The 60,948-nt window shown below is 43.4% G+C and overlaps 2 protein-coding genes and 1 pseudogene across 4 annotated transcripts; 1 reads left to right on the forward strand and 2 right to left on the reverse strand.

The window, feature by feature from the left end:
- Window positions 1–4,353: 4,353 nt before the first annotated feature.
- LOC120045457 (ETS translocation variant 4-like) lies at window positions 4,354–32,691 on the forward strand. 3 transcript variants are annotated; one of them, XM_038990340.1, is made up of 12 exons: window positions 4,354–4,478; window positions 5,140–5,230; window positions 5,472–5,519; window positions 10,740–10,793; window positions 23,861–23,981; window positions 24,299–24,499; window positions 24,625–25,010; window positions 27,696–27,764; window positions 29,012–29,059; window positions 30,264–30,436; window positions 31,924–32,025; window positions 32,226–32,691. In XM_038990340.1, the coding sequence occupies exons 1-12, from the start codon at window positions 4,422–4,424 to the stop codon at window positions 32,451–32,453; spliced, it is 1,578 nt and encodes a 525-aa protein (XP_038846268.1). In that variant the 5' UTR covers window positions 4,354–4,421; the 3' UTR covers window positions 32,454–32,691. The 3 variants fall into 3 exon arrangements, with proteins under 3 accessions (XP_038846268.1, XP_038846269.1, XP_038846271.1); XM_038990341.1 differs by lacking the exons at window positions 4,354–4,478; window positions 5,140–5,230; window positions 5,472–5,519; window positions 10,740–10,793 and adding an exon at window positions 10,978–11,181; XM_038990343.1 differs by lacking the exons at window positions 4,354–4,478; window positions 5,140–5,230; window positions 5,472–5,519; window positions 10,740–10,793; window positions 23,861–23,981 and adding an exon at window positions 24,035–24,152.
- Window positions 32,692–33,764: 1,073 nt separating this feature from the next.
- Window positions 33,765–45,035, reverse strand: LOC120045374 (annotated as a pseudogene).
- Window positions 45,036–47,602: 2,567 nt separating this feature from the next.
- On the reverse strand, window positions 47,603–56,730 carry LOC120046189 (ATP-dependent RNA helicase DHX8-like). Its single transcript, XM_038991214.1, has 22 exons — window positions 56,563–56,730; window positions 56,104–56,189; window positions 54,622–54,694; window positions 53,866–53,957; window positions 53,639–53,742; window positions 53,171–53,533; window positions 52,896–53,040; window positions 52,474–52,677; window positions 52,291–52,378; window positions 52,095–52,192; window positions 51,834–51,981; window positions 50,972–51,153; window positions 50,662–50,856; window positions 50,354–50,539; window positions 50,050–50,260; window positions 49,565–49,887; window positions 49,257–49,412; window positions 48,986–49,123; window positions 48,755–48,883; window positions 48,350–48,546; window positions 48,064–48,243; window positions 47,603–47,947 (listed from the first exon to the last, which is right to left on the reverse strand). Exons 1-22 carry the CDS (start codon window positions 56,711–56,713, stop codon window positions 47,728–47,730), a joined length of 3,669 nt encoding a protein of 1,222 aa, XP_038847142.1. The 5' UTR covers window positions 56,714–56,730; the 3' UTR covers window positions 47,603–47,727.
- Between the last annotated feature and the right edge of the window lie 4,218 nt (window positions 56,731–60,948).

Below are 60,948 nucleotides of genomic sequence, written 5' to 3' on the forward strand. Positions count from 1 at the left end.
TATATTTGGTCACCCCAAAATATCCACACTACTGAATAGTCCTTCTGTCCATATAGCATTTTGATTAGACTGAAACAGTGATGATGAGGCACAGCGCAGGCCCCAAAGCCAAACCATTGGCTTTTCCCCATGCGCCTAGATGATACAGATGGATTACCATAGTAGAAGTACATGGGATTTTGTTTTGTCCCAAAAGTAGCATGGAAATGAAGTGGAAAATGGGATATAAATGAAAATGTGGGCGAGTCGAGTGACAATAGAGTGTTTACACAGTGACAGAGACAGCAACAAGGCTCCTCTATGTCTCTTCATCAGAGCCGTCCCACGCTAGAACAAAATAACTTCTCCCAGTCCCAGCTCTTCTCTATGGGCTCCTGATGAAGAATCTTGTGTTGAGGAGAAAACCGGAGCGGGCCGGTCTAAAACTGTATATAAAGGGGGGTTTGCTTTGTGTCTTGTTTGGAGTGTCAGCAGGCCAGTGCAGCTGCATGCAGACTTTCAGGCGGCATCAGAAAAACACCCCCATAAACGAAGAGACTATTGTGTTCACCCGATTGATCTTTCATAAGGCAGTGGAGGCTAGACAGGCTGACTTTGGTGGGGCATGGATGGTGGGGTTGACAAACAAGCGAGCCAGTGTCTGTGGCAGGGGACTGAGGCTGCAGGTGCTGAGAGCACACTTGGGTTGGCGCACTAGTCCTCCCTCAGATGCCAATGATGACATTTCCTGGCTGTGCCTATACACAAGGAGGCATCCCAGCAACGGCGCTATGTCCTGGGGCAATGAATAATAGGCCACCGGAGGGTACAAAGCACGCGCGCGCACGCACACACACAGAGTCACACAGCAGTTAAAGATAATCTGTTTTTGTGGGGGAGGCAGGCTGAGCTGAGCCTGTCTTGGGGTCTGTGTGAACTGCAGTGCTAGGCATTCCACAGGGGTGGCGGAGGGAAATCACTTTATGTGTCGCGGTCTAAGCCAGCAGCCAGCGACGACCCCATGCACCAAGACCGAGCCAGGGGACGTTAATCAGCCACTGCGCCAACTCATGACTTAAAACTGTTCATATTAGAGAAAGTTTACTGCAAGTAACTCTCACTCCCTTCTGGATTTGGGGAAAATCTGTTTATTACTCAGGTGTATTCAAAACAGGACAAGTGCCTGTCTGATGAAGACAGTTTTATTGAACAGACAGCGGCAGGCAGTGACTCTACAGACCTGTCTGAGAAAAAGCACAACTCTGAAGGATGTGGGTTCAAAACCCTGATGTGTATGAAATGTTCTGACCTCTTGGCCTTAATTAACAGAATTGGCTCAGCTTTTTCTTGAGTTATTTTCAGGTGTGCATTGTTTGCTGTCCAGGAGGATAGAGGAAGTCCTGGAGTCCTTTCCTGGACTCGGAATAGGCGCCCTGGTCTCAGGCAGTCAGAACATAATGTTTGGGGAGGGCAGCCTGGATCCAAATTTGGCAGCCTGGCAGAAAAGGATGTGCGATAAGTCAAAAGCCAAATAAGTAACCCGTATTTTTAGTAGCACACACACACTTCACACACACACTTCCTTCCTCACACACACACTCACCCAGGCCAGGCTGCACCTCTTTTCACACGGCCACTGTTTGGACTGGGAATCATCTTCCAGTTGATATGGCACGTGAGAGCAAGCTGCTCTTCATCGAAAGCCTGTCCCCACTGCAAACAACCAGGGCTGCCTGTCTTGTCTGGCCTCTGCCCACTGCCTGAGAGAATATGTCCTGTTTGTTTTAATGGCCATGGAACCATGGATGTTGTGCACAGGTCATCTCAATGAATGGGCATCCTCATGTGATTTATGTTTTAGATTAACCATTCTAAATGTAGCGTTATTCAATTCGTCACTATTTTTGGGGAGAATGGAGATTGAAGAATGAAGGATAGTACAAATAAATGGTCAATAATAATCTTCATTTAAATCGTAAATGCTTAGCGTCAACTCTAAGGAATTATGAATGTAAAATGTAAAACATAAATTACTCCTTGACATATGATCAAGGAAAAGCGGATATATGGGGTGAGGGGTAAGATATTGTCAGAGATCTCTTGAGTAGCCCACATGGCTCGTCTCTGGTATGGGAACTCATTAGATTCCCAGTGGGGGTAGGGGCAACCTGCCCCACCATGGAGCCACTGATGCGACCCAGGGCAAGCTGTCTCATAGACACAATAAAAATACATGGCCAGGAACTGCTTGAATTAATAAAGATTGGAAGCTAAATAAAGGCGAATAAAGGGCAATAAAAATAAACGTTTTACAAGCACACTACTTCAGGACATCATCATTGCCCTATTGAACATTTTCAACAATACTGGTGGGGTTGTGAGCTATTTTGTATTAAAAACAGCAGGAAGGTATTCATACTTTTCCAGTAATGTGATGTCCGTGGGTCTTCAGGAAGCTTCAGGGGTTTATCAGTCACCGTCAGACTTATCATGACAGAGGGAGGAGGAGGGAGGAGAGGAAGGGCTGATAGACCTCCAGAAAGAAGACGAGAGGGAGAGAGGGAAGTGGACAGCGGTGTTGGGGACGAGCCTTCCACACTAGACCATCCCCACCTCCTTCAAACAGGGAGGAGACCCCTCCTCCCCCCATCTCTCTCTCTGTCTTCCCCACTTCTGCTTCCCCGTCTCTGTTCACAACAAGCACTATTGAAGTACGGGCAGAAAAACAGTAATATTTTACCCTGCAAACAAAGCCCCCTTTTATCAAAAAGCACTCTTATCTACCAGGTTCCATCTAGTACCTCCTACAGAAAGCTTTATAGCATCTATTTTAGCTCTGTGTAGACTATTCTTAAACCTGCTGAGCCAGCTATTAGACTCAGGCAAACATACAGTACATGGCTATTAGTGTATCTTTTGGAAATGAAGTATGTGTACTTTGAGTAAAATGAAACATCTCCATTAGTTTCAGAAAGAAACAACCACTTGAAACCACAGAAAGCTTGCTTTTCAACCCAGTTTTTTCATTTTAGAGTGCATGTGATAGAATGGCACAGAATAGGATGTAATTGGTTTATCGTCATAAAACATAATAACGAGATAGTAACCTTTTCCCTCAGTTTGTTTGGTTTAAAAGCTACCTGTGACATTTCATGTAATTTATATTCAGAAGGTGTTTCAAATAGCCAACCTCTGACTCCGTCAGTGAACAAAGTAATTGCTAGTTGTACATGACATAAAACATGTTATGTAGTCATTATAAGTGAGGAGAAGAAGTGTAAGAAGGTAAACAAACTAACTTATTTGACAGAGTCTGGGCAGGTAGGGAGAAACAAGTTGGGACATTCAAGCGAGGGCAGGTTTTTATGAATGGACGTTTTTTTTCTAACTTTCCCCCTCTCTGGCTTTGTGAATGAAAAACAACTGGAAAACCTAGTATAAAGACTCTTTGAGTCCCAAACTCTGATTGGCTACTGCTTTTCTAACTCCGCCCATGGTTGCTAGGGACCCAGACAGTCTCATAGCGGATTGGTTCAAAGAGAGAGCCTAGATTTCATTCATAAGTCAGGTCATTCATTAAGACAAAGGAAGAAATTCGAGCCCTTGAAAGAGGAAATCCACGAATCACCAAGTCATTTGGCCAAGCGAGCGACAGAGAGCAAGAAAAGCAAGTCTACGTAGTCCAAATCAACACTCAAGTCTGGAAAAGAATTGACAACATTGTTTTTTGGGGCATTTCTGTCCCATGCTTATAACACACGCATTAAGCTTTTCATTTTCTTATTGTTGACTATTATAAGCAAGGTGAGGTTAAAACAGTTATTTAGTTGCCCTCTGTAGCCCATACAGTTGAGACGCGACATCTGTTTCTTTTCACATTATCCACGGTTCCATTTTCTCTCTGGGCATTGATGTAGCCTAAATAGAAAGTATAGGCCTATACTTTTTAGTAAGAAAGGACTATACTTTTTTAGTAAGAAAAGCCTATACAATTTGTCTATTGTAGTTTTATACGTGCATGTCCTATAAAATCACAATTTATTGGTTTGCCTGACGATTTTACAACTGCAAATTCTACATGATTATTCTATTTAGCCGACAAAAACCTATATGAGCCACATTTCAAATAACATATTATAACTATAGAAGAGCAAATGGCACATTGCATAGGCTTGTTTATTGAGTTAATTTTGTGCGGTATCTGATGACTGTCTATCCCGAACCACAGACTACAGTCTAGCTAGCGGTAAAGGTGGCACCAGCCCGCTGGGTAATCGCTCGCCATAGCTTCCCCTCTCTGCATTTTTTTGTGAATGGAGCTCATTAGGTATGCAGCTTTCTCCCAGCTCCATTCACAACTATCGCTCCCCCTTGTCCCTCTCTCCCTGCAGGCTGCGTGGATCACATTCAACTCAGCCTAAATGATCACAAACGGTTAACGGATGGATTATAAAATGGATGGATATTTGGACCAGCAAGTGCCTTACACTTTAGCAAATGTACGTATGTATAAAGTCATGTATTTTATTATGCTGTACTCAATTTTAGGACTTGGTTACCGGGCTTTCTCTTTCGATCGCCCGTTGCATGCGATTTATTTGAAGCAACTATGTGCGCGATGAAAACTATTTTCAGTTCGGTTCTAAACTATCAAAAGGTCTGCACAATTTTTTGAACTAAATAATATAAATGACAGCTTTTATTTTACACTGTTTATTAACATATTTCTTGTCTCTAGACAGGAGATGTTGACAGTGTAACACCGAAAATGGGCTAACAATTTGAGAGGGCAAATGGAACGATAAAGCGCGTTTGAGTTGCATCACTATTGCAATTCACAGAGACAACCAGCATTGTTTTTCTGTTGTGGTATATAATTTTTTTGGTCTGAAATTATAAGAAAAAAATAAAAACACAGAAAGTTACAACTATAATGATAATAATTATAATAATTAGGCTACTGAAAATATGAAAATAATAGCCTTGTAATATCCAAATTATAATGTAATACGTACTTATTTTAGTATTTATAGCCATATTGACGAATTAACTAAACCAATTAGTGACAGTGGGCATGTTCTATGTAGCCTGTGACATCAAAGGGTGTACTACATGTTTGATTGTATTTTCCAGTTCTGTAATATTTCTGATGCTTTGCAGAAGTCACAAGGAAATGGACCCCTAAATAGACTGTTGATGGCAGCGAAAAGGAAATACATGGACACGGAATTACCCCCTCAGGAATCTGAAGGTAAAGTTAGAACTCCAAAGGAAGCTCGTAATGGCCTAAAGTCCCTTTGCATGACACGTTTACCTCGTCAATGCTTTGCCTACCAATCCGGCAAGCAGATATATCACTTCTATTTATGGATTGATAAATATGTCTTAACTTGTCTAAACCTGAACTAGCTGACATGACATGTGTCTAATGATCTTTGACCTTGTTGTTCTGTTGTATTCATGTGTGTGTGTGTGTGTGTGTGTGTGTTTAGACCTCTTTCAGGATTTAAGCCAACTTCAGGAGACATGGCTCACTGAAGGTAATGTGTTTATTTAAAGTTTTAATTGTGTATGTTTCAGTGGCATAGGCAATGATGAAAACATATGAGTGGTATGGCAAAATACCAACATAAACGGGGAAATGTCAACAATATTTCTACATGCAAGATACTATGTTAAAATATGCATTTGATCTATTGAACATTAGTCGTATTGATACCCTGGAGGACCAGCCTTGGTCAGACAGATATGAACATGGAAATGGTCCATAACAACGTCTATTGATATAGTTGTGTGTGTGAGTGGGTGGGTTTGATCCCAATTGCTCAGTTAATGACTTCTTGGTTGATGAGAACACTTGGATAAAATACTTAAACTATGCTTATAAATCTGTCATACCACCACTAAGCAGCAATGGCTTCAAACAATTCTTGGTCATGATAGAGCTCATTTCTCCAGAAGTATATGTATTCAATTTCTACAGATGTATTAATATAGAGTGGGACTGAAATAATCTACAGTATGATAATTGCAATGAATTGGTATATAAGTTATGTGTACCAAATAGTCATCAGGCTACACCAGGAAAGGCCTAATATTGTGTGCTAGACACACAATACACAGGGTGAAGTACCAAGACTTTGTTTCTTACAGTAAAACGAGGACGTTTAGGAAGTGATGAAACCCTCGGGGAGTTAAAACATGCTGATGCAATACACATGGCCATTAGTGACAGAAAAAAATGTCCTTTGTGAACATAGACAGGACATGATTAGCTGTAAACATGCCCTATTTTGGCCATGCTGGCATGTAGTATGCTCGCGTGCCAATACGCCCAGCCAATGCAAACAAACAGCATGTTAAGCCCCTGTCCCTTAACGCACATAGCGATGAAATGGACCCAGGCAGCAATTGTCAGCAGTGTGGAGTTTAAAAGTACAACGTGACGTACGCTCTGAAGAAGCAATTATATGTTAAGACCGGACAACAAAACCCGAGGAATGACTCACGCTTGTTTGGTAATGTTTGGTCAATCTGGGGCCCAGAAGTGGCAAGGCAATATGTAACGGGTTAGCAATCTCTAAACCAGAAATGCAGCCGACTACGAAATGTTTGCCATCTTAAACCAGCCAAATTGATACCCTGTGATTTAGAGCAGACCTGGGTCAAATATACGCTGGAACTGTGCTGGAAAGGTCAACGTGAAAAGAAAATACCCGAGGCAACACAGTATGGTTCGGGGTCGGCACGGTAGTGTGAAAAAGGTCAAATGGGCCTCCCTCTTAAGAAAAACTACTGTTTATGAAGCCCGGCAAACAATTGTCTCACTGTATCTCGGCCTAGGTGCCTATTCTCATGCAGCGTCAAACTGACAAGTTCACACCACCACGCTCCACAGACAAAGACAAAGCCAACACCAATAAAAGGGACAACAATGAGAACCACTCCGAAGTCTGATCCCTTTGATGGACATTTTATTTGAATTCAGTCAGCCATAAAGGTAACATGCATAGCAGTAGATATGGGGTGCTGTTGTACTGCATTAAGAGATTGGCTAGAAGAAGAGGGTCACTGGGCCAAAGAGAGAATTAAAAAGCCGAGCTGCCTGGGTGGAGGTTGGTGGTGTAACTATCATGTGTTTTTTAACCCTAAATAATATATTGTTTTTGAGCTCTTCTGGCAGAACTCCTCTTTCCTTTTACATGAATTACAGGCCTGTCATTGTGACTGATTGTGGTTACAAGGGATTCACCCGCGTAGCAGGAGGGAGTTTTCTGCTAGAGAGAGCGGGAGAAAGGGAGAGGGGAGACAGGAAAGTTGAGAGAGAGAGAGTTCAGGAGCTGGTCTCGTCTTGTCGTTTTCCTTTACGTTTATGACTGAGAGTTCTGCGATCCTCTCAGGATCTCCCATTGAGAAAAAAAAAGTAATTCAAGGTGTCTGGAAGAAAAAAAGGAAACATGCATCTGTGCTCATATAAACACACTTTCTGTCTTGTGCTGACTTGCATCTCAAAGACTTTTGACGAGGTGTTCCTGGAAGCAAATCGGATACACACGCGCGTTCACGCTCACACACACACACTCTCCCTCTGTCTGCCTAAGCACAGGGGTTGTGCTCTTGTCTGCGAGCCAGTCACACTGACGCTCCGACATCCTTAATGGGGGTTTTTTCTCTTCCCTTTCTGAGCTCGATCCAACGTGTTCCATTTTAGACATGTTGAAACTAGTGGAAATGATTTATTGTTTGGTCTGGTGGACTAAATATTGGCCTCTGCTCTTTCTCATAAAACAGCTTTATCCCTCTCCTTAGGGCAAAAGACTGCAAAGTTAAAAGGGGGTAATAATATTACCGTATAGCAACAAGGCACAGTATTATATAAGAAATCAATGTAATTTATCTGAACATGCTCCAAGACGCCATCATCCGGTTTCCTCCTCACAGGAAGAGGGGAAGAAATACGTGAAAGTGGATTTTGAAGTTCTTATTTTCTCTTTTCACTCCGTTTTGGTTTCCAAGCCAGGTTTTATGGTCTGGTAGCTGGTGGATGAACTGAGAGGGGACCTTTTGGATAGTTTCGGGTCTTTACTTGGCTGGGTGATGTCACAGACGCTGGCACTTACTCACTATCTCTTTGTGGGTTCTATGGACTTGCTCTGTTTTTGAGGGAAAAAAGTGGAAGTAATTTTTCTTACTCCATAGTTTCAATTTGAGAGACTTTTTAATGTTCATTGTAAATTAAACTTCAGATTTGGTTTCCTATAATACTATACAATCTCATGTTCCTTATTCTGGTTATGTTAAACAATTTCAGAGTGGAGAGTGGATATGTGCTTCCTATGTGGTGGAATTTTGTTTTCGCTGGCCATTATGGACAGATTGTTGTCTCAATATTTAATGATAACCATCAACTTTTCCTAAGTATACCGTTGCGTAAGTGCAAGACCAAAGCAATGGAAAAAGCAGGAACCTTTCAAATTGGACTGATGCTAGTTGTAAGGGTTTCTAGCCCTGGCTGCAGGCGAGGTTTAGGGTTAGGCCATTCAGCCGCATGTAGCGAATCAGATGCCAGTGTGCTCATGCATGGCTCACTGGGTAAATTTGACCTTTTCACGCTTTTGGGTGTTGGCAGTCTACTAATCTGGCTTTCCTAACCTGTTTGTGTGGTGCAATGTCCAGTGCTTGGGAAGACAATTGATATCGGAAATGTATTTGGATCTGAACATCTTGGTAAACAGGATAGTACAATACTACCAAGCCCCGTTGCACCTGTACCCAATGGGCTGGGTTTGCATAAAGACAATTCAGAATGTTAGGGCCTAGATGGTAGGATCCGGTTCATTTCAATATAATATCAATTATAAGATTGGAAATTAAACTCACTCCAAGTTAAGATCTAGTATGAATGGATTCATATTTATTTCACCATGTCCCGTTTTTGGATTCATTTGGATAACTTCTGCTGTTTTTGTGATTGAATTATTCAACAAAACATCACTCATTCTTACTAGATAGTGGCATTGTGACCAAGATCTAACCCTAAATAGTGCTAACCTAAACTTGTTCTCAGCTCCCCCAACTTCTCTCTCAGTTCCTCGTCCTCCTAACACCTCCAGCTTGACCTTTGAACGCACCTCAAAGCAGGTGACGAATTCCAGAACACTTCACTGGCCGCAGAGCATCTATATTGTCCAAGAACGTCCTCCAGCTTCACAAACTGGGTGTAAGACCGAAAGAAGAAGTCTGATTTCCTTCCTTGTTTAAAATATCCTGTTTAGTCTGTCTTTGCTCTGTGATGAAAAGCACACACAAACAAGTACACAAAATGCACACAATTTACATGTCACTGACGTCTTCCTGACACAATCACAATCAGGTCAATGAGGGCTAAAGATATCTTTGTGGTTCTTTGGCCGGGGTTTGGACATACATGTTTGGACATGGGGGGAGGAAGGAAAGCCAGCTCCACCTCTCTATTTATCCATCTATCACCAGTCTGGTTCGATAGCTAGCCTACGTGAGTGACAGTAACCCTGTCTCCGCTATAAGTGCACCTCTTAAGGTCATAAATCACCCTGTGCTGCGGCCTCAAGTCAGAGCATCGTCCATCATACCGAAAGACAGCTTCACAAGCCAGTCTGAAGTTTTCAGAAGGGACCCTGAGATGTTCCTGGTCAGCTCATGTGGTCAGGAAAAGCTCCTGACCCTAGTTGAGATCAGTCCAGAGGCAGAAGAGGAAGTGAGAAACCCCACTCCCTCATTTTTTCTGGTTACATTAGTTAATGAACTAAGTAGACCAGACCCAGCTTCTATCGCACTGGTGTCTATGGGAGAGCCACATGCTTAAGCAGATCGGAACTTACCATTTTTCCCAATGATAAATGGCCTGAGTGAACTATCTTTCTTTTCCACCTATTTTGATCAGTCCAGAATAAAACACAGTCAATAATCACAGTTACGATGTTTGACTGAGGTCAAGGCAATGACTTGAGGTTAAACCCTCCCGAGCTGCAGCTCAAAGGGTTAACTAATAAATCAGTGTTTGTGCCATCAAGACGTTGAATGCCACATGAAACAAGGAGCTAAGCTTCATTCCCCCCTTGACTATGTGGTGTTGGCAAAATGCTGGCACGCTGGAAAGTGTGGAGGTGAAGGTCGCTTGGCTGGATCCAGGTAGTGAGTCAAGTTTCATGGCCAAGGAGAGAGTCTGGCGAGGCCCAGTAGCATGAACGGCAAGGCCCATGGACAGGGTGAGCCGAGCTTCCACACTGGCAAGGTTGCCGGACAGCATGAAGCACCAAGACTGGCTCAGTTAATAGGAAAATGCGCAGGTGTAGACCTTACCGTGAAATGCTAACTTACCAGCCCTTAACCAACAATGCAGTTCAAGAAATAGAGTTAAGAAAATATTTACTAAATAAACTAAAGTAAAAAATCGAATGAAAAGTAACAATAAAATAGCAATGACGAGGCTATATACAGGGGGTACCAAATCAATGTGCGGTGGTACAGGTTAGTCAAGGTAATTTGTACATGTAGGTAGGGGTAAAGTGGCTATTCATAGATAATAAACAGTGAGTAGCAGCAGTGTAAAAACAGGGGGGGGGTCAATGTAAATAGTCAGACAGGCTAGCGTAGTGCTCACTGTCTAGGTAAATTGCAGACCACCAAGGCTAGCTACAGTAGGTTAATTGATAGGCTTATAGCATTCTGCTCAAACCATGACATGACGCTAACGGTTTCTCTTTCTTTTCTGATTTCAGCTCAAGTGCCTGACAGTGACGAGCAGTTTGTTCCTGATTTCCACACCGAAAACTGTAAGTAAAGATTGCATTAGTGTAAAATCTAAGAATTCTGTGTTTGCGTGTTTGTTTTGTGTGTGTGTTTGCGTGTGTGTGTGTTTGTTTAGTGTGTGTGTGCGTGCGTGCGTGTGTGTGTGTGTGTGTGAGAGATATAGAGAACTCAGATACGGGGTCAGCATTGGGTTGTGAAACTGCTCGAGGCTTGGGTGGAGCTACTGTATTTGTCGAAGTCACATTAATCTTTGCCTGGGAAAAAGCATTTCTGAGACACAAACTTAATACATGACCTACTCATCATGGGTGAATGTGGATGCTACCATTGTCCTCCTCTATCCATTTGCATGGTTTTGAAAAGCTGAATGGATCAGCCCAGGAAACCAGTAAAAGATCATTCAGACTCCAGGTACAAAGACTTCCTTTTGTGTATGTCTGAGGTGTAAGAGGGGAAAGCAAATTCCTATACTACACAACTGCGCGGCTGCTATTTGAATGTGTTTCCCTTTTTGTTGTGTTTTTAAACAATGGTGATTCAGAGTAGGGGAGTGTGCGCTTTGCAAACAGCGTCCTCTGTGCCTTTTTCATTCAAACTCATTCATAGACTTATGGGTGAGTTCATACAATATGACGAATGGGAAAATAATATATTTAACAGCAAATTTGACGCAAACTTAACATAGCAATTTTGATGGGTTAAGTCTTAACTTGAACATGTTTTGAATATAATTTAAACATGAGAATAAATCTGAAGTTTTATTGTGTGTATTTTAAACTTAGCAATTGAGTTCCCCCTGGCCCCGTTCAAAACCCAACCGCTATTGTGGGTAAACACTGTGCCATTTATCCACAGTGACAACTGTCCCAGTAACACATGCCCAGTGAAACATATTGTTCCTGTCTGCGGGACAACAATGGTAACGAGGAAGCGGCGATGAACCCTAGAGCATGCAAGGGTCATGTCTACTTAACCCCGGGCCAGCACAACCAATCGGCGGTCAGCCTGCTGCCCATGGTAGACCTTGGTATGCTCCGTAGGGTCAGTGGGGCTTCACTTTGACAGGCAGCTCACTTATACACAGTAGTCTGAGCCGAGACGGGCTCAGGTTGACAGACAGCGCTCCTGCTAGCACCTGCTGTTCACACTCAATGACCAGAAGACTCTCTATTCAACATGATTTGATGGGAAGCTCCAAGTTGACAGGCTGCCATAGACATAAAGATATTCTTCTACATGTTTGTGGTTGCGACTTGAAGTGAGTCTATTGAAGCCCCCAGCGGGTTTGATGAAGGCCTCTATTCCCATACCCGATTTTGCATTATTCTATCAAACTCATCGCTCTTCAGCCTTGTAATATAGTTCTAAACAGGTGACAGGTGTTAGGGAATCTCAGAGTACAGAGCGTAAAGCTGGCAAACAAAGTCCTAATCCCTTGTGCCAAAAAATAATTGAAGCCGTATTGAAAAGGCGCCACAGCAAATCAAACATAGTTGTTTTCTGAGTCAGGTTGTTACCTGTATGGGTGTGGAAAACAGAGGGAGATAGAGGGAAAGAGAGAGAACGAGAGCGAGATGAGGGAAAACAGAGCGCCAGACTTTGGGACACTCTGGAATGCTAGATTAAGGAGACAAGGGGGGGGGGACAAGAAGTGATTGTGCAATACCTGCACATCTGGTAAATCTATGTAATCTCTTTCCCTTTTCTCTCAATAACAGCTAACAAGCATGCTCTGTCTCCAGAGTTCCACTGAGGGAAGGTTATGTAAACACGTCGTTTACCTCCTTACCAGTGGTGGAAAAAGTACTCAGTTGTCATACTTGAGTAAAAATAAAGATACCTTAATAGAAAATGACTCGTGTAAAAGTCTTGTCTCATCGCTACAACTCCCGTACGGGCTCGGAAGAGAGGAAGGTCGAGAGCCATGCGTCCTCCGAAACACAACCCAACCAAGCCCCACTGCTTCTTTATACAGCGCGCATCCAACCCGGAAGCCAGCCGCACCAATGTGTCGGAGGAAACACCGTAAACCTAGCGACCTGGTCAGCGCCCACTGCACCCCGCCCGCGATGAGACAAGGATATCCCTACCGGCCAAACCCTCAAGGATATCCCTAACCCAGACAACGCTAGGCCAATTGTGCGTCGCCCCATGGGCCTCCCGGTCGCGGCCGGCTGCGACAGAGCCTGGGCTCGAACCCAGAGTCTCTGGGCGATGCAGTGCCTTAGACCACTGCGCCACAAGGGGGGCCTCTTAGTTTCACCTTTTAATATTTTTAGAATTGTCTGAGACCAAATATGCCATTGATAAATGTGTTGTTACTGAAATAAAAATCGTGTGGAAAGTAGTTCTTTATGTTCTGTTAGACGGAGAGCAGCCCAAGAGATGTGTCCCATTCATATATTTTCTCCTGCAAGTAAGCGGAAGCGTCTCCCCCTCTCCCTTAGTCTTCATTCATAAAAAAGTGCTACAGTACTGTTACCCCGTTTTGTGACCCCCCTCTCTTTGAGTGAATTATCTGACCCCTCCCGCTTCCTGTCTCTGTACAAACTAAGCTGAATTATAACTCTGGACACCCCTCTCTCTCCTTTTCACCCTTCTACCATTTTGCTTTCTCTACGTTGAGCGTTCCAAGATGTGAGCTAATCCAACTATTTCAGAGCTGTGTGGGCCGATTGTTTAGTTTTGGACCTTGTAGTAATTATATAGGAAGTTGTGGCTGTAGATGCGGTTCCAGTCCTTTAGAGAGAAAATGGGAGACGGAGAGAGAGAACGAGAGACAAAAAGAGAGAGAGAGAGAGTGCAGTTGAGTGCAAATGCTCACGGCAGTTCGTCTCTTCGGTAGGAAGCGTTCTGCCTCGTCATGAATTTATGACCTTCCCTCTTGTTTGTGTTGTTGTGTTCCCCTGCTCACTGGTTCGCTCAGAGCTGGCCCAATCAGTCCCCATTTGGAGCAGAGGGACCATGAATTGGCGAGCTCCTACCTCTCTTTGCTCTCTCTCCAGTTGAACAAAAATAAATATGCAGGCCAGTGTTCTCGACTTTCCAAAATACAGCTGCTATGCAACAAGTCTGCTGAAACATCCAGGTGACTGACAGATATGCAGGGGTACCGTTCGCCCCCAGGAAGGACGATTCCTCTTCAATGTGTGTGTGTGCGCGAGTTTGTGCGTACATGTGAATACACGACTGAATGGGTCATTTCTCTCCAGAAACACGTGCATTCTGGCCACCTACAGCCACACACTATGCACATGCGCACACAAAACACACACACACACACACACTTCAGCACCACAGTTTTATGAATGGGCTGGTTGTGAGAGACTGGCTGAGGCAGCACATTGGGTTAAAGGGAGGGAATCTCCATTCATGAATTGGACGGCTGTTATTCTACTACCACCACAAAAAGAGAAGGTGAACACGTCAAATGCCTTCAGTCTCACCATTTGGTTTCTGCTAATGTTATCTTTCAGTTATACATTCATGACAAAGGAGTTCGATTTATTTTCCAAAAGTAAACGGTTGTTTTCCCTCTTATAATGCACCCAATGTTATAATACTATAATACTTTTCTAACAAAAATGGTCTTCCGTGGGTGATCTAAATGTTGTGCGTAGTATGTCAGGGGAGAAGTGCATTTGCATGTTCAGGGAGAGGAAAGGGGGATTTGAGGAACGGCTGGTCTTTAACGTTCTCCACAGCTGGAACCTTTTCTCTTTCTAAGACGAGAGCAGGGGAAAACCAAGGGCAACAGATGCAGGCAGGCCTAAAAATAACAGACCGGGTTCCACGTTTAGCAATAATACACAGGAGCACGAGAAACCAGGAGATCACATCAACAAACCAAGCATGCCATCACTAAATAGCGTCGGAGTTAATTACCCTTGGTGACGCTATTGTTATGCCCAAGACGGACAGCGAGGGATATCCCTAGATTCTGTCTCCGTGACATAGCTGGGTCCTGTTCAGTAGGGAGAAAACGTTTTGCTCCGGTGTGTCTTACTAAACATGGCGGTGGTTTGCTCAGTTTTCCAACCGCCACATGTTTCTTTAAGAGGGGATCATTGATGGTTGAGGCTGAGGTCTTGCTATTGCCATAGTGACTTGCTGACACAGGACAGGCCGTGTGTGGAGTGAGCCTTGTAGGGCTGTATTGATCCTAGCGAGGGATGGGGAGGGATAGATAGATAGATAAAGATAAAGTGTAGATAAATCAGGAAAGTGGGGGGGGGGGGGGGGGGGGGGTCACGCAGCATGCTTGCCTGTGCCTCGGGGCATCATGTTGAGATCCCAATCGCTAAACAGAGAGAGAGAGAGAGAGAGAGAGAGGGAGAGAGAGAGAGAGGAAGAAATAGAGAGATTGAAGGGAACGATAGAGTGAGAGGATCTGTGGATGTGGCATGTGCTCTGATATTTACAGGGAGTAGTTTGACCAGGCTTTCTACTGGGCTTGATGGGAACTTAGTGCAGCATGTGTTATCTATCTCCTTCAGTCAAGATAAGCCTGGTCCGCCCCTATATCTCCTCCCCTCCCTCTCTTACTTCTCCACTTGATGGATATTAGCCGGGTCAGTGGGAGCTCTTTATATAATTTCAGTAACAGCGGGGGGGGGGGGGGGTCGATTGACACATTAAACATTAAGAGGGGACAGCTATATTGGGGCTGAGGGATCGAGAGTGAAGGGTCAATATTTTGCCACATTACTTACACCCCCGGCTTTCTGCGATGGAACGACCCACTCGCTGCCCGTGTCCTGGGATGGGGATGTATTGTATTGTGCCTACTAAACGGCAATGGGGAAGAAAGATTTATAGACGGTCACAGGCCACTTAAAAAATATCACCGCAATGCACTGGGGATGAAATGGACAATAGATAAAGTGTGATTAATTAAAATAAAATAAAAATATATATATATACATATAAGTCATGTTTTTTTTGTCAGTACAAAGGCTATGGCCAACTTTGATTCAACTTTGATTATAGTGCTGCTACGTGCACTTTGATGCTGTTATTCACCATGCTATAACACATTAGTCAAGAATATACTATTCCCATAATCCATAACACGTGACATGCCTGTGTTAGTGCTAAGTGCTGCCTTCGCTAAGTCCTGTGTCCACTCCTTGTCTTGTCCAATGGGATGGCCATAACACAGTCACGTGATGTTCACACACTTTTTTATTTACAGCAATATCTCCATCTTCACTGTCAAATTGTGAAGTCATTTACCACATAGAGCACACACATGATAGGAAAATGAAAAGGGAATTCCTTACAGTCCAAAAAAGTCGACCTGACATCAAATGTTCGAGAAGTGAGAAGTGAAACTTGGATGACAGCAACGTGTGACACTCCGTTCTCCGGTCACACTCCATTCTCTGTGTCCGCCACATCCTTGTTTCCAAGACAACATCAAGCTACACCTAATAATAATAATACATGAAACACTTCTGTTTATCTTAAAGCATCACATAGTTGATCCGTTGTGCTATGTCGCTTTACCGTCCAACCACTTTCTGTTGATACTACAGTGCTCTCTATCAATCTTGTCAGGCTTGTTTGGCAGGTATCTGACAACAATGCTTTAAATATTCAAAGAAGCCAAGTCGCAAAGGCATTAGCCGATCAGAAAGGGTGACCGGTAAATCAGATAGGTACACTAATGGTTAAATGGACCAAGCGATGATGTTTGTAATAGACATTGAGACCACTCTGGGGCCCAGCGTTGGCTTTTAGAGATCTCCAGTTGTCAGTTCGCCCCTCGCTCTCTCTCTCTCTGCTCTTTCTGATTGTGCATTGACCTGAGAAGCACACATGTTCTGCACATGTTTCAGTTCGACAGTGGAATTGCTGCTGGATTGTCTTTCCAGTCTCAATGAGGTGGAACAGATTGAATCGCCGTCGGTGACTCACCATCCCACTGGATTTTCCACTGACCACACTTTTACATGCAGAACTTTCAATGTGTGGGCCAACATACTTGGAATGAACATTTCAGCGTTTCAATATCACCTAAATGTTTACAGTAAGTGAAATTGAAGGCCTTTCTTCTCTACTTGATAGGGTTGAAAGTTACAGCAGTGGCAACAAGCCCAGTTGAAAATAAGAGCTATGAATCACCACAACAGAAAAGGTGGCACAGTGCTGTGTAGATGAAGCGGCATGTGTTAATATACTGTATTTGATCTCCACTATCATAACATATAAAAAAAAACGATTGTTTATCCCTCATGTACCCTACTTTCTACAGTTGAGCCAGGCCACAGAGACAGAGAGAGGATTGCCATTTGGCATGTCCCAGAAATCAATACGTTCCTTTGAAATCTTTAGAGGCACATAATTGGGCATCCCTGTTGTTTTTATTGAACTGTCTGTCATTGTTGGGATCAATTTGCCAGTGAGGAACCATCTCTCGCTCTCTCTGACTCCCAAGAAACCCTCCATGGGCTATACTAAAGCTGTTCCAGGGTGTACAGTACATATGTAGTTTATATAACTCGTGTACTAATACAGGAAACTGTATATCATCTAACATTCAAGGAACAATCATGTGACAGTTGCCCATATTTGAAATGGACTATAGCTACAGTGGATGTTCCCTTCAATACATCTCCTTTCATTCTCATGGTTTGCCTATGGCAGATAGCCTAGTGGTTAGAGCGCTGGAGCCAGGAACTGAAAGGTTGCTGGTTCAAATACCTGAGCTGACAAGGTGAATAATCTGTTGATGTGCTTTGAGCAAGGCATTTAACCCTCATTTGCTCCACTGGTCCTGTACTACTATGGCTGACCCTATAAAACCACACGTTTCACTGCACCTATCTGGTGTACATGACAACAATACTATTCACCCTATTTGACATTGCAACTGAGATACAGTTAACCAGAATGATAAGTCACTGGGAATCTCCTTGACTGGCTGGTGGGTACAGAAGCTTATCCCACTGCTGGCTTGCCTCTGAAGCTAAGCAGGGTTGGTCCCTGGATGGGAGACCAGATGCTGCTAGAAGTGGTGTTGGAGGGCCAGTAGCAGACACAAAAATACAGTATATATATACCAAGGTGCCATCTTTCGGATAGGATGTTAAACGGGGTGTCCTAACTCTCTGTGGTTGCTAATGGCACTTATCGTAAGAGTAGGGGTGTTAACCCCATTGTCCTGGCTAAATTCTCAATCTGGCCCTCATTCCATCACCCCCAGCTTCCAATTGGCTCACTCATCCCCCTCCTCTCCCCTGTAACTATTCTCCAGGTTGTTGCTATAAATGAGAATGTGTTCTCAGTCAACTTACCTGTTAAAATAAGGGTAAAAATAAGAAGCTGTCACGTCCTGCAGACTTCCAGAGACTGACTTCCCATCCCGGAGATAAACACCCTAAGGTAAAGCTCTCCAGATCCTCTCTCGCTGAGTTCAGGTTTGATTACTCTAGAGAAGAACCTTTAATGGTAGGAAACGCTCTGTATAAAATAAACTGAGGAGATTACAGAGGGGGTTTCCTACCTGGCATTCAACCCTTTCTTCTACTTGTTTGATCATTGCCATTAGCTACCAAACTATAACTGGAATCCTGTACAAACCTAAGATCACAAGAGGATAGTAAGAAGAGGTACATACCCTATTTAGGGGTTCACAGCAAAGCTGGATCAATTTTGCTCCATCTTGGAAATTTTTGAAAACCTCAATTTCTTAACTTAGTTTCAGAGAAGATAAGGGATTGGTTAAGAGATGTCTGAGTTATTGCTCAATCGGGAAATCAGATTTGAAGTGTCCATTTAAATCCTTTGTAAATCCACTTCACAAAGGCCTGTCAACTTGACACTTTTTAGCGTCATCGAAGACATTACCATGATGAACCATGTTAAGTTTGGCATTGATATCTTAAAAAATAAGTAAACTATTCTGCCCGACCAAGCAAAAAGGCAGTACCTGCTCATAGCGTGGAACTGAGAAAAATGGCTTTTATTTACCTTGGTTTCACAGTAACTTTATGCAGTTACTGCTAAAATGACCCCCATTTTCTCCAGAACACAATACAATAGAGGCAGGATACTTGTCTACATGATTAAGCCTGTATTTAATGTAGCACAAATGAGCAGTTACTGCCTTTTTGCTTGGTAGGGCAGTATTAACAATTCACTTTTTGGTTTTTGTAACGATTACGCTTAAAATAATCCTAAGAAATCTTCTTCACATTGACTAAAAGATTCACATTTGGAATGTAGGCCCATAGTACAAGGGATTGGTCAAAAGATGGCTGCGTTATTAACAAATCAAAAATCAGATTTTATGTGTCAATTTAAACCACTCTAACTCCACTCCACAGTGGCCTATCAACGTGAAACTTGTCATTGATATCATAGACATCCCTAAAATGAACTGCACTGAATTTGGTGTTGATATAAAAAATGTAAAAAGTCAAACTATTGACAACTCATTCTTTGCACATGTAACGCTAATGCTCACAATAATTTTCTCCTTATGAACGTCAGATTCACTCCAGACGTTGTATTTAGACTCATGATTTCACATAAAGGAAGATTGTTCCTACATGACAGAGTACTTGCTTTGCTATCCAAATGATCTTGTATTCTTTCTGTCATCCTGAACACCGTTTATTGCTGCTCGCAGCTTTATTTTGTAGTCTTCCTTGACGCTTCATGTTTTTAACTTTGTCTCTTGACGTCACAACACTCTGAATCCTCAATTCCTCTTTGCGTTACACAAAGTAGCATGAGATATTTCTTTAGCACTTAAGCTGCAGAAGAATGTCCCATTTCAGACAAGCTTCTGGTGATCCTCAGTCCTGAGGAGTTCCCACTAGTACCTTAATCCAGCCGAGGACACTTTGTGTGGACGAGGATAGGGGTGGGGAGGGTGTTGTGGGGGTCTCAGGTCCTGAGATTTGTTTGTGGTGGGTTTTGACTGAATAGCGTCCCTCCATGATGATCCCTCCACTTCCTAAAGCACTCAACCAAAACCATCACCTTTCACCCTACATCCTCCCCCAAAGATTCACAATTTACATATATAAAGTCCCCCTGCTCCTCCCTCCAACCCCATCCATAACCTGGATCATCCTGTGATCAGAAAGGGAGTGACTGGCAAGACACCAGGGAAAGCAAGATAAATAAAAAAATAAAAAAAAGAATCAGGAAGAGGAGCAAACACAAGATGAAAACATTCAACTTTCATAACAAGAAGAAGACTTTCCACATGCCCTATATCCGTCAATTTTGTGGGGGGAATAAGAAAAGCATTTCAGCCATAAACGTCTCTAAAGTTAACAACCCCTACTTTGTTGAGATCATCATTTTACACAAGGTTAGGATGTGTTCACATTTCCAATCCCCAACACCCATTCCAAATACAAAGAGTCTCTCTCTCTCTCTCTCTGTCCAAAAATATCTAAACACTTCTCTCTATCATTATACATTATGTTTAAGTTCACAACACCCCCTCCCCATATTAGAAAAAAACTCCTTGAAATATGAGGATCTTGGTGGAGAAAAGTGTAACTACTAACAAAGATGTAGAGAGGGAAACCAGAACCAAGTGAGCTGGGGTCAAATGTCCCCTAAATAAAACCAATAGGGAAGAGCCATGCTCTCCAAACTCTGTTTATGTGACTGCCACTACTTTATAAACTTCGGAGTCTAATTTTCTGTCATTTGGACTTTGGATTTACCTTGACAATGTCACTTTTTTCAAGGATTTGTGAAGCCATTCTTTTTTAAATCCTTTTTAAATTGTACATTTTAAGAATCCCTTTTCCGGTTGAAATAAATCATAATTCAAATCAAATTGTATTAGTCACATGCACCGAATACAACAGGTGTAAACCTTACAGTGAAACGCTTACTTACAAGCCCCTAAAAAAATATGGATGAGAATAAGACTTAAAAGTAACAAGTAATTTAAGAGCAGCAGTAAAATAACAATAGCGAGACTATATACAGGGGCTACCGGTACAGAGTCAATGTGCGGGGGCACCAGTTAGTTGAGGTTATATGTACATGTAGGTGGAGTTATTAAAGTGACTATGCATAGATGATAACAACAGAGAGTAGCAGCGGTGTAAAAGAGGGGAGGGGGGGTGCAATGCAAATAGTCTGGGTAGCCATTTGATTAGATGTTTTCTGATTTCATAGTTTACTCTGATCAAATACAACTGAAACAAGTCAGATGCTCAAAATGTTGGGACATTTCTATTAGGATCAAGGGATATCCAATGTGTCACAACCTCCTTTGATCTTGAGAAATCAGTTGATTCACTAGGGCTTCGTTAACAGGGAAGTCCGCCAACCCCTAATTGGGGAAGCATGCCAGACAACAGCACCAATCATACACACTCACAGCAGTCCTACGCTCATATACAAGAGTAATTAATATTGTAGATCCTGACACACGAATCTCCACCCACTTACTGTTGAACAGTGCTGTGCTTCATTCTCAAACAGCGGCCAATGCTCTTGACTCGATGCCGTTCACAGAGCAGAACGCAGTGTTCGAAATTAAACAAAAGCAGGGCCACGGCAAAAGGCTGTATGTCTGCCAAACGTATTATCTGCTCCACTTAGGCTGCATTGTGACTTGTGTACACTCTACACACCATGGACTGTGTGTAGTGAGAGGGTCACTGTGTGAGACAAACACATTCCACACTCTCATAGCCATATTGGAAACAAATTCGGTCATGTGCCACCCTGGGAATGATGAGAAAGGAAGAGGGCAGAGGGATTTGGGGGGCTGTAATCCTATTGTGTCTGTGTGGGAAATCTTGGTAAATACTTTTCTAATCCTTTTTGATCGCACTCTAAAGCCAACACTTCCTCACCTGCCCGGGTGTGTCATGGGAAAGAAGAGACTAAAACAAAAGGGGTTTTCCCCCATTTTCAAACGTTCCACAAGCTGTCGGTCTGCCTGTCTGAGTATGTCTGTCTGTCTGTCACTTTCTCTCTCTCTCTTTCTCAGTCTCTTTCGTTCTGTCTTTATTTCCCACTGATTGTTTGTCGCTTTTACTCCCCCCCATTCCTCTCGAGCCTTCTTTTTTTCTTTGTTGCTCTGTTTGACTAGCTGTAGACGTTCCTTTCTCAGCCATTTACAGTAAGTCGCTGCATTTTCTCTCCTCCCTTTTTGTGAATGGGATACAGACAGTATGCAATTACCTGGTCTTGGGTTTCAGTGTGGCCTGTTCCGTCAGCTCCACACCCACTGCAGACACACACACACGCACACGCACACACGCACACGCACACGCACACGCACACACACACACACACACACACACACACACACACACACACACACACACACACACACGCACACACACAGTCGTCCCCAGCTGAAAGTGCACAGCTGCTGCTGTTTACCCTCTCAGGCCCAGAAAAACATCCTGTGCTGTACAGTCAGTCAGTGAGAACCTCCCCTCGCATAATAAACACAGCCTCAGCAGTTTGAAGCTCCACTTTGGGTGGTTTGTGTGGCCTTCAAGGCAAAGGTCCCCACCAAGGGAAGAGCTTGATTGAAAGTAGATGTCTTCTGTAGAGTTTGGATTGAAAATGGGAGAAGAATATAGGCTGTGTGGAAGATCTAGTAAACATACTCAGAATGTTCATGCAGATGACGAACGAAACCAAGACAGGAAATGTTAGGAATTGAAAACCAGTCAAGGTGTGGAGAAATGCGAGAAGCAAAATACAAGACGAACAACTTCTACATTTAAAGGTTTAATAGACAGAAATAGACAGACGTATACATATGGGAAGACAGGCACGTTCCTCTAAGAGGTTCGCAGAAAATCTCTCGTCCTCCGGCGGGGAGGCCATACCTTTATCTGTTCATTGTCTCATCCTTCGCTGCCCTGGGCCAAAACAGTAAATTAAGGCTGAGACCTAGGGGTTGAAACATCTGAAACATCTTCATTGCGTAAGGACACCCATGGCCGATTTTATGGCTCAAGGGCTAAATATCACTTACTAAGACCTGCTTTATGGTGACCTCTGGCCTTAGAGAGGGTACCTGGAGGACAAATTCCAATAGGGAATAATCATCAGAATATTGTTCTTAACAAGTAACATGACCTTGTGAGGTCAAACGTAAAATGTTTCTCTGGCCGTCTCCTTTTGGAAAATAAAGTTATTAACTGAAATACCCAAAATGATATAACATTGTTTGCCAAGGAAATGAAGAACGTATTATGTTTCACTCAAACATCATACTGACCAAAGTGTTGCATTGCTTTTGCAACAAGCTCTCACAATCTCACTGCAGAACTAGACGTTTATCCATGTTTTTCCAAAACGTCAAATTTCAAAGTTGCTCCAAATGTCAAAATTCAAAGTGTTTTTGACACCCTGGGTTGCTCCTCCTGCTCAGTATAGTTCAGTTGCGCCAAACGTCGAATTTAGAAGGTTAAGGGTTCGACCAGGATTCATCACTCAACCTTCTGTTCCAGAGTCACATAAAATGTAGGCACTCATGGTTAAGGTAAAGGTTTGGGATAGGGTAAAAAAAAATATATATACATAAATGAGTGTCCACCACTGGGATTGAACACGCAACCTTCTGATCCACCACCCCTGTCCACAATGCCCTAGCAAAATCCAAGCCTACTTGATGGTAATAGTATTCACTGTTGCCCCTAGTGGCCTGTTTTGAAGGCATTTCCCGACGACATCAAGACATGGATAGACGTCCAATTTCGAAGTCACTTTTGAGCGATCTGCCTGGCCTTTTGTTCATTGAAAGACAGTTTCTTGGCCGGTGCCGTTGTTTAGGTTTGGGTATACTTTGTGTTGGGTGCATAGGAAGTTATGGCTTGTGTTGTGTCTGGAAGAGAGGAGAAAAAGTTGGCGAGGACACCAATGGCTTCCAAATGAACTGCAGGAATGTGTGTATGCACATGTATGTTTATATGTGTCTGTCTTGTTTTCAACTCACTGTCACTGAAGCGGTCTGGCACATGTTAGGGATTCCTGTGCGGACGAAAGTGTTTGCTTTGCCTTTGAACTTGCTGACATCATAGAGGGTAAAAAAAACTTTCCATGTTTGCCAACCTGCTCTTCTGTCTCTGTTCTTCTACAGCAGTGGCATTCCACAGCCCGCCAGTCACCATCAAGAAGGAACCACCGAGCCCTTGGTCCGACCCCAGCCAATCCTGTAGCCACAAGCAGATCCCCAATGGAGAGCAGTGCCTTTATGCCAGGTACACATGTCAACAAGTACAGTACTCAGCTTATTATGGCCCGTATACAAACATTCTCATCTTACGGAGTCAGAGGATCCATAGCAGGTCACGAGTCAACCAATTCCAGTCAATTCTCATACACAAGGCAGTGCATCAAAGAGAGTGACCAGACAAGCTACTGAACACAACGTGAGTCACTACAAAACACCCATCCCCCATAAGCCCACTTTGGCTTACTGACCTGTTTTACTAATGTTAGGGCCTACTACTGATGCCTTGGTAATACTCATGAACCAAATAGCGATTCATGAACCATGCTTGTGTGTGTTTTACAGTGCCTACGAGCCGAAGAGGGCTGCAGGACCCAATAAGAGCTCCTGCCCCCAAGGGACGCCCATGTCTCCCATGCAGCATCATTACTCCCCCAAGCCTGCCGGGGGCGCTGGTGGACGGCCTGACAACACGGCCTACAACATGAACTCCCCTGCCGCCTCTCAGCCACTGCCCAACCACAACAACTACCTCATGAACCCCAGGTATTAACCCCTGGACTGTACGAAATACTTAATTGTGCCACAAAACAATACGCCTTTGGTTGGTGACATAATAATATTCTGTCGGCACTGATAGTTTTCATAACCTCTCTTTTCCCTTCTGTTAGTTCCAGGTATCAGGCCCCCTCAGCAGACATGTGCCCCCAGGGGTTCCCCCCTCAAGGGCAGGCCTTCCAGCGCATGCACCCTGCCCCAGCCGGAGGCGGTGGTGGGGGAGGAGGAGGTGGAGGACCAGGTGGAGGTGGTGGCTATCATCGGCAGCACTCAGACCCCTGTCTACCCTACCTGCAGCAGAGCTTCAAGCAAGAGTACCTGGACCCTCTTTACGAGAGGGCCACCCACATGGCAGGACCCGGGCATGGATCAGGGCACGGGTCTCACCCACCTCACCAACACCAACAACCCCACCCACACTCTCACCACCATCCGCACAGGTTCCCTCCTGCCCACATGATGGTAAAGCAGGAGCCAACCGACTACACCTATGAGCCTGGTGAGTGATTAAAACACTGAGGGTCTAAGGGAAGAATGACAGAGATACAATATGAGTCTGTTTTGAATGGCAACCCCCGTTTAATATAAAGAATCTATACTGAATGACTCATGGTTTTAGGAGGGAAACTAATCTCTCACAGAGGTCACAGAGCGTCTTTCCTCCCTAACAAATCATAACACACTGACCCACAGAATACTGCAAAACATACTCTAACTAATCCCATATCGCTCATGTAGGCATATTCACCTTCTGTAGGACGTAGGATGTATACAATTACTTACACATATTGCTTTGTGGCTTTTGCTCTCTGTCCTACAAAAAGTTCCTTTGAAAAAAAAGTTGCTTTGCGTCATCCGGGTGTGTATGGATAACATTAGAACAAAATGTCCAAACGCAGACACTTCTATGTCTGCTACAGACCTTGCCCTACCCCCTCCCTACCTCCAAACTCCTCCTTTCAACTCCCTGGCACTTTGCAAAAAAAGGTATTGACTCTTGACTGTAATGCAGTTTCTTTCCTCCTCTACACTCCTCCCCGCTCCGTCTCTCCACACTTGTCTCACTGAAAGGGAGGCAGAGGAATTTCATTGAGAAAATGGAGGGCACTGGAAAGACTAGAGTCCCCAGTGGAGCACTCTGGGGTGTCGGGTTGCAACAGCGGCTCCTTTTTCTGCAGGCAGATGAACTCATAATGGAAAAATGAGCGTGGCCGCAGTAACTCGAACACTCACTGTGGAGGGAGAGAGGAGGGGGGAGGAGAGGGTGGGGTAGCCAGGGGCCTTGGCAACCATACCTCCACAGTGCAGCAGCACAGCCCCAAAGCCCTGGCTGTTCCCTTTAAAGGAAAACTATCTTTTGGTATTTGTTTTATTAGTCCATTGTTGATATAGTCAAAAATGTTATGTATATCAGCAATCAAGTTTTCAAGATATATAACTTTCAAAATACAGAAATGCAAAATGCATCATACCGGCTGTATTTATATATTTTGAAAGTGATAGGAGGAGTTGAAGAGGCTGGTGGGACTGCCTGAGACGTGTGCCGCAGATAAAAGCTGGCAGCTGTTTTTCCTGCTCCGAAATGCTATCACAAGGACTTCATTGTCATACTTGAGTAAAAGTAAATATACCTTATTAGAAAATGACTCTAGTAAAAGTGAAAGTCATCCAGTAAAATACGACTTGAGTAAAAGTCTAAAAGTATTTGGTTTTAAATATACTTAAGTATCAAAAGTAAATGGAATTGCTAAAAAAATATATACTTAAGTATCAAAAGTATGAATATTTAAAAATTCCTTATATTAAGCAAACAAGGTGACACAATTACATTTTTTTATTGTTCATTTACAGATATCCAGGGGCACACTCCAACACTCAGACATCATTTACAAGCAAAGCATTTGTGTTTAGTGAGTCTGCCAGATCATAGACAGTAGTCATGACCAGGGATGTTTTCTTCATAAGTGCGTGAATTGGACCATTTTCCTGTCAAAATGTAACGAGTACTTTTGGGTGTCAGGAAAAATGTATGGAGTAAAAAGTACATTATTTTCTTTAGGATTGTAGAGAAGTAAAAGTAAAAGTTGGCAAAAATATAAATAGTAAAGTAAAGTACAGATACCCCAAAAAACGACTTTAGTACTTTAAAGTATTTTTACTGAAGTACTTTACACCACTGCTGAAATGTGACCAAAATTATAGATAAGCGCACCACTAGCACATAGGCAGTTATGTGTTTCAGGCTTGTGAATAAATTTGTCTTTTTCATATTCAAATGTCCATCTAGTAAACTAATGTGTGCCATTGTGTTGTGTGAAAGACACAAAATGGCTACGAAAGCTGGCGACACCAGCCAGCACACAATTTGACCCTGGTGCTCTCGTCCCAAATCTTCCCATCACTCCCCAGTGGCAGTCTTCCCTGGCTGGCAGTGATATTATTTACAGTGTGATAGAGTGCTGGCCCGGAATGGAGGGTCTGATATACCCCAGTGACATCCTATCACAGCCACAGCACTGCAACTGCACTCTCCAGGAGTGAGTCACCAGGCTAACCACACCACTGAGAGGCAGAAGAGGCAGGAGACTAGAGCTGCTGCACCTTTTACCCACTCTGGCTTCCTCTTGCCATTCATGCACTCACTCACACAGGCACACATACTGTACACTGTATAGGCGATAACAGCAGTTTGCAGTTTGTCACCAACCCGAGCGCAGCCATTAGCAACAGGCAGAAACATCTGAGGTTTTCAATTAATAAAGCTTTAGGAAATGGACATTTGATTCGGAATTTGATTCGGGATCGATAGAAGTATGAAGAGCCCATCCATTTGCAGTGTGGGATGGTTGAGTCAGGTAGAGGTGTGTACAGGTGGATGGACAGAGTGCTGACAATGCAGACTCACATTCTCTACCAATACACTAAACTATACTGCTGCTCCTCCCTAGGAGCTAACTCATGGCCTAAAAATACTGTCGGAGACAAGTGATATGAAGACAAATTAAGGTTTTGTCCTTGCGATTAAAACAAAATATGCACATTAATACTCTTTCTCCCCATGGATATTGGCCTAGTATATATAGACTGAGGAAGGAAATCCATCTGTACACTGAAAACTATTTTACTGATTGTTCTGATACACTGCATTGACCAATAGGTGTATGCTTGTGTTTCTGTCCTATAGATGTGCCTCGATGTCCTTCCATGTACCACCACAACGAGGGGTACCCCAACCCCCAGCACAACAATGAAGGTAAGCAAAAACATGTCTGGTGAAATTCATTATTACCTGTTATATGCATGTATAAGCCCGTCGTAGATACTACATAGACATCTATGACAAGTGTTATAATGCATTATGACTGCATGATCATGTTGTTGTTTTTTACATGCACGCCTATTTACCAAAAGTCTGTGCCAATGGTTCATGGCACTGAAGATAGGATGGGGGATACTACATGTACTGAATCTCCCTCTCCTATTCTTAATTTAAATGAGGCCTGGCTACTGGCTGTAGCTTTGCGGTCATTGGCTAACCAGCCCAGAGTGTCCGTATTTCCATTGGCTAACCGGCGGTGTGTCTATGTTTCCATTGGCATAGGCTCTGGCCTCTCCCATGCCCCAAGAATCCCTGGATAAATATTACTCCATGAACAAGCCAGAGTATTTTTCCTTGAGAAAAGAAAAACAATCCTCCTCTTCACTCCCTTTGTTTGTCACACCATTTTGGGTCATTCTAGTTCTTGTCCAGCATCATTTCCTAAATAAGTGAGAATTCAGGAATTGCTCTTGAACAGCCAATCACAAAACAGATTGTATTATTAAACAGGCATTCTGCAGTTGCTTCATCCATTTTAGCCTTTTAAATGAGTGATATATACCCATTGATTCTTGGAAGAATATAACTTAAAGATGCCTCCTTTAAAAAAAAATGTATTTAACCTTTATTTAACCTTCAGTTAAGAACAAATTCTTATTTACAATGACGGCCTACTCATGACGGCCTACTCATGAGCTTAGTTTAACTGTTGTACCCCATCAGAACCCAAGATATACATTTGTTTAACATGTAAACAAACACTGTACAGTCTCAAAACAAAACTATAATGTTGATATCATGGATGGTCAGTCCTTGTATCCATAGCTCTGTCTATGCGTTTGAGAGTGGTTAAATATCTCCAGACCCATCCCTCAGCCTTTTACCAAATCAGTGTTGAGGTGCCCCTTTAAGAATCACAAGAGTATTAGACACTTAAAATCAAAAGTATTATTAAATCAAAAGTAAGAGGGAAGATGGAGTCCTTTAGAGATATTTAGTGTGAGGAATCCTCCCCTTCTCACTAAGTGCTCTACACATTCTTGTTGAAGTGTAAGAGATACATGAACCCAATATAGTCATTCATTTTGTGAAAATGTGATCCGAGATATGGCATGGTGAACAAGCTATAGCAACACAAGACCACTTTAAACACTAATAACAACCCCTGTCTTTTCTTACAGGCTATCTCTTTGAAAACGACTCCCGTGTCGTTCCTGAGAAATTAGAAGGTGAGTCTTACAACTCCTTGCACACTCCAATCCACTCCAATAGGTGTCACTGAGATCAGATAATGGTTATTGATGATGGCACTGGGGGTGTCCACTGTCAGTTCTCCATAGGAGAGACATAGAATCCACTCAATCACACCACGTGGCTCTCCGTTTGGGAACGAATACCTATCGCTCACATTAATCTTCCCCAGTACGTGTATCGGTATCAGCACTACATCACTGCCAATAGTATCAGATAAAGTATAGCCGAACAATAAGCTTTAGAGTTATTTTTTTTTGCGTAACAGGCTCCTGGTTGGAGCTGAGTTAGTGGGTTTTGTTTCCCGTGCTTGAGGTAGGGACCGGGCTCCTGTGTCATGGGGAGCAAGGTGATAGTCAGTTTCCCATGGTGCACTGGGGTGACTGATGTGAGGGGAGAGCCTGAGGGCTCCTGCACAGGTTGAACTGGCGAAACACACCGGGTTAGAGTGACAGCGACTTACAGTGACAGTCCCCATGTTCCCACACTCATAGAACTGTATATTGGCACCATTCCCTGCTTCTCATGATAATTAACCAATCAACTGTCACTCACAATGTTGCAGTTACTACAGTATCTTAAGCCTGTCAAGACAGCTATTGATTGGACTCAAACAAAATTACAGTCTTATCCTTATCCTATTAGTAATGTTAAGCAAGCTTTGACCACATTGCCATACCTGTCATTAGCTGTCCTATGTCAATGGTAGGGCTGTGATGGTCATGGAACTTTGGTTGCCGGTTAATGGTCAGTCAAATGGCCATGCGCGGTCGCTGTTATAATCGTTTGAATAGCAAAATAAATAACTAATTCTAATAGATTAATTAATTTATTATTAAGAAGTACATTTTCTCCTCCACTCCTGACTACATGGGCTGCAGCTGCAAAGGGGGGGGGGGGGTGTTGCCTAGGCAACCAAAGACTTGTTTGCTACAACACCTTGCTTGTTTCAGCAAGGAGCAACAAAGTTTCAACACGTTGTAAAAAATCCATGTTACCCCAGAAACAGACTCAACCGCACTAATTCCCAGAATTGTTTTTGTTTTGTTACGGCAGTTATAATTGTCTGTTACACGATTATACAGTATTTGTACCACTCCTAGTCAATGGTAGCTGCATACTTCCTCATAAAGTCTGAGCCTCCAGCCTAGTCCAACCTCCAGCATCCCTGTTCCTCTCCAGGTGAGGTGAAGCAGGAGGGTGGTAGCGTGTTCCGTGAGGGGGCCCCCTACCAGCGCCGGGGATCCCTGCAGCTCTGGCAGTTCCTGGTGGCCCTGCTGGACGACCCTGGCAACGCACACTTCATCGCCTGGACCGGCCGCGGCATGGAGTTCAAACTCATCGAACCTGAGGAGGTAAGGCCCAACCTACAGTAACTAGATCTACAGTTACGTCATATTATAAGTCCATTTGGGATCTTTGCTCTATGTTGAAAAAAGCAAGAAGTAGAGTTCAAACTCATCAAGCCAGAGGGGGTAAGGCCCAACCTTAACCCTAACACAACCAGGGTCTAGACTAGCTAAATCTACAGCATTTCTGTTACGTTTCTGTTAAGTCCATTTGGGATCTTTGACCGTTGTTTAGAAACATTAGAAGTAGCTTAAATTCTTAAATTCGCTTGCTATATGCTGCGGGGTCAGTCAGACGTAAGAGGTCTTTAATGCTGATCGTGTATTGTCGAGAATAACGTTTCAATGTTTGAGATTGTTCCTCCCTCCCCCTCCCTACTTCTATACAATCCCTCTTGGGCCATGCACTGATCTAAACTGCCAGGCGCCCATTAGCCTCCATGCATTATTTACCAATCGTAACAGTAGATACACACACAAAATGGAGGAAGAGTTTCATCACCTAATATTCACTCCTTACATCACATTACCCATAAGTCAATGAAATGTATGAGAGGCGCTTTTGAAGTTGAGGGCTGTTGACTTAGAAATTCATTTACCTGTTTGAATACACTTCTAAGACGTTTATTTATAAGACATTCTGATACAATGACACTTCCATTATCTGGTAGCTGTACGTAAATAATTAATACTGCAAGGTTTTTACAAGAGCAATTAAGGTTGAGTGTGCACTCAGGAACAAAGAGAGGAGTCTGCTCTGGGACACTAGCATTCCCTTAAACCCTCTGAGTCAGGAGTCTAATATGCCTCTTCTACACTGAACTCTTCCTAGTGACCAGAATGTTTGTCAACAACACAAAGCTCATACACAGCGGTTTCACTTCACACTCGCTTGGAGATGTGAGACTTTTCATAGGTATTGGAATTAACAGGCCGTTCAACGGAAGGTTGAGACAAATTTCACGACGCCGCCTCAATGAGAACCAGGCACCAGACTCTTATTTCACTGCGTACATTGTGGGACTCTGTTTGCATTCAAGTGGTGATGGGTTACATAAAAAGGAAGTGAATCCACATGTGGGGACTCGCCCTGCTTTTGACATGATGAGTCAGTTAGCTCGGAGAGGAAGAGCATTTCAACTGGTCACTGAGGACCCCCTAGTGGTGGCAGTAAAACATTGCAGGCTGAAGCAAGAAAAATTGTGTTGTTCCTTAAAGGGCAAATGATTTGGAATTCATTCATATTGGTTCCTGAGTGAAAGTCCTTACTCCATCTAAACTCAATCTATATAATAAAGTATAATAGGAGTGTCCTTTGACAGATGCTACAAACGTTAATGTGTGTTCATTCACCTGTAAAGATCAGAGGGTCTATCCATTGGAGCTGAACAGACCCAGATGCAAAACCACCTCTCTCTCTTCTCCCTATGTTCCCTCCCTCCCCTCGCTTTCTCTTATCCCTCCCTCCTCTCTCGTTCCCTCTCTCCTCTCAGGTGGCCAGGCTGTGGGGCATGCAGAAGAACCGTCCAGCCATGAACTACGACAAGCTCAGTCGCTCTCTGCGATATTACTACGAGAAGGGAATTATGCAGAAGGTACAAACTAAGGCTTTACTCAGCAGTTCCGATATGTCTCTGAGAGTGGAGAGACTGCCTATCAGTTTGTTGGCCCTTCAATTCAATTTGGAAGCAATGTTTTATATGAAATGGGTTATTTGTTCCGTACTTGCATTAGTATAACAACACCAACGAATGAACATGTCTAACAGAGAATTCCCTTTCCTCTGTGTTTGCAGGTGGCAGGGGAGCGCTATGTTTACAAGTTTGTGTGCGAGCCCGAGGCCCTCATCTCCCTGGCCTTCCCCGACAGTCATCGGCCCGGCCTGAAGGCCGAGTTTGAGCGCTACGTCAACGAGGAGGACACCGTGCCCCTGTCCCACATGGACGAGAGGGCCTCCTACCCCCAAGAGCAAGCCCCACCAAACATGGGCGCCCAGCCCTACTCCAAAGGCTACATGTACTAATGCTACGACCCCATCCTCCAAATTCTCTCTGTAATATCCCATAATACCCACCTATTGCACATGCCCACCCCATTCACTTGTATATAAGGCTATGGTGTTTTTTTGTTTTTGTTTAAATTAATCTCATTAGGGATTTTTGAGTTTTTAAGAGCTGCATTCCTCTCACTTCTGAGGCCTATTCAATCCATACACATGACTGTGGTTAAAGAGATTGCTTAATAAAGACACATTATTACTACTGCTCTGTGCCAAGATGTTGTTTTACTCCTCTGATAACATTGTGGCAGATTGGGAATGGCTACACAGAGGGAGAATGGGTGTTATCTCAAGGTATGGAGTCATTTCTAAATCATGGACATCAAAATCAGTTAACCAAACTGAAGTCAAAGTCGGTGACAAAAGAGCACATGCATTTCCTACCTGCCATTTCCTTTTCTGACGTTATCAGTGGTCACACCTTATGTCAACTAGGAAACATGATTACTACAAAGGTTCTCAAAAGGTCAGACTGTTCCTCTGCTAATATATGCACACACAGCACGCTCCAGCTGCAATGGGACACCTGAACAATCATAAATTAAAAGAATCAGTTGAAATGTAAATTGTATATTTAAGTGATTTAGAAGACGCTCTTATCCAGAGGGACTTTTTTATTTTGCCTTCATTTGATCAAAATATCACATTAAGAATATGTTGAAGATTGTTCCACAAATAAGGTACATGAAAACTAAAAGCTGATTTACCTAACTCAGTAGAGACCACAGGAATTTCAAGAGTTAACCAGCCCTGAGACTAGTGTCTAAAGTTTAGTAACGATGTTAGGTACAGTGGGACTTTTTTGTAAAAGGGCTTTATAAATGAAAACATAACAACGTATCAACCTACGTGACATCAAAGAGGGCCAACCAACTTTCTGGTAGAGAATGCAGTAATGAGTACTAAACTGCATGAGTACAAAACGACTTTAATGAAGAGGCAGCTGCGTTCATAATAGAGGATGGTGCCATAGTCTAGGACTGTCGACTGAATAATCCGCTTTCTACTATTTAGCAAGAGGCAGGACCTATTTCTATAAAAGCCCATTATTATTCTCAGCTTCTTCACTCAACAACATTTTTCATCTATCCAGATGCCCAGATATTTGTAAGCAGGGACACAATCAATATGGAAAGCATTCAAAGTAAATCAGAGTTATTTTTATGCACTCTAGAGAACAACATATACTTAGTTTTATCTACATTCAACACGAATTTCAGGTCAAAGTTTTTCTGTAATACAATGAAGAAAGACTGTAGTTCAGATAGAGCCTTGTCAACTGTGAGGGCAACAGCACACAACAGTATCATCGGCAAACAAGTGCACGTTATAATTTTTTACAGACAAGTAAACAATAAAAAGCACATGACCCAGAATCGACCCCTGCGTGAAACCATTCGCAATATCCAGGAAACCTAAATTAACACCATCAGTAGATACACATTGAGTTCTATCTGTCAAGTAATTGTTAAACCAGTTACATGCAGCCTGGTCTAGGCCAATTGAGGAAAGCCTCTGAATTAGCAGTGAGTGATAAATAGTATCGAAGGCCTTTGACAGGTCAATGAAGAGGGCAGAGCAATGTTGCCTTTTATCCATACAGTTAACCACATCATTTATAACTAGAGATGCAGCAGAGATAGTGCTATGACCTGGTCTAACTGATGTACATTTAGAATACATTTCAAAGATAAGAAAGATCTTAGATGAGAATTAATCAAGGATTTTAATATTTTAGCTAGTCAAGAAAGTTTAGAAATAGGGCAATCATAATTTTTTGGGGGGGGAGTACATGGACGCCTTCCAAACCTTGAGGATTGAACCAGATATAATAGTCAGGTAAAAAATATTGATTCATGATTCAGCAATTCGGGGGGGCAGAGAGCTGCAGCAAATATGGATCAAGCATATCAGCCTCAGTGGATTTTTTCACATTAATCCTAAGCAAGGCATCTAGCACATCACAGACAGTAAATTGTTGAAATGAAAACAAAGATTCACTAGAAGTTGACGGGTTAACCGTCGAGTCAGCTGAAGGCTGGCAGAGGGAAGAGCAGTCGATTGACTCACCAGCAGAGTCAGAGATAGAGCTTAAAAAGTAGCTTCCTTAATCGAGATAGTGCATCTGTTTTTCAATTGAAAGATTGCCAGTCCACTACAGAGTCAGTTTTCCTTGCTTTGGCCCAGTCCTGAGTTTTCATCTGAATGAGCTCAGATAGCTCAGAAGAAAACCAAGGGTTAGATCCATCTTTGACTCTGAATTGTTTAAAAGGGGCGTGTCTATTTGCCAGATGAATAAATATGGAGGAGAAATTAGGGTTAAGTGCCTTGCTCAAGGGCACATCGAAAGATTTTTCACCTAGTTGGCTCGGGGACTCAAACCAGCGACCTTTCGGTTACTGGCCCAACGCTCTTAATCACTAGGCTACCTGCAAACTTTTGATGGTAGTTCTGCAAGGGCCAATTCTGTAACTGGTCTGTTCTATACTTTCCATTTATATCATTGGCGGATCATGACAGTTTAATTATAACATAACAGCAACAAGAAAAAACCAACAGTCATGAGACCATCCAATATTTTATGAGGTTTATGGTCATTGAGAAAAAAATGGCATTTCACTGGCGATTACAGTAAAGGATTCACTCATAATCTCAGTCTGATTACATTTCCGTCGTCTTAATGAAACGACAGATCTGGCAATTGCTGACCTACAATCAAAGTCCCATCCATTTCCCTTGATATAAACGATTTACATGAGATCACTAGACTAATCGAACTCTGAGCATTGTGTCTTCAAAAACAGACAGACTTCCACTGGCTGATCAGATTACTGCCCTTCCCTTCCTATCCACTTAATAGTTATTTATTTAAGGGAATCCCTGATGTTCGGTTTTAAGGTGATTTATACATTGAACATCTTAAGTAAAACTAACTTTTGATTTCTGTCTGAGGGGAGTAAGTTAGCTGCCACTGAACCATGAAACCAAATGACTCAAGGAACACAGAGAAGAACAATGGCCTGGTATGTATCAACCAATCAATGACTGTCTCCCTCTCTCTCTCCTGCTGTGGTGTGAGCCTGTGTGTAAGGGTAAAGGGATCTATTTCCTGCGGAAGGTGCGGAAGATTTTCTATACGTTGGGCTCTTCGTAGCGGTTATAAAGGGGCTCGAGGCACTGCTGCTTCAACTGTTTGATGCATGTACTCATTCATTGTCAGCAGCAACTCATACACCAACCTGTCGATATTTAACCTTTATTTAACTAGGCAAGTCAGTTAAGAACAAATTCTTATTTACAATGACGGCCTATCCCGGCCAAAACCGGACAAAGCTTGGCCAATTGTGCGCCGCCCTATGGGACTCCCAATCACGGCCGGATGTGATACAGCCTGGATTCGAACCAGGGACTGTAGTGACACCTCTTGCACTGAGATGCAGTGCCTTAGACCGCGATAAAGGGATGAAAGGAGTGGGGGAAATTAGGGTATAGAAGAGTATGTTTTTAATCTTTCTGGAGCTCTGTTCCCTGATTATATATATTAAAAAGTAGCACAGTCACTTACACTCTTTACTTCCAAAAATGGGTGGCCAACACGGAACAGTGGTGCCTTTCAAGACATGTATGGTATATACAAGGATTCTATTACATAGAGGCAACACTAGCCCCAATAAAAATAGATGAAAGTAGCTCGTGACTATGCTTAGAGCACCAATGGTTATAGACTCATAACTCAGGCTGGATGTTGAACAGAGAACTGGAGAGTTGGATTTACACCACCTGCTGGTCAATGAGGGTACAGTAGCCTTCCTAGGGATCCTTTTTAGCTGCATTCCGGGAAGAAACCACTGTAGATTACCTTTTGTATGCGCACTGTGGCCTTTCCATGTGGTCAAAGTAACATCCAATAATTCACCCTATGTCCAAAATATTGATACAAGTAGGCATATAGATTTTCTATGATATCCATAAATGGGAAGTAGATTAAGTTCAATTTAGGCCCCAGAGATTGTGTCTTTGAGTCACAGGATTAATACCATGCGCAAGTAATAATACCAGTTGAGAACGTTACCGGATATAGAATGAATTAGAAATTCTTATGATGAATGTCCTACCTGTCCATGATGCCCAGCATCTGTTAGCATAAACTGTTTGCATAAATGCAGGGCACTGCGCAAGGAGCGAGCCTGGATAAAGTTCTCGAAGCACCAAGGGTTGGTGAACTTGTTCTTCCATCCAGGAGTTATAGACATTCAACAGGGTAAGGTGGGCTCCCTCGGCTTGGTGGAACTTGGCCTTCTTCTGGTCAGCCAGGGCCTGCTTGTCCTGGGGCGGCACATAATAAAATTACAAAAGCGATGACTGGCCATCAACTGATCAACACCAATCACATTAGGCTACAACTGTCTCATTATGGCCTGAGGTTTCCACCAATATATGACAAGTTAGGGAAGTCAGTCAACCATAATTCACCACCATCAACAAATGTGATAGCTACGATAGCAGTTAATTCTGGTTGTAAACCCATAATAACCCGCCCTGCGCAAGGGTACCCCAATCCTACAGAGGGTACATGTGCACAACGACTCGAGCATTTGCGAGCAAAGTTGTACACTGGACCGCTCATTTCAATAGAGAAAACAATTCGAATTTTAGTAAGCTGGTTAACCTACTACCTACAGTTGAAGTCGGAAGTTTACATACACTTATGTTGGAGTCATTCAAAAATCGTTTTTCAACCACTCCACAAGTTTCTTGTTAACAAACTATAGTTTTGGCAAGTCGGTTAGGACATCTACTTTGTGCATGACACAAGTCATTTTTCCAACAATTATTTATTCCAGAAAATGAAGTCATGGCTTTAGAAGCTTCTGATGGGCTAATTGACATCATTTGAGTCAACTGGAGGTGTACCTGTGGATGTATTTCAAGGCCTACCTTCAAACTCAGTGCCTCTTTGGTTGACATCATGGGAAAATCAAACGAAATCAGCCAAGACCTCAACATCAAAAAAATTGCCTGAAGGTACCACGTTCATCTGTACAAACAATAGTATGCAAGTATAAACACCATGGGACCATGCAGCCATCATACCACTCAGGACGGAGACGGGGTCTGTCTCCTAGAGATGAACATACTTAGGTGCGAAAATTGCAAATCAATCCCAGAACAACAGCAAAGGACCTTGTGTAGATGCTGGAGGAAACAGGTACAAAAGTATCTATATCCACAGTAAAACGAGTCCTATATCGACATAACCTGAAAGGCCACTCAGCAAGAAAGAAGACACTGCTCCAAAACCGCCATAAAAAAGCCAGACTACAGATTGCAACTGCACATGGGGACAAAGATCGTACTTTTTGGAGAAATGTCCTCTGGTCTGATGAAACAAAAATAGAACTGTTTGGCCATAATTACCATCGTTATGTTTTGGAGGAAAAAGGGGGAGGCTTGCAAGCCAAGGAACACCATCCCAACCGTGAGGCACGGGGGTGGCAGCATCATGTTGTGGGGGTGCTTTACTGCAGGAGGGACTGGTGCACTTCACAAAATAGATGGCATCATGAGGCAGGAAAATTATGTGGATATATTGAAGCAACATCTCAAGACATCAGTCAGGAAGTTAAAGCTTGGTCGCAAATGGGTCTTCCAAATGGACAATGACCCCAAGCATACTTCCAAAGTTGTGGCAAAATGGCTTAAGGACAACAAAGTCAAGGTATTGTAGTGGCCATCACAAAGCCCTGACCTCAATCCTATAGAAAATGTGTGGGCAGAACTGAAAAATTGTGTGCGAGCAAGGAGGCCTACAAACCTGACTCAGTTACACCAGCTCTGTCAGGAGGAATGGGCCAAAATTCTCCCAATTTATTGTGGGAAGCTTGTAGGGGGGATTTTTTGGGGGGACCCAAGTTAAACAATTTAAAGGCAATGCTACCAAATACTCATTGAGTGTATGTAAACTTCTGACCCACTGGGAATGTGATGAAAGAAATAAAAGCTGAAATAAATCATCCTCTCTACTATTATTCTGACATTTCACATTATTAAAATAAAGTGGTGATCCTAACTGACCTAAGACAGGGAATTTTTACTAGGATTGAATGTCAGTAATTGTGAAAAACGGAGTTAAATATATTTGGCTAAGGTGTATGTAAACTTTTGACTTCAACTGTACGTCTACAAGTAGTAATATTATATTTTGTTAGCCAACGAGACAAGAAAGAACAGTTTTGTCCAACTGCAGTGAGTTACATTTTCCTTTGATGCTAGCTTGTCTTCTGCTAGCTAGCTCCCTAACATCTGTAGATATTAGCTAATATGTGTGCTGTATAACAAAGTTGAGATGTGCACATTTGAAACCAATTCGAGAGACATCAGGCAATTTAAGTAATGTATCAGTACATTTATTATCAGCCAAAACTAGCAGAATGTGGGGCTGACATTCAGGTAATTTTGATAGCTAGCTAACTCGAAAGCTAACAACATTGAACATGATCTTGACGCCAATGTTTTATGACAAAACAGTATTAGCAGACACAACAGATAAATGTATTTTAATTTGAATAGCTTTCAAAATTGTAAAGCTACAGAAGTTTATTTATTTTAACCGTGCATGTTTTTTTCTGTGATTTTCACTTAACACCACTCACTGGCCTGGAGGACATTAATAATAGCCATGGTTACACAGTATTTATGGACCTATGATCTGAGGTTTCTTGGGCCTGGAGAAGAGCGTTCTGCACAGGCAGCATAGACACAACGGTGAGCATCTCCTTACTGCAGCCCAGATGGACGGATATGATCGGCTTCTTACATCTCATGGGCTCCAGAGGGAATTCGGCCCTCTGACACAAACAACGAGGCAGACAGAGGGAGAGGAGTGGGGAAGAGTGTATAACATTTAATCACATTCATTACTATAATATTATGGTTGGGGTCAAGGCAATTTTAACTCAGACTAGTCACTGACCATAAACTGACCAATTTTAAGTTAGCTTGTTGTTCCATGCTCCATTTTATCCAGCGTACAAGGTGAGCGAGTAAACCTTTGTCAAACAAATGAAATTGTATTTGTCACACGCGCTGAATTCAACAGGTGTAGACCTTACAGTGAAATGCTTACTTACACGGCCTTAACCAACAATGCAGTTTTAAGAAAATACCTAATAAAAGTAGGAAATTAAAGTAAGAAATAATTACAGCGCAGCAGTAAGATAACAATAGCGAGGCTATATACAGAGGGTACCGGTACAGAGTCAATGTGCGGGGGCACCGGTTAATCGAGGTAATTGAGGTAATATGTACATGTGGGTAGATTTATTAGAGTGACTATGCATAGATAATAACAGAGAGTAGAAGCAGCGGAGGGGGGCAGTCTGTGTAGTCATTTGATTAGATGTTCAGGAGTCTTATGGCTTGGGGGTAGAAGCTATTTAGAAGCCTCTTGGACCTAGACTTGGCGCTCCGTTACCGCTTGCCGTGCGGTAGCAGAGAGAACAGTCTATGACTAAGGTGGCTGGAGTCCTTGACAATTTTCAGGGCCTTCCTCTGACACCTCCTGGTATAGAGGTCCTGGATGGCAGGAAGCTTGGCCCCGGTGATGTACTGGGCTGTACACACTACCCTCTGTAGTGCCTTGCGGCCGGAGGCCGAACAGTTGCAATAGCAGGCAGTGATGCAAACCATCAGGATGCTCTCGATGGTGCAGCTGTAGAATCTTTTGAGGATATGAGAACCCATGCCAAATCTTTTCAGTCTCCTGAGGGGGAATAGGTTTTGTCGTGCCCTCTTCACGACTCTTGGTGTGCTTGGACCATGTTAGTTTGTTGGTGATGTGGACGCCAAGGAATTTGAAGCTCTCAACCTGCTCCACTACAGCCCCTTAGATGAGAATGGGGGTGTGCTCGGCCCTCCTTTTCCTGTAGTCCACGATCATCTCCTATATCTTGATCCCGTTGAGGGAGAGGTTGTTATCCTGGCACCACATGGCCAGGTCTCTGACCTCCTCGCTATAGGCTGTCTCATCGTTGTCGGTGATCAGGCCTACCACTGTTGTATCATCAGCAAACTTAAAGATGGTGATGGAGTCGTGTTTGGCCAAGCAGTCGTGGGTGAACAGGGAGTACAGGAGGAGACTAAGCACACACCACTGAGGGGCCCCCGTGTTGAGATCAGCGTGGCGGATGTGTTGTTACCTACCCTTACCACCTGTGGGCGGCACGTCAGGAAGTTCAGGATCCAGTTGCAGAGGGAGGTGTTTAGTCCCAGGGTCCTTAGCTTAGTGATGAGCTTTCGTGTTGAACGCTGAGCTGTCGTCAATGAATAGCATTCTCACATAGGTGTTCCTTTTGTCCAGGTGTGAAAGGGCAGTGTGGAGTGCAATAGAGATTGCATCATCTGTGGATCTGTTGGGGCAGTATGCAAAATGGAGTGGGTCTAGGGTTTCTGGGATAATGGTGTTGATGTGAGCCATGATCAGCCTTTCAAAGCACTTCATGGTTACAGACGTGAGTGCTACGGGTCGGTAGTTATTTAACTTAGTGTTCTTGGGAATAGGGACTATGGTGGTCTGCTTGAAACATTTTGGTATTACAGACTCAGACAGGGAGAGGTTGAAAATGTCAGTGAAGACACTTGCCAGTTGGTCAGAGCATAGTCGGAGTACACGCCCTGGTAATCCATCTGGCACTGCGGCCTTGTAAATGTTGACCTGTTTAAAGGTCTTGATCACATCGGCTGTGGAGAGCGTGATCACACAGTCGTCTGGAACAGCTGAGTCCTGTAGTTTAGCATCTGCTTCATCTAACCACTTTTTTATTGACTGAGTCACTTGTGCTTCCTGATTAAATTTTTGCTTGTAAGCAGGAATCAGGAGGATAGAGTTATGGTCAGATTTGCCAAATGGAGGGCGAGGGAGAGCTTTGTACGCGTCTCTATGTGTGGAGTAAAGGTGGTCTAGAGTTTTTCCCCCTCTGGTTTTACATTTAACATGCTGATAGAAATGTTGTATAACAGATTTAAGTTTCCCTGCATTAAAGTCCACGGCCACTAGGAGTGCCGCCTCTGGATGAGCGTTTTCCTGTTTGCTTATGGCGGTTTACAGCTCATTGAGTGTGGTCTTAGTGCCAGCATCGGTATGTGGTGGTATGTAGACAGCTACGAAAAATACAGATGAAAACTCTCTAGGTAGATAGTGTGGTCCACAGCTTATCATGAGATACTCTGCCTCAAGCGGGAAAAACCTTGAGACTTCCTTAGATATCGTGAACCAGCTGTTGTTTACAAATATACACAGACCGCCACCCCTGGTCTTACCAGAGGCTGCTGTTCAATGCTGCCGATAGAGTGTACAGCCCGCCAGCTGTATGTTATTCATGTAGTTGTTCAGCCACGACTCGGCGAAACATAAGATGTTACATTTTTAATGTCCCGTTTGTAAGATATACGTGCTTTTAAATCGTCCCATTTATTTTCCAGTGATTGTACGTTGGCTAATAATACGGGTGGCAAAGGCAGATTAGCCACTCGTCGCCTGATCCTCCTTCCGCGAAATCTCAGTCTCTTTCTCCTGCGAATGACGGGGATGAGGGCCTGTTCAGGTGTCTGGAGTAAATCCCTCTCGTCCGACTTATTAAAGAAAAATTATTCGTCCAATTCAATGTGAGTCATCGCTGTTCTGATGTCCAGAAGCTCTTTTCGGTCATAAGAGGCGGAAGCAGCAACATTATGTACAAAATAAGTTACAACCAATGCAAAAAAAAATAAAAATAGCACGGTTGGATAAGAGCCAATTAAACAGCAGCCATCCTCTCCGGCACCATTACTCCAGAGCCCCTAAAATGTAGAGCATCTCTGATCAAAAATGTCAGTGTTCCTTCTCCATGCATTATAAGGATATCTGCATGTACTGTAATAGTTGTATCCACAGTAGGAAGTCAAATGAAGTCAAACGATAGCAGGTCATTGATGCCCGTGGCCTTAAGGAAGTAAGGAGAGAGGGAAGTGAGTGGATGGCATTGGAAGAACAGGTCTGAGCAAATAAACCTGTACTAACGCAGGGTACTCTGGGGTTTTGCAGTGCTAATATGAGCCTATAATCAGTAACTTTAGTGTCTGTATGTGTTAGGACATGCCAGTTAGTGTCTGTATGTGTTAGGACATGCCAGTTAGTGTCTGTATGTGTTAGGACATGCCAGTTAGTGTCTGTATGTGTTAGGACATGCCAATTAGTGTCTGTATGTGTTAGGACATGCCAATTAGTGTCTGTATGTGTTATGTACCTTGAGAGACAGCATGGTGCTGGACAGGTTAGTTATCTGGATCTCAGGCACATTGCTGGTGAGCACCTCATCTCTGTATGCTCTCTCTGTAAACAGACGGTAGCATTATATCTTCCCGCTCTACCAGACTGCTGCTTAGCTTGGGCCTGAGAAAGATAAAGATAGCGATTCATTTTGATTGGATTTCAGTTTAATCCTTTGGACAACACAAAGTATATCCATCATTAAAAAAAAAACATTCAGTGTTCCTTCTCCATGCATGATAAGGATATCTGCATATATCTATTCAGCTTAACTGGGATATGGGGGTCACCACTAGTTGGTCGATGCCAGTCTTGGAATTGTAGACATTCTTCTTCACAAAGCCTGGGTCCACCACATAGTAAATCTCATCAATGGTCAGAGACGTCTCAGCAATGTTGGTGGCAATTATTACCTGCATAATCAAATAACACAAAATTATTAGGCTTAGGCCTACCTCCGATATCGAGCATGTGTGGCAGCAGAAGAGTGTGTGTGTGTGTTTTTGGGACCGTTCTGGTTTGTGTTAGGGTACCTTTCTGCTGCAGGGGGGAGCAGGGTCAAAGATATGGGTCTGCATCTCGCTGGGCAGGGCGGAGTAGACCAGTAGGATAATGATTTCAGGCCCTTCAGGTCTCAGCGACTTCATCCGTTCATACAGGCTGTGTCAATCTCCTCCTGACCCGCCAGAAACAACGGGACATCACCTGCAAAGAAGGAGCGAGAGAGGACAAAGAGTCACTGATGGCCGAATCCTAAACTTTAGATGTCAATCGAGGATTTGCATCTTATCGCAGGTGCTGAAGTGTAGACATTGTGGATGTATGTACTGTAACCATTTTTAACTGTACCTGAGGACTCACTCATGAGGATCTGCATGACGGTGATGAGACTGGCATCCAGGTAGTCTGTCTCGGGTTCTTTGCAGTAGAGCACCTCCACTAGGAAAGTGCGTCCTGGGATGGTGAAGATGGGCGCCTCAAAGTAGTACTGGGAAAACTCAAGTCAAATCACAAGTTATTTGTCACATGCTTCAGAAGCAACCGGTGTAGACTAACAGTGAAATGCTTACTTATGGGCCCTTCCCAACAATGCATAGAATTTAAAAAATATATTTTTATATTTTTTAACTTGACAGCATCTAGTGTTGACGAGGACACAATCAGCATCATGTCTGGGCGTTTCTTGACAGAGAATTTAAAGGAATTAACACACCACTCATTATACTATTCTCAAAATGGAAGGAGTCAAGGAAATATTCAGACTGTTTTGCTATTATGAACAAGACCCTGTGTACCTTCTTGAGTAGATCAAAGAGCACGTCAGTATGGAGTCCTCTCGTGGGCCTCGTCAAGCATGATGAGGGTGTACTGACACATGTCTGGGTCTATTGGACATTCCCTCGGCAGCATACCATGTGTCATGTACTTACTTGATCACCGTCTCAGGGCTGGTGCAGAACAGATGGTGTAGTCCACCTGGTGTGGAAAATAATTGAGAGGTGAGAAGTCCCTCATAAACAAAGTCACGGACTAAAAGTAAATCCAAAAGATATACCAAGGTAAAACTGCTCACTCAACTCCTGGCCCAGACAGCAACCATACTCTTCAGAGACTCTCTTGGCCACAGACATGGCTGCCACACGACAGGGCTGAGTGCAGCCGATCTTCCCCCGAGTGGTGTAGCCTCTCTCAGCCAGGTACTGGGTGATCTGGGTGGTTTTCCCAGAGCCACTCTCTCCAACCACAATCAGGATCTGATTATCGTGGACAGCCTGTCATAATGAAAAAGAGAGGTGACCAAAGCTGGATACCATGTATCATTTAAACCGTTGAAGTAATATTGAAGTCAGGTAACCTTACAAATAAAGCAATGTCTGACAAACAACTTTATTTCTCTCTATAGGGCAATGACTATTGTTGACTTGTGTGAGCTTCTCCTTTAGCTTGTAGATGGCCAGGCTCTCTCTCTCTCTGCTCCAGGATGGTAAGCTCTGTCTTCTTGCCATAAGAGGGCTGGTTGCCGCCAAAGGCATGTTTCTTCCACTCCGGGAAGCCATCTGGCATCATGCCAATGCCTCTCATGTTGGCTGCAATCTGCCTTCCATCAACTGTGTAAGAGGGAAGTGTGTTTAATTGAGATGAACTGGCATGATATTTAACCTCCACCCCTTCAGATGACTGGTCTAGGGCCCTGGCAGGAACCTTCCACCCACACAACCTCTCCTACCACCCTGGGCCATATAGTATACAGCACACTATAGCAGGCCACTCTATCCGGCCTGTTAGGATGCTAAAGGAAAGCAGATAACCATCTCCAGCCCTGCTAACCCTGAGGGCTACTGCTGCTACACTGGAGGAAGCCTGACGTAGTCGGTCGTGCCTCAGACTGGGTCGTCACTAGTTACCACAGCCACAAAGTCATAAACCCCGCCTATTTCTACAATTGAGCTTCATAAAATTTGATTTTACACCGAACTCTAACCTTAACCACACTGCTAACCTTATGCCTAAACCTAACCTTAAAAAATAAGGTTAGGTTTAAAGTGTGTTTTTAATCCTTACTCTAACCTTAACCACACTGCTAACCTTATGTATTAACCTAACCTTTGTGGCTGTGGTAACTAGTGGAAACCATCAGACTGGACTTTGTTTTACTACGTGGTAGTTACCTTTTAAAGTGCAGAAAAGACGCATGAGGTAGAAGCCCAGACATAAATCACATGGTGGGAAAGCATACTGTATGTTTACATCTCTAATGCAATGTTTGTGTGTGGTCCAGGCCCTTGCTTGTTGAGGTCAACAGGAATGCATCCATCTCAGCCATTTGATGAGCGTGGTTCTCCTTAGCCTAAGCACTCTGCATCATGGCTGTCTAGGACAGCGAGCCGTCTGGATTTTGACAGAGGGAAACAGAGAGATTTAGTTGTTCACACTACTTAACAGATTGAAAACCGTTAGCCCTCCGTGGAATGAGTTTGACACCTATGCTGTAGCGAATGGCAGACTTCAGAGTTGAGGAACTTAAAGGCCCAGTGCAGTCAAAAATTAGATTTTGCTGTGTTTTATATTTCCACACTATGAGGTTGAGATAATACTGTGAAAATGATAATGTCCTTTTAGTGTAAGATCTGTTTGAAACGACTGTCAGAAATGTCATCCTGTTTTGGTGAGATGGGAGTTTTGGCATCCCTGGTGCCATCACCAGGTGGTAAATTAATTAATAGACCAATAAGAAAGAGACTTCTGAACTTCTCTGTCATTAACAGCTAGTTTTCAGTTTTCACCTCCCCGCTCAGACCACTCCTAGACAGTCCTAACAAAATTATTTATTGAGAAATTGCTTTCTAAGAAGCTCATTTGAATTGAAAACAATCACAGTAAGGTACTTAAAGGGATAGTTCACACAAATTACAAAATTACATATTGGTTTGCTTGCCCTGTAAGCAGTCTATTGACAAAGGATGACAGCAATCCATACTTTTGTTTAGTTTCCCTGGCACTGTTTCCAAATGCTAGCATTTGAGGCACAAATCCCATTCAAGTCATGGTAGCGAAATTAGCATTTTTCGCGCATCATGTTCAAATCTATAACTGACGTTGTTGAGCTTCGCAATCAGGATGATTTGAACATGTTTTATTTTCCTCTGCCGCACCCTACTTTCACCATACACTTCGAGGGCAGAGTGTCTGTGGGTTTTCGCTCCTCGTACTTGATTGATGAATTAAGGTCACTAATTAGTAAGGAATTTCCCACACCTGATTGTCTTGGGCTTAATTGAAAGGAAAAATCAAAAACCTGCAGAAACTAGGCTCTCAATGGAATGAGTTTGACTCTACTGCTCAACAGCATTTGTTTTGTTTCCAGAAAAAAAGCCGTATTTGGTCACGTTCCCCTTCTCTGATTTTGCATGCATCAACTAATGAAGTGCCACATCGACTATGCCGGCAGGCACCAGATTGCTGTAAAACATGTGGTTAGCTGATATGTAAAATACCTATCCATGCGTTCTAAGATCGGGCATGTGTCAGCAACACCTGGGCAGAGAAACGCGCCCATTGACAGCAAGCACATTACATAATAAACTTTGAACTTATATCACACTTCTGGGTTCTGTGTGGAATACTTTAATTGTGTCAACAGGTGGGGCTAAAATCATTGTCAATATGACCATTTTAACCTACACCAGTGTGGCTGCCAATTACATTTTCTAAATTAAACATTGACAACAAAGAGAGCAATACAATATTTAATGAGGGCAGAAAGTGTAAGGAGTACATTAGCACAGTGAAACAATCACTCAAAGCTAAGACAATGCCTGAGTACATAGTTCCATCCATTTCACTTTGTTTTATAAAAAGATAGCCTACTATAAAATATACATTCTGTTTTAGGAGAACAGTGCTCTGAGACAAAGACATTCACCCACTTTTCAAATTACTACCCAGTCCCCTTCCTATTCAATTTGTCATTTTCGGAAGTTTTCACCACAGGGCAGATGTGACATTCAAGTAAAACAAACAAATAAAACGGTTTCGTTGTCCTTGATGCTCAGAGAGAAGATTGATTCTCCTCAGGGGATGAGACATTGATTCATATTACCCAAATAAGCCTGTAAGGACAGGGAAAGCAATGACCTGGCCCCTTAACCGTCTCACTTTGCTAGTCGTCTTCTATACAGATCAAGAGAGAGAATTAGGCCTACCAATACCTCAGATCAAAATGATAGTGATTGAATAAAATCAGCTGAGCAGACATAAAACACATAATTTACACATGTCTAAAACAAGTAGACAATGCCCCAGCTTGACCAATAAGTAAGAGTTAGCGAGACCTGTTGGCACAGGCACAATGTCTCTCCACGGTATTTCTCTACCAACTGATACAGGACTGTGTCCATCTCTTCCTTTGTGTGGAGATACAGGATAGACATTCTAGCGCCGACGGAAGGCGCGGGAGATTCTCCATGCGTTGGGCTCCTCGTAGCGGTTATAGAGGGGCTCGAGGCGCTGCTGCTTCTTCTGTTTGCTGAGGCGTGTGGGGTCGGACACTTTGAAGAAGGCCGGCGAGAACTCTACCAGCCAGCGTGGGTCAATGGTGGTCACTTCCCTCATGTACTCTTTCGTGGTCAGCACCAGCTCGTGGTACACCACCCTATGGGGCAAGAGGATAAGGATGTCCAAGATGTCTCAGTAACAGTTGACAGTCAATGTAAAACTAGTAACTAATCCTTTAGTCCTCATGGTTATCAGAAAAGAGTGTTGACTCACCACTCAGGCTGGCGGTTGAACAGGGCACTGGAGGGGTGGATGTACACCACCTGCTGGTCAATGAGGGTACGGTAGCCTTCCTGGGGATCTTTTTTGGCTGCGTTCCGGAAGAAACCACTACAGATGGCCTTCTGTACACGCACTGTGGCCTTTCCACAAGTCACCACGTCCAGTTTATGTCTGAAAACAGGTCAAAAAGTGCTTGGGTGTGTGTGAGAGTTGTCATGTGAGGTGTCTTTGTCAGATGTACAATTAACTCCATTGTCGAATGGATAGTGGGTCCTACCTGTCCATGATGCCCAACATCTGTTTGCGGATGTCCTGGGCTCTGCGCAAGGAGCGGGCCTGGATGAAGTTCTCATAGCACCAAGGGTTGGAGAACTTGTTGTTCTTCCAGGAGTTATACACAGCCAGCAGGGTAAGGTGGTCTCCTTCGGCCTGGTGGAACTTGGCCTTCTTCTGGTCAGCCAGGGCCTGCTTGTCCTGAGACACAGAGAATAAAAAGGACTGTTAGTCACCAAATGGTAAACCACGGCACACCGTAGAACTGCCTCAGTGAGTTCTCCACCCATAATGGTAAACCTCAACACAACAGTAACCTGTGCTGCAAAGAAAACAACATCTAATCAAGATTCCCAGAGGAGTGATAGAACCCTATTTCAGTGTTTATGAGTCCCGTGATTTGCTGTACCTTGGGCCTGTAGAAGACGTTCTGCACAGACAGCATGGAGACGATGGTGAGCATCTCCTCACTGCAGCCCAGGTGGACGGACATGATCAGCATCTTACACAGCATGGGCTCCAGAGGGAACTCGGCCATCTGACAGAGAGAGATGGAAAAGGATTCATTAGTTGGTCATGATTCCTCACTTTCACATTTCTTAACAATTGTCTCCTTTTTTTGCTCTAAACTCCATCTTACCCTGCGTCCAAGGCGAGTGAGCAACCCTTCATCGTCCAGAGACCCCAGAGTGTAGAGCTGCTCCATGGCCGTGATCAGCGTCTCCATGGGTGGCGCGTCCATGAAGTCAAACGACAGCAGGTCATTGATGCCCATAGCCTGAAGGAAGTAAGGAGAGAGGGAGGTGAGAGGGTGACACCGGATGAGTAGGTCTGCGCAGACAAGTATATATATATATATATATATATATATATCACAGTGAAGATTGCTACTTTTGTTACTGTGTGCATACCTTGAGAGACAGCACAGTGCTGGCCAAGTTAGTTCTCTGGATCTCAGGCACGTTGGTGGTGAGCATCTCGTCTCTGTAGGCTCTCTCTGTGTACAGCCTGTAGGTCTTCCCTGGACCAGTTCTTCCAGCTCTTCCAGCCCGCTGCTTGGCTTGGGCCTAACAGAGAAGATACATTGAACAGAGAGGTTACATTGAAGCCCTTAGTATACTAAATCCTAATTGCAAGGTACGCAAAGGGATTTAGACAGGCCGAGGGGTTACAATGTGGGAAACATTTAGAATAGGAATTGAGTGATTAACCAGCCTACCTGTGAGATGGGGGTCACCACCAGCTGGTCAATACCAGTCTTGGAGTTGTACACCTTTTGCTTCACAAAGCCTGGGTCCACCACATAGTAGATACCGTCGATGGTCAGAGACGTCTCAGCAATGTTAGTGGCAATGACGACCTTTCTGCTGCCGGGGGGAGCAGGGTCAAAGATACGGGTCTGCATCTCGCTGGGCAGGGCGGAGTAGACCGGTAGGATGATGAGTTCAGGCACTTCAGGTCCCAGTGACTTCATCCGTTCATACAAGATCTCACAAGCGGTGTCGATCTCCTCCTGGCCCGTCAGAAACACCAGGACGTCACCTGCAAAGAAGGAGCGGGAGAGGACAAAGAGAAGGTTGATATCTGGTGACAGTCAAGGTTGAATCTCAACCTGACAATTTAGAGCAATGGATTTTCATTTAGGTCAACGACTTTGTATTACAGTTTGACTATAGACTGGATATAAAAACGTTAAAACTGTACCTGGAGGCTCAGTCAGGTGGATCTGCATGACGGTGATGAGACTGGCATCCAGGTAGTCTGTCTCGGGTTCTTTGGTGTAGAGCACCTCCACTGGGTAGGTACGCCCTGGGATGGTGAAGATGGGCGCTTCGTAGAAGTACTGAGAGAACTTGACGGCATCAAGTGTGGCCGAAGTCACAATGAGTTTCATGTCCGTGCGTTTCTGCACCGTCTGAAAGAGGGAGAGGAGAAGAGGGTTTGTGTCTCCTTGACATTATAGAGATGTTAGAGCCTCAAGTCAAGGCGAAACAAGGCCCTGGTATACCTTCTTGAGCAGACCGAAGAGTACGTCGGTATGGATGGTCCTCTCATGGGCCTCATCCAACATGATGATTGAATACTGGCCAAGGTCCGGATCTATCAGACACTCTCTCAGCAACATACCGTCTGTCATGTACTTAATCACCGTCTCAGGGCTGGTGCAGTCCTCAAAACGAATGGTGTATCCAACCTGGAGCGGATGAACAAAGACAGAAATCCCTAAAATCAGCATTGTTCTGCGATCAGATGTGTTAAGACATCGCCTCATGGTCACGTGTGTTAAGATATATGCAGTGTGGAGCGATCACTCACCTCCTGGCCCAGACAGCAACCATACTCTTCAGAGACTCTCTTGGCCACAGACATGGCTGCCACACGACGGGGCTGAGTGCAGCCGATCTTCCCCCGAGTGGTGTAGCCTGCCTCGGCCAGGTACTGGGTGATCTGGGTGGTTTTCCCAGAGCCAGTCTCTCCAATAACAATCAGGATCTGGTTATCGTGGACAGCCTGTAATAGTGGAGTACAGCTGTGAGCATAATCAGATGGCAGGAAATTATTAAAAACGGTTGATGTTGACGTAAAAATAACTAGCAAGGTAACAGATGCTAACTGTTGCACAAACCTGTATGAGCTGCTCTTTCAGCTTGTAGATGGGCAGGCTCTCTCTCTGCTCCAGGATGGACATCGCTGTCTTTTTCCCATAAGAGGCCTTGTTGCCCCCAAAGGCATGTTTCTTCCACTCCGGGATGTCAGTTGGCATCATGCCGATGCCTCTCATGTTGGCTGCAATCTGTCTCCCATCAACTGTGTAAGAGGTTGTGTGTTTAATAGAGATGAACTGGCATGATATTTAAAGTAACTGTCCAGTGAAAATTGTACTTTTAAAAGTTAATATTCTGTTAACAACATTTATACGGGTATAAGTTAACTCCTCCTACACAAAAATCCCACCTCAAACAGACCGTTTCAAAATTGCTTGCCATTTCCTTAGAGTATGTCATACTCCTTAGGAGGATGAGCTGGCCAATCAGTGGTCTAGAGGAGGATGAGCTAGCCAATCAGCGGTCTACTCGATTGAATATTTCTAATGACCGGTATATACCGACATATTCCAACACAGAAAATATGCTTTTTAACATACGTAATAAAAACTGGGAAGGAAAACTATTTCACTCATATTGTAAGTAATTCCAGGTCATATTTCATAGAAATCTGGAAACACTGGACATTCACTTTAACATCCATCCCTTCAGATGACCAGTCTAGGGCCCTGGCAGGTACCACCCTGGGTCATGTAGGACACAGCACACTACAGCAGGCCACTCTATCCGGCCTGTTAGGATGCTAAAGGAAAGCAGATAACCATCTCCAGCCCTGCTAACCCTGAGGGCTACTGCTGCTACACTGGAGGAAGCCTGACGTAGGCAGTGGTGGCTCAGACCGGACTGGGTTTTGGATTACTGTATGCTTCCACACTGACTTACCGTCAGGCAGGGGGTCTACCCAGTGTTTGTTCAGGCCCATGGGGATGGAGTCCATCTCGGCCTCTCGCTGACACTGCTTCACTTCCCTCCTCTCCTTAGCCAAAGCACTCTGCATCATGGCTGCCTGGGACAGCGAGCCGTCTGGATTCTGACAGAGGGAAACAGAGAGGGCTGCATTGGTTCACACTACTAAAAAAGGATGAAAACAGTCAAACAAAATTGCCTTGAAAGTAGGATGGTCAAGGCCACACGGGAACATACCTTGACAATCTTGACAGGGCTCATGTCCATACTCTGTTTAGTGTGTCCTCTCAGGAACGGAGGCTCCTCCTCCACCAGCTCAATCTCCAGGTCCTCATCTGAAAGAAAGACACGGAGCTAATCACAACCCAACGCACTGATGTGAATCTCAGCCGACACCGGTTTTCTATACACAATAACAAAAGACATGTTTTACCTTCTTCGTCATCTACTTTGGGGAGGATACCGGTCTCCTCGTCAAAGTCAGGGAACTCCTCTTTAGAAAGAACATTAGCAGCAATCATCTGAGGGCAGATAATTAAAATAAGAGCACGATTAGATCAAAATGACATTAAAACAACAGCCACGATGTCTTGATAAGCTACGCGTGTACACATACCTGTTTGATCTCCCACTTCTCGGGGTCAGATATCTTGGTCAGCCTCTTGCGCTCCAGTGTGTCGTCCTCCAACTCAGGGGCGTGGCCCAAGTTGAGGTTGGTTGGGCGGTCGGGGTTCCTCATGATTTTCTCCTCCTCACCATCAGGGCCCTGGTTCCTCCTCCGGTTGGGATTCAGGTCCTCCCCTGTTTCCTGGTCTACATCCTGGAAACCAAGAAGGGAACAAGGGTTTCAATAATTCAGAAAGGTCCTTTATAGTCCTTTCCAAAAGTTTCAAATTCCTTCTTTTTTTTGGCCGACATGATTAGCAGAGCTTGTTGAGAGATGAGATGAAACCACATCGCTCCCTATACAATCTCATTGGCTCCATATAGTAAAACACACCGAAAGGGCCGTAGGCCATGACTTCATTCCCGCCTCACCTTCATACTGAGACTGGTCTTGGAGCCAGTAAAGGACAGCACCTTGATCTTGACCCTTTGACCTTTCTGGACCACATCAGCCACATTGGCAACGCGTCCCTCTCTGCGCAGCTCGGAGATGTGGACCAAGCCCTCCCAGCGTTTCCTACAATGCGAAACAAATAAGTCTTTCAACACTGGCCACTCAAAAGCAAACCAAGTTCAAACACGAACTAGATTCATTACTATTGAACTAATGACCTTCGACATAGCATTAACCCAACTCATTTACTGACCTCAGCCCTTCCAGTTGCACGAAGCAGCCAAACTGCATGATGCTGGTGATTTTGCCATTGAAGATGTCCCCCACAGTAGGCTCCTCTGGTGGAGGGCGATCCACGTGTTTGTCCTTCCACCGGTCAGAGCCTTCCTTTGTGTCCCTGTCCCGGTCTCTGTAGGGGCTGGGGGTACGACTGCGCTCACTCCAGCGAGACGCACGTTTCTTACCACGGTCGCGGTCCCTCTCACGGTCTCTCTCTCTCTGACGGTCCCGGTCCCTAGAGCGGGATCTAGAGCGTGAGCGGGACCGAGAACGGTGACGCCGCCTCCTGTCCCGGTCTCGGCTCCGACTTCTGCTGTGCCTCCTCTTTTTGTCCGACCTGAGAAATACAAAACAGGTCACATAAGAACTACAACCTATGTAACAACTGAGAAAAACATTGCACTTGAAACCAATAAGTATTTTACTGGTGAAAGCCCGTTACCTGCTCTTGCTCTTTGAGTCTGATCTGCTCACACTGGGCATGAACATCTCCAACTCCTTCATGGCAGCGTCGGCGATCTTCACATCGTCTTCATCCAATATGGCCTTGGGGGAGGGGGTCCGAAACGGTAGGCCAAATGTCAGCAGGTCAAAGTCAACCACAAAGTATAGCCTATACTATACATTTCACCTGCAAATTAACTAGGTTATAACAACAACAAAACGTACCTTGGGAGCAGGATCGTCTGGCCTGCATAATGCAGGAAACAATTCCTTCAGTTTGTCCTTGTCATTCTTCTGCTTGACCACAGGTTCAAAGGCTAAAATCACAGAGTAAAGGGTCAGCAACTCAGCAGATCATCGAGTCCACAACATTGTAACAATAGCACATGCACTGAGTGTACAACACATTAAGGACACCTGCCCTTTCCATGACATAGACTGATCAGGTGAAATGATCCCTTATTGATGTCACTTGTTAAATCCACTTCAATCAGTGTAGATGAAGGGGAGAAGACAGGTTAAAGAAGGATTTTTAAGCCTTGAGACAATTGAGACATGGATTGTGTATGTGTGCAGTTTAGAGGGTGAATGGGCAAGACAACATATTCAAGTGTATTTGAACGGGGTACGGTAGTAGGTGTGAGGTGTACCGGTTTGTGTCAACTGCAACGCTGCTGGGTTTTTCACGAACAACGGTTTCCTGTGTGTATTAAGAATGGTCCATCACCCAAAGTTTATCCAGCCAACTTGACAACTGTGGGAAGCATTGGAGTCAACATGGGCCAGCATCCCTGTGGAATGCTTGACACCTTGAAGACTCCACACCCTGACGAATTGAGGCTGTTCTGAGGGTGAGGTGTAACTCAATATTAGGAAGGTGCTCTTAATGTTTTGTGCACATAGCCCATACCTTCAAAAATGTGCGCTAAGTGAAAAGCACACATCACATCAGAGGATACAGGCGGAATACAGCTCACATACCTTTGCTTGTAGATGCCTTTGGTGGAGGCCGCATCGTTTGAATAAGTCTGAGCAAATTGCCGACGAGTGAATCCTGGAAGATGGAAAATAAATGTTACGTCTACATATCAGTTCCATAAACATCCATCTAGATCAGGGGTCTCCAACAGTTCGATCGCGAGCTACCAGTAGCTCACAGCCCAACTATGAGTAGCTCGCCAAACAATTCTGAAAGTAGAAGCAATTTTCACCTGTTCCACCGCACAACTGTCATAAACGAATCTCACAAGTATCAGACACCGTAAGCTCCCAGCTACTATCTAATCAACGCAACATTGACATTATCCCAACCCTGGTTAGCCACTACTGGCTTAAAAAGCCAAATCTAACACAATATCTACCAATTAATATCCAGCAATATTGCCCCTGTCTGTCTGTGTGGTGCATGCGCTTGTCTATCACTCTGTGTGTAGCCAGTTGATGTGGGTTGACAGAAATACTTTCCCCAAAGTCTTGTCAATTAACTCTTAACTGCAAAGTCGGCTTACCTGGCAGATGTATACTACCGTTCAAAAGTTTGGGGTCACTTAGAAATGTCCCCGTTTTTGAAAGAAAAGCACATTTTCTGTCCATTAAAATAACATGAAATTGTTCAGAAAGACAGTGTAGACATTGTTAATGTTGTAAATGACTATTGTAGCTGGAAACAGCTGATTTTTAATGAATATCTAGCTAACAACGTGCCATTGGAACACAGGAGTGATGGTTGCTGATAATGGGCCGCTGTACGCCTATGTAGATATTCCATTAAAAATCAGCTATTTCCAGCTACAATAGTCATTTATAACATTAACAATGTCTACACTGAATTTCTGATCAATTTGATATTATTTTAATGGACACCATTTTTTTGCTTTTCTTTCAAAAACAAGGACATTTCTAAGTGACCCCAAACTTTTAAACAGTAGTGCATATAATTTGTATGGCAGAAGTATATCATGAGTAAGCATATTGTTTGTATGTATTTCTTGTTATTTGCAAACTTTGCCATGAAATGAGCAGCAGCTCTACAGAACCATCACTAGACCGGCACAGATGGCACATTCCTTACTTGCTAGATGCACAATTAAAGGGCCAGATGCTCAATTAAAGGGGAATTACACATAAAAATCAGACCTAAAACATTATTTAAGCATTGACATGGACTCAGAACATTACATTTTCTTGATTCTCAATTGTACTTTTTGAGATAAAAAAAAAAAATCAGATTTTATAGAGCCCCCTTAGAGTTGTTTATTAACCATTAATTTATCAGGTATATTGACAGAAAACATAGTGTACAAGAGAAAGTTGTGCACTATGGACCAGGGGAGAGAAGAATGTGTCGATTTGAAAGCTGGTGGGGAAAAAATGAGTACCTCTCATTCTAGAAAAGGTTGGAGACCCCTGCTCTAGATAGCGACAGTACTGTTGTATCGCAGTAGATAGGAAGTCTGTACTTACTGTGAATTCTGCTCCATTTTTCAGCAGAAGTGATTTGAAACCATCAAAAGTTGGTTGCTTTTCAGCAAGGCTGATGACAAACTCAGCTGTAAAACAGCAAAGAAAATAACCACATTAGCCAAGTAACGTTAACTTGTCCTAAACATTTCGAGTGTAGCTTTGATTTGCTCGCTAAGATGGCTACTATAGCATGTCAGCTAGGGGCAGCGTGAAAGTTCGCATCGTTGTTAGTAACCTTAGCTGACTAAACTCAACTCCACGGTTTACTAGTTAGTTACCCAATTTAGCTACGCTGGTGAAATCATTAGCTAGTTTAACTAGCTGGTTTACCCGGGCAGATAACAACCTGACTGGACAGATGATCTCGAGTTGCTGCTAGCTAACGCGTCGCTAGCTGTTAGCCATTGTATTGCCAACTAACAAATATTATATTGAAAGTTCACTTTCAGTTTTACATACCTAGATCTTTATCACTTATCCCCAAATGGTTGTCGAGTTCTGTGCACACTTTGGATACCAACGAGAGGTATTCCAGTTGTTCTAGCTCGTTATCGCCGATGTGTGACATTATCCAAGAGACTGTTTTGTGTTCAGAAGAAAACAGCAGCATTCATTTTTTTGGTAAATGTCTCGTCAGCAACACTTAAAAAGTACTTCCGGGTCACTGAAGTTTGGAAATGTGCCAAATAAAGGTCCCCACCTAATAGTATAACAGTGTCAATAACCTGTATTTATATATGAAAAATACTTATCTGAACATTAACAATTATTCATATTTGCTCATATTTAAGTGACATTTGATTTAAATGTGGGTTTTAAAACATGTCCCAAGGTCAAATAAATGCCTCCAATGCAAATAACTGTGCATGAAATATAATAATATATTGTATTCCCTACAAAACTTTTACATAGCCACCTAGAATAATTTTTGCTCTATTAGGCTAAATGTATTCCATGATTTGGTGGAGTAAAAAGCCAGCAACACTCCATTCAGTTCCCCATGAAATGACACCATATATGGATTCTACTGACCCTACTGAGTATTCCCAACAATACTTTTACTGAGGCACCTATAATCGTTTTTTTAAATTATCATAAGCCCATATGTAATGCATATACAATGATTTGCATTGTACCATATTGTCCAGGCACTCCACTGTAAGTTGTTAGAGCACAGTAAAAGTCCTGCAACACTTCCTATGACCTAACTCTTTGTTCAAACTCTTGTATTCTAGGGACTTTAGTGAGTAGACTGGACCCTGGTTTTATGGACAAAAAATATATTGTTTTTCCTGTACAGTATAAGGTGTTTGTGCAATACAACCAAAATACAATTCTCTTTAGTTTACATCCCCCCCCCCCCCCCCCCCCCCCCATGTAATTATACTTTTTTTAAACATAATTTTAACATTATGCTCTGTGCAAAGCTGCAAAAAAATATTGATATTGTATCATATGCATAGCGATTTACCGTGGACTTTTATTTTGAAGGCAAAATCCGATAACCAGAAGTCTTAGTGTGGATAGCTGGTGCTGCTGCCATGCCGCTATTACTTTTTTGATGATGGAGTATGACACCATTTCCGATTCTGCCGGAAATTACTATGTGTGGTGTAGTTCTTCAATTTTGTCGCCTGATGGTGCTAAAACCATTCCCGAGCTGGACGCTCGTGGAGCATTTAAGCCCTGAACAGCGCCTGACAGGTAACATCGTCTCCAAGGCTGCGTGCCGCCCCCAAGACCAGAACCAATTGCATGCAAGGAACAACGAGCCATCGAGCCAAGTTCAAACATATCCAGAAAGCTGAAGCATAGAGTAAAAAATGTAATATAGCTAGCATCTTTCAAAATTAAGTCAACTTTATACTGATATTACACTGATTGTTTGTTAGTTAGCTTGCTAGCAGAGCTGCAAAGCAGTTAGCTAGGTAGTCTTGTTAGTTAGCTACTGTAGCTAGCAAGCAAGCTAGCTAGTTCTTTTTTGCTGGTTGTGAGCTTGCATAACTGATATGTGCGTAATTATAATGGGCACTTCCTGTTTTATGGGTAATATTTACATGTACAGAACTCCATTCCTGGCAGGCTGATTAGATTAGCTTTCAGCCTCAGAGCTTGAGCAGACTCAATAGCAGCTTTAGAGGCTGATAAGTCACAATGCTGCCTTGTAGGCTGTTTCATGGGAAAAGCTCCTTGTGGGCATATTAGCCGTTAAAGTGCCTTATAGGCTGATGCCTATGATCCAGTGGGTAAACTCTATTCCTGCCAGTTTGATCAGATGCAATAGCAGCCTCAGTGACTCATAAATTAGGATTCTGCCTTGTTAGCTGTTTCGTGGGCACATTTTTTTTCTATCATTCTGAATGGGGTCAATACTGCTACCTGACCTTAATTGTAGTCATTCTTCAAATCGGTGATTGGATGTACTACTTTGAATCAAATTTTATTTGTCACATCCACATGGTTAGCAGATGTTATTGCGAGTGTAACGGTAATATCAACAAGTAATCTAACAATTCCACAACAACTACCTAATACACACAAATCTAAGTAAAGGGATGGAATAAGATCTGCGCTAAACAAAGAATCAAGATGTTTATCTGTCTCTCTGTGAGCGCCAATAACTTCACAACGAAGTTGACTACAAATACAAAGTTGCCCATGTCTTTTCAATTGTTAAACAAGCAAAGGATAAATTAAATGCTAAATGAATGCTTAAAATGGAAACAGAGATAACTGCATTAAAATATAAATAGCCTACAGTATAGGCTACACATACAGTAGGCCTATATAATTAAATATGATTGAAATCAATTGAGTTCTATTTTGCTAATTGTAGGCTACTGTCTGTAATTTTTTGCCTCAATACATTTCATGATGTGTAACAACAAGTGCACAATGATGTGCCAAATCTTGATTTAGTGCATTGTTATAGGGTAAGCATTAGAATAAGCTGCCTCAGTATTTGTTTCTAGGAGCTGATCCGTCATCAGTATTGTGGAATAATTCTAATGTTAAGGTAAGATTTGTATGGAGAAAGCTGATCTGAGAACAGCGTTGCCTTTCTTTCGATCCTATCAGTATTGACACATGCCTCAACGACACACTTAGCAAACTTTCTCTGCGTGGTGTTTTGGGAAACGTATGTATTTCATTGGCTGGTGTAGGAAAGATGCATCATTAAAACACTCTTAAGCCTAAGTGCCATTGCTATCGGGAAACCGGGCCTTGAGCAGTTTATTTTTAAGTGAACATTCCTGGCATGGTTTTTGACCATTCTTTTTTATTAAACAAAATACAGACAAGACAATAACAACAATGACAAGACAACCCTAAAAAATCTGACCACCTCTTTCTAGAAGCATGAAATAAATCTGTACTAGAATCCTACAGTGCATTCGGAATGTATTCAGACCCCATGACTTTTTCCACATTTTATTCAATTACAGCCTTATTCTAAAGTGGATTAAATAAAAATCTACACACAATACCCCATAATGACAAAGTGAAAACAGGTTTTTAAAAATACAGAAATACCTTATTTACATAAGTATTCAGACCCTTTACTATAAGACTCGAAATTGAGCTCAGGTGCATCCTGTTTCCATTGATCATCCTTGAGGTGTTTCTACAACTTGATTGGAGTCAACCTGTGGCAAATTCAATTGATTGGACATGATTTGGAAAGGCACACAACTGTCTATATAAGGTCCCACAGTTGACAGTTCATGTCAGAGCAAAAACCAAGCCATGAGATTGAAGGAATTGTCTGTAGAGCTCCAAGACAGGATTCTGTCGAGCTACAGATCTGGGGAAGGGTACCAAAACATTTCTGCAGCATTGAAGGTCCCGAAGAACACAGTGGCCTCCATTATTCTTAAATAGAAGAAGTTTGGAACCACCAAGACTCTTCCTAGAGCTGGCCGCCCAGCCAAACTGAGCAATTGGGGGAGAAGGGCGTTGGTCAGTGAGGTGACCAAGAACCTGATGGTCACTAACAGAGCTACAGAGTTCCTCTGTGGAGATGAGAGAACCTTCCAGAAGGACAACCAACTCTACAGCACTCCACCAATCAGGCCTTTATGGTAGATTGGCCAGACTGAACCACTCAGTAAAAGGCACATGACAGCCTACTTGGAGCTTGCCAAAAGGCATCTAAAGGACTCTCAGACCATGAGAAACAAGATTCTCTGTTCTGATGAAACCACGATTGAACTCATTATCCTGAATGCCAAGCATCACATCCGTAGGAAACCTGGCACCATCCCTACGGTGAAGTATGGTGGTGGCAGCATCATGCTGTGGGGATGTTTTTCATCGGCAGGGACTGGGAGACTAATCAGGATTGAGGGAAAGAAGAAAGAAACAAACTACAGAGAGATCCTTGATGAAAACCTGCTTCAGAGCGCTCAGGACCTCAGACTGGGGCGAAGGTTCACCTTCCAAGAGGACAACGACCCTAAGCACACAGCCAAGACAATGCAGGAGTTGCCTCGGGACAAGTCTGAATGTCCTTGAGTGGCCCAGCCAGAGCCTTGACATGAACCCAATGGAACATCTCTGGAGAGATCCGAAAATAGCTGTGTAGCAAAGCTCCCCATCCAACCTGACAGAGCTTGAGAGGATCTGCAGAGAAGAATGAGAGAAACTTCCCAAATACAGGTGTGCCAAGCTTGTAGCGCCATACCCAAGAAGACTCGAGGCTGTAATCGCTGCCAAAGGTGATTCAACAAAGTATTGAGTAAAGGGTCTGAATGCTTATGTAAACGTGATATTTCATTTTATTTTTATACATTTGCACACATTTCTGAAAACCTGTTTTTGCTTTGTCATTATGGGGTGCCGTGT

The sequence above is a fragment of the Salvelinus namaycush genome, chromosome 4 (assembly GCF_016432855.1).
Source record: "Salvelinus namaycush isolate Seneca chromosome 4, SaNama_1.0, whole genome shotgun sequence".
Lineage (NCBI taxonomy): Eukaryota > Metazoa > Chordata > Actinopteri > Salmoniformes > Salmonidae > Salvelinus > Salvelinus namaycush.

Coding starts and splice junctions, on each gene's coding strand:
- LOC120045457 (XM_038990340.1), top strand. CDS start 4,422: ATGGATTATAAAATGGATGGATATTTGGACCAGCAAGTGCCTTACACT. Junction 23,982..24,298: donor GAGCAGTGCCTTTATGCCAG/GTACACATGTCA, acceptor TGTGTTTTACAG/TGCCTACGAGCCGAAGAGGG. Junction 30,437..31,923: donor AACTCATCGAACCTGAGGAG/GTAAGGCCCAAC, acceptor CTCTCCTCTCAG/GTGGCCAGGCTGTGGGGCAT.
- LOC120046189 (XM_038991214.1), bottom strand. CDS start 56,713: ATGCTGCTGTTTTCTTCTGAACACAAAACAGTCTCTTGGATAATGTCA. Junction 52,379..52,473: donor AGAAGTGGGAGATCAAACAG/GTATGTGTACAC, acceptor ATCTGCCCTCAG/ATGATTGCTGCTAATGTTCT. Junction 50,540..50,661: donor GTTGCTGTCTGGGCCAGGAG/GTGAGTGATCGC, acceptor CATCCGCTCCAG/GTTGGATACACCATTCGTTT.